Raw genomic sequence first — 72,089 nt, 5'->3', positions numbered from 1 at the left:
AAAAGCCGAATAGACTTCGTTCGCCGTGCTGCCTGAGTGAAGGCAACACAAGATGGCGGCGGGTTACAAAATGGCGGGTTGATTCGATTGTGATCGAAAATCGAAGTTCCTCATGTGCAGAGTCTGTAGGACCAGGAAGAGATGCTGGCGATGTTGGTGGATGGTGGAACTGTGGAGAGATTCCAGGTTGTGGAGAGAAGTTAGGATCATGAAGATATGCTGGGGACGTGGGGGGATGGGGAGACTGTGGAGAGATGCTGGGCTGTGGAGAAAATGTAGGACCAGGAAGAGATGCTGGGGATGCGAAGAGACGGGATGGTTGAGAAGAGATGATTTGGCCCTGGAAAGAAGGTCAGGGTATGAAGCGATACCTTGGATGTGGAGTGATGCTGAAGTTGTGGAGTGATGGTGGGGCTGTGGAGAGGAGGTAGGGCCAGGAAGAGATGTTGTGGAGGTGTAGTGATAGTAAGGTCAGAAGGAGATGCTTGGGATGTGGAGTATCCAGGAAGAGGTCCTGTGGTGTGGGGTGATACCACAGCTGTGGCAGAAGGTGGGGCTAGGCAGGGGTCATGTGGTTTTGGGATGATGCTGGGCATTTGGAGAGAAGGTAGGGTTTGGAAGAGATCCGTGGAGAGGAGGTAGGGAGTGGTCCTGTGGCTGTGGAGAGATGCTGCTACTGTATAGGCAAATACACATAAGTAGGCGACGAAGAGCTGTTAGGTTGTGGAGAGCTGCCTGGACGGCAGGGATTAGACAGGACTATAAACGAAAGCAAAGGCTGTGGAAAGAAGGATGGAGCAGAGACCGTGGAAGCATAGGACAGTGGAGAAATGCGGCAGCTGTGGAAAGGTGTATGAGTCAGTAAGATCCATCCGTGAAGTCTGTGCATTCCACATCATAGTAAACGAATTGTTTAAATCCAAGTTAAAAGTTAACGTTTCTGCACTTTCAGATCTCAGTAGAAATAAGAGAAACAAGAAAGGACAAAGTGTTGTCTGAAAATTATCTATTAAGTTGTTGCTGAGGGCAGTTACTATAATATGCAGCCCCATCGGCTCTAAAACATTTTTTGTCACCTGACCTACCCCACGCCCCCGCGACTCCCAAGAGTGAACCCATCTCTGTAATACAAAGCTTCTAGCAGGGAGGGGCCACCCCCACACCTGGGCTGACGCTATACGAGTGATCCCAGCTGAGAACGTTTATATCATGGACTGCAGCCTCCAGCCCCCAGGCTCCCCTATATTGATGCCTCCTTGGCACCCCCCCTCCCTCACGATGCCCGCGTGCCTGCACAGCACGGCCTTCCCAGGGCCGAACAACTGGGCCGAGGAGCAGGCCTATGCACAGGTCCCGCCCGGGGCCTCTCTGGGCCCAGAGAAGGGGGCGCAGGTGCCAGCAGGTAAGACAGCCTTTATTCCAATACTGCACTGCAAAGAGTTTATTGTGCACAAGCTGAAAGGGTTGACGTGACCGCGTCCCCCTTAAGGGATCGCAAACAGAGCGCAGAACAGCTTTAGTTAAAGTGTGCCGCTCAGCCGGCCTTTTTAGAAAGGTCCAAATGTTCATATTTTTCTACCTTTTTTCTGGGTCATACATTTTGGGGCTCCGGCGGGGTCCAAGAGTCAAAATGTTGTTTTTTTAAATTCTTCAATGTGTCCTCTATGCGAAGTGGTTACAGATGTTATCTACACACCGGGAAACAATGCTCTTTGCCTGTTAAGTTTATTTTGTCCATATTATGCTCCACCCCAAGTGTGAAGACTGCGCAGATGCAGCCGCGCACCATGTAATTTATGATGAGGTGGCAGTGCTTGCACTACAGCGAGCCTAACATACATTACGTAACTCCAAGCATCCGAGAAGGATCGGATGTTTGGAGTGCTGAGGGGGCCCCTGGAGCTCCCCCCGCACCGCAGGGGCTGCAGGGGGCCTGTGTTACACCCCTGAATACCACTCCACGCCACATAATTCAACTACACATAAATCTTCACCACCCAACATAGCAACACTCCACTTAGCAACAATCCACACTATGTCACATAATTCCACTCATCATGTGTTCACTGAACAACACACAATTACACACCACAAAGTTCAACTTCATGCAATTCCACTCCTCACTACATAATTTTACACCAAACCCCATAACTCCACTCCAGGACACATAATTCCATTACACACTACACACATCCAATTCACACAACAGAATTCCACAATATGCCACATAATTCAACACCACACCACATAATTACACTCCACATATTTACACTCCATGCCACATAGTCCCACTAAACATTTACCTAGTCTCCCAATAGCTGCACTAATTTCAAACCTACATATCAGGTACATGTATTTTTATCATATACCTATACCATTTACCTAATCTCCCCACTTTATAATAAATGCAGTAATAACACAATATATTGCTTTTCTTAAAAACCAAGTCCTAACACCTCAACAGATTTTCAATAACCTATATTGCACAACTATTCCCTAAACTACAACTTATAACTAGTTAGTAATCACATAGACAAAACTAAATGGAGTTGCCAGTGCTTGTTTTCTTAAAGCTTCCTCGAGTAGTGGGGCCATGTCCCGGGGCCTCGCACAGGTAGAATACTGCCCGTTGCTCTCTCTGGGAAGGATATGAGTGTCGCTGATGGTGGTGTAGCCTCCCAGGGGCTATTTGTGATGTTCTCTAGTAGGTCGCTAAGTACAGGCCCTGCGCTCAGCACAGCCATAGCACAGCGCTAGATGGCAAGGAATGCACAGCAATGCATGCACACCGTCAGGGGCGGCTCCCCTGCTAAGGCAGAGTCAGGTCACCCCACTGCTCTCAAAGCAGTGAAAAAAGGAAAAGTAGAATATTAATAACATTGTTATTATCATTTTATTTTTGATAGATACGGGGCTAGGTTAGGGCTGGGCAGGGCTGGCATCACAGGGGGAGGAGTGGTGGGCACACTCTAAGTGTGTATGACTGTTTGGCCGGCCGTCTTATGCTGCCAAACAGTCATGCACACTTTGCTTGTTCCCCACCAGGCTGTAGTGCATAACTTGGTGGGGAACATGCACAGGCTCCCAGTACCCGTCTGAGCGTCGAACCATGGTGCTCAAACCCATTGGCTTAGCGGATCCTGTGTGCTTCCTGCTTCTGGGACTCCCCAGAAAGAGAAGCGACAATGGAGTGGAGACGCTAATGCAAAGAGGTGTTTTTATAGTTCGTCATTTTGCCCCATCCCCCGCCCTGCCCTGACACCCTGTTCCCTGCCAGCCACCACTGTACACCACGTGTGTTATGAAGTCCAACCTATTTGAGAGACTGAGCAGTCCCACCTTAATTGAGCCTCTCGGCTGCGCCCGAACTAGAGGTTCATGCTACGAAATTAACCTGAAGCGTTCACGCCGGGTGGCTCACTACAGTTGCCAACTCTAGAAAGGAAGAGTAGCAAGCCACCTGTAGAGCATTATAAAAAGAGGAGAAGCACAGAGAATACTGAAAGTCAAATCTAGAAAAAAAACATTTGTTGCCAATGGTTAAGGTTCTAATCTTCATCTGAAAAACTGTTATATATATATACAAGTCATTAATCAGGAAGTGCTCTGATCTAAATTAGGGGTGGGCGGAATTTGCGTAATCGCGTTATGCAAATCTCCGCGAAACGGTAAAAAATCTCCGCGAACACGCAAAAATTCCGCGAACACGCGGAATTGCTTGTTCGCGATACTTTTTTCCTGTTCGCGATCGCTGTTTGCGTGCTCGGGGTGAAATATCTCGCGAACACGCATATTGAGAACGCGAACAAGCAAAAAATTTCACGAAGACGCGGAACGCAGATTTTTGGGCAATTTCGCGTTCTCCGCGGAACGCGAAATTACGCAAATTCCGCGAACGGAACGGAATTTACCGCCCAGGCCTAATCTAAATAAGGGGTATGCGAAATCGCATCTTTTTCTTCCACATAATTGTTTTGTTTGAAATTCCATCAAAATTACACAAAATTACACCAAATTACACTCAAAACAAATCCATCATTTAGTCTAACATAACCATTTGCATCAATGTTTGATGTAAGAATCATTTTTTAAATAATAAATTGTGCAAAAAAGCACCACAAACAGCCGCTTACGTTTGTATGTGAATGGCTCGTATTACTTGAAGTGGAATAATAGATTTCAGAAATTAAATCTTAACAAGCATAGCAAAAATTGTGTGAAATTATATGAATTTCAGCAGCAGCATAATCTAGAGAAATTACATGCAAATAAGAAAGCCCCCTTCTATAAATGTATTATTAGTTCTCGCCTGGCTATCGCGTAAGCGATCGCTCAGCGAGACTTATGTAGGAGCTTTAGAAAATGCTCCCAAAGGCTTCCCAGGCGGATCGGGTGGCGGTTACTTGCACAACCATGTGCATTCCATTTGCCACCAGCTACTTCCTGCGCGTGTGCCGCCTCACGCATTCAGAGAGATTTAGTAAGGGGCACAAGACCTTAGGAATGTGGTTTATGGCCAGTGCATGTGAGGCATTCAAGCGCGAAGCTGGCATCTGGCATCGGACTTGAAAGCAGCAGACTGCTTTCGCCAGCGCGTGCTCGGCCTCACTTCCTGCATCCCCTCTTACAACAATTAACTTTCGTTATAACTCACACCCCATATGCTCGTTCCCTCCCACCCTTCCTTTGATGTCTGCTTTTCTTGTTGTTTACAAACCACGCCACACACTGCTGCACGCCACACACTGCTGCACGCCGCACACTGCTGCACGCCGCACACTACCGCACACCACACTCTGCTGCGCACACTGCTGCATTACATACTGCTGCATTACACACTGCTGCATGCCACACACTGCTGCACGCCACACACTGCTGCACGCCACACACTGCTGCATGCAGCACACTGCTGCACACCGCACACTGCTGCACGCCGCACACTGCTACACGAAACACTGCTGCACGCCACACACTGCTGCACGCCACACACTGCTGCACGCCACACACTGCTGCACGCCGCACACTGCTGCACGCCACAAACTGCTGCACACTGCTGAATTACTCACTGCTGCATGCTGCACGATACTGCTGCATGCAGCACACTGCTGCGCGCAGCACACTGCTCAGCACACTGCTGCACGCTGCACACTGCTGCACGCCGCACACTGCTGCACGCCGCTGCACGCCACACAGTGCTGCATGCCTCACACTGCTACACAAAACTCATTATTGTAGCCCAGATATTCATCTTCCTCTGGGTCTCTGGATGGTGATCATGGCTTTTGGGGGGCTTGGGGGAGTTGTTGATCTGTGAAGAACTGGGACCAGGCAAATCCATTCTGCATGATAAAAAAAATTTGTATCCTAGTTCTCATTGTAGGTTGACTCATAGGCTTGTTTTCACGGTTGATGCCATAAAAAAATAGCGTTGACTAATGTGATTTCCTTTGCCGCTAATGTGTCTTTTGTCAGTCATTGCTTGCTAAAGTCGGAATTACTATTGCAATCACAGCAGTGTTTCTGGCAGTCATGATTGCAGCCAACAGCAAATCTCACCAGGTCCCAACGTATTGTAATAGCATCACTAACAGTGCGTTTTTTTGAGCTATAGCCCGACACACAGCTAACTTCCGCTAACTAGTGTTGTTGGTAGTTTGAGGGAGTACTTGTACATATGGGCCATAATGTCTCCAAAATGTGCGTGCAAACATATCTTTAGGTCGGCAGTATGTCACACTGGAAAGGAGGCCAACACATTGATATCACACACTAATTTACAATTGCCATTGCAGTGTTGCAGAAAGTGCACCTACTACTAAGCGCAACATTCACAACGCAGTGTATGTCCACAGGTCAGTAACAATGAATACCAATGACCAGCACCACTACTGTAACAATAACTGGTGCAATGCCCATGCAAGTGGGTATGAGCCTTGAGCATCAGTCTGCATCAGGACATAGATGGCTTGACTGTGACACAGAGATCAGCTTTGATAACCCACATGTGATGCCTCCTACTAAACCTCACTGCAATTGAATATGCAAACACCAGTAACACATTTCTACCTTATTTTTCAGGGGATGCACCTTCCACATCACAATGTGTGGATGGCACCAATCTTGTTGACAAAATGGACGACACCCTGCCCTCAATTGACAGTAACACACTGGATGACCTCATTACCACTGGACAGTCACCTACAGCACCTCATGAGCGTGACAACAGCGTGTTAGCTGCTCCAGCTGAAACCCAACAAACTCCAACAACAGAATCTGTCACAACAAATATAAGCACTGACTTGGATAACACACAGGTAACGTTCAAAATAACAGCTGTAGCTCTACAACAGGAACTACTCTGAAGCCTGAACTTAGAATCGGGGAACATTGGTATAGAACAAGCCAGCAACAATCAAACATCAGGACTTGCACAATCTCTGGCCAACATATCCGTCATTATGAGTCAGAGGCATGTACAAATGCCACCACAAAGTGGCACAAGGGATGTTGCTCAACGTTTCAAAAATATCGATGACACAATGATATACATGCAGCAAAGGCAAGACTGTTACATGGCAACTATGTCTGCCTTTCATGGTGAATTGCTGACTGTTTTAAAAAATCAGCAATTAATGTTGAATACCCTAATGGCAAACTTCATGACACCAGATCACATGTTATCTCACACCTCCTCTGCCACTGCTGGTGGTATCAGTGATACAACTCACACTGCAGCTACAGAGCCAATGAAGGGCCGATCTGACAACTCTGATGAGGAGGAGGAGTCAGCAACACAGTTCAAGTGGAAGATTGGACACTAAATTGACACTAAGTCACAGGTGTCGTATATCAACAGAAACAATTTGCCTTTGATGATAAATATGTCCAAAAGACAATATCAATTCAAAAATGGTAACACCTGGGCCACACATCATTTGTTTGTCACTCACTGAAGTAGAATACATTGTAACAACAACAATGTATTCTTCAAAGAGCAAACTACAAATAAAATCTCTTTGTTTCAATACTCACAAACGTGTCAACATGAGTGCTCTTTCACTCCTTGTGTGTCAAGAACAATGTGCCCTTGTTTCATGTGTGTTCCATTTAACAATGTCACTGGGATTGTTGTTTGTTGAAAAATTAGGACACACGTGAAAGAGTGTGAAAGTACTTGTTCAAAATCTGTTTAGTATGACAATGCAAATGTGAAAATACATGTTCTCATATTGAGATTTAAGGGGCAGATTTACATGAGAGTTCCGAAGTGCAGCACAATAAGCCCTTTGTCTGTGCCACACTGGGTAACTTTCTGAGCACAGGAATGCCACATATGTACAACGATATGTTACATTACTGTGCTCTCCCCTGGTGCAGAAACAGCTGCAATGCGCCTTTGCATACACCCTTGCACCATTGGGTAAGGATGCCCACGTCATAGGGAGATTCATTTTTGTGCATGAAGGAGCACCTTCCTGCCTGCACAAAATGTTTCACAACAGGCATTTTCCAATCTCAATGCGTGCTGTAGAATGCAGCATGCACTGAAAGTTGAAAATAACTAGAGGTGGGCGGAATTTGTGAAATTGACTTTCACAAATTATCGTGAAATTGCGCAAAATCTCCGCGAGCATGTGGAACTTTCGCGAAGATGGGGAGATTGCTTTTCCCACCCGTTCGCGATGTGTTTTTGCGTGCTCGCAGGGAAACATATCTCCAACTTGCCCATGCGGTCACTAATGGGCACGGCCATGTTGCTTGCGATGCTTATTTCCTGTTCCGGGTCGAATTACGTGTTCGTGATCGCAAACTCTCACGGGATAGTGCCACCGGCTACCAACAATCCAACATCTCGTGGCGCACGCGAACGGATAGGAAAACGCGTCGGCGAACACAGGGACCTGGTAAGTCGCGACCGCGAGAAGGCATTTTTAAAGCGCGATCAAGAAAAATACTTCAGTTTTGCGGCAGATTGCGAAAGTTTTGACATTTTCATGCTCTCCGCGGAACCCGAAAATGTCAAAATATCGCAAATTCTGCGAGCGGAACGAAATTTACCGCCCAGGCCTAAAAACAACATGGAGAAATGAAAACCTTGCTCCTCATTGCGCCTCTCTATACCACCCATAGGGTAGCATAGCATACTGCAGAATTGCCAGGTTTACGATTCCTAGTAAAGCTGGAAATGTGTCTGGTTCCATGGGTGTTATGTGTGAACAACCACAGCAACACACATGGAACGCCCTTTCACAAATAAAGCTGTGTGTAAACAGACGGTATTTAAAAGGACAGGAAAGGCCAGGCAAGGTGGCTATTCACGTCCTTGTAAATATGGGGCAGAGAAAGGCGCTGCCAGTGGATCACAAAAAGTGACGTACTGGCAGCGCAATGGGATTATAAATCTGCACATAAAACATTAATGATGTAGTGTTAAAATAATGAACTTGTACAGCCCATGAAATTATTCATACCAGCAATCAAGATGTGGTCAAAATTTGACCTGGGTACTTCATACACCAGCCGTGCCACTCAACTCCACTTGTATACAAACATTGGGTAGTCAAGTTGTATGAATTAGCCACTCGTAACACAATGACTACTTATCCATTAACATGCAATAGCTATGACAACACCTAGAGAGATAACGCTTGGTGTGTACGTTCTGTACATCTGTGTAAGAAACAACCCATATTTCACTTACATATAGCAACATCATACATAGATGACACAGATTTGTGATGGATACACATGCAGAGGTTGTCTGCAGACTCATGATTTGAATCAGACCCATATGTATGTGAAGACCCAAGAGTGTGTACACCAATAAGTTGAAGCACAGGTGTTAGATTAACATGTACAAATATTCAAACATGGAGCACCAACTTGATAGAATTCAAAAATATGATACACTCAAACAGCAATCTGTGTTCACATTCCATGTGCCCAATTACTCACACATACAACATTCTAAATACTGACCATCAATAAATATTGTCAAAGGTTGTTAAATAACATTAGTTTACCAACAACAAAATATGAAAGGTATATCAGTAATTATCTAAAACACTCATACTAAAATATCTTATGAACTAATTTAAAATCTCAAAACCCATCTATACAACCAAAGCCTAACCTTCCTAACTTAACTTTCATACTAAGCTAAACAAGAGTCACATGAGATCACTATACATCAGCCCCCACCCCCTTAACACATCAATGCACAATATACATACATATATTTATCCTATACATAAACTAAGTAGAAAAGTATTAAAACACATATCGTTTTTTTGTTATTTTGTTTTTTATAAAAACATGTAAACACACACTAAAGGACCCACCCACCCCTAAATATTATAAAAATACTTTATGTATAAAAACATACAGTTATTAAGAACCTAACTAAGAGTACTTATTTTAATGATGCAATATCTACAATAAAATAATTCCTAATTATCAACATAACACAATATATTACAATATATACAAACAGCCCGTCAGATCAGGCTAATAAGATGGTCCACACACTGCTGCATTTTGTCCATTTTGTCAGACATTACAGCCACCTGTTTCTCAAGTCCAATAATCTTATTCTTAAAAAAATCAACATCTTGGGTTGTCATCCCATGTCCACAACACTGTCCCAAAGTAGAGGGGGATGCATTGACGGTTCCTGAGGCTGGGGTTGGTGCCTTCGATGGTCTGGGATGCTGGGCTGAATGCTTGCCATTGCCTTTCTTGGCTGGGGCAATGCTAAGCCGTGTATTAGCAGCCTTCTCTTTCTCATACAGACAAGAGGTCCATCAAAACCCTTTCGCTACCTCACATATGTGGGAGTATCGGGTCTTACGTATGCAGAAATGCCTTTCCTCCTCTGCACTCATGTTATCTGTATGAAAAGAAGAACACATGAGTCAGTCCATCTGTACATGACTGACAAATGTAGTTAGGAAATGCATGCTATCTTGTGCGATGATTCCAACATTAGGGCCAATCATCCGGTCACTGTGTGGGCCGCACAACCCAAAACAATACCACTTTATAACCCCACCAAGTCTCCTTGTCGGATCATTATCTGATCCAGTTCTCTTGGATCATCACAAAGCCTCTTTCCCCTAAAGCTATGGTTCAAGGCAGACCGTCACCGAGATTAGCTATCCCTGTTTTCTGTAAGGCTCTACTAGATACCCGGCTGAAAAAAAAAAAAAAAAAAAAGAAAAACCGACAAACTCAGAAAGGACATTAGATTATTCTCTCAAGAGCGAGCCTATCCATTCCTCTCGGAAAACTTCTATGCTCCATCAGGCGAATATACGACAGATTCACAACGTAATAACAAACGAGTAGTAACTTTCTCAGACACCACAGACTCAGACAGTGAGGGATCCCCTCATTACAATCCACAATCTCGATTTGGCACAGAAAATTTTCAGGGACAAAACCGTTTTTTTAGGGAATCGAAGGGGCGGTTTTCGTCCCAGATATCAAAACCAATACCAAAACCAATATCAAGGTCAGTATCAAAATTCACACCTAAGAGGCAACTTCCAGGAACCTCGAACAACTCAGAGGTTCCAGGAACCAGCACAACCACAGAGATACATCCGCACACGTCACAACCAATATTGGAGAACCTAACCAAAGTCCCAGTTTTCAACTTGTCGTCCCAACAAATGGACAATTCTACTGAAACTCTTCTGACGAAGGGCCTTTCATTTGTTCCTTCTATGAACCTTAACAGATTCGAACTTATGAAGGACCTACATGTGTTCTTTCGTAAAGTACGATTAAAAATTTTCTTTCAAAACATTACAGACTCTGTTCCTAACAATAATTTATCGGGATTGAAACCACCATCCAATTTCACACCCAATATTGAACAGGTGGGCAAAGAAGTGGAATGCCTTGAGAAGGCGGTTCTCAATAAAATCCAAAGCGCCCTCAAATTTATACCATATGCTTCCATCAACATACCCAAAGAAGAAAAATTGGCATTGACTAAATTGAAACATAACCCTGAGGTAACAATAAAACCCTGCGACAAAGGAGGAGGGATTGTCATCTTCAATACCGATGACTATAAACAAAAGATGGAAAACTTATTGAAATCCCCCCAACATTATACCAAGATCTTGAACAATCCTGAACCCAAACTAAAAATGAGAATCCTACGCTCAGTGGAAACTGCGATTGAACGGGGAGAAATATGCCATCAAGAAGCAGAATATCTTACCCCCACATTTACTAGGTTCCCCATCATATATGGGGTCCCTAAAACACATAAAAATCAAACTGACCCCCCCATGAGACCGATTGTCTCCACAATCGGATCAGCTACTGAACCTTTGTCCAAATACATTGACAAATGTTTACAACCGATGGTGACTAACTTGGAATCTTATGTCAAAGATACTGGACATTTTATATCCAAAATTGAGGGCCTTCAATTCAATCACCATAAAGAATTCCTAGTGTCAATGGATATTGAATCCTTATACTCAAACATCCCACAGAAATATGCTCTTGGGGTGATTAAGGATATCATGGACACCCAGACGACCCTACATAACAGCAGATTCCTTATGGAATGCCTTAAAATTGTTCTGGAGGAAATTTACTTTGAGTTTGATGGGGACATCTACCATCAAATCAAAGGAGTCAGCATGGGGGCATCATGTGCCCCAAGTGTGGCCTGCCTATACATGGGGCACTTTGAAAAAAAGAACATCTACAACGAAGTGGCCCCATATTACGAGAACATCCGTTACTGGGCACGCTTCATCAATGACATCTTTTTCATTTGGCAGGGCGATAGGGGCAATCTCGATGAATTCCTATCATGGATTAATCTGGCAGATCCCAACTTGATATTCACTGCCCAGATCAGTAACCAAAGTTTGGAATTCTTGGATGTAGTAGTGGAACATCCAAATACTCAATTGAAAGTATCACTCTTCACCAAACCCACATCGAGAAACACTCTCCTTCATTTTGACAGTTTCCATCCGTCCAGCCAGAAAAACAGTATCCCATTTGGGAAATTTCTACGTCTTCGTAGAAACTGCACCTCGATTGAGGATTATCTTTACCACTCAGAATCTATGAAACAAAAATTCATTCAAATGGGGTATCCTAAAAAAGTGGTACGCAATGCCTTCAAAAGAGCTCGCTACTACGATCGGGACACGTTGTTTGTCCCCAAAGAGAAAAAACAAACCGAACAACTGGTATGTATAACAAAACACTCCTCGATTAACAACAAAATTCGACATATTGTTAATTCCCAGTGGCATTTGCTAAACCTTGACTCTGGTGCACCCAGGATTCCCAAACCGTTATTTGCCTTTAGACGTAACAAAAACTTGAGGAACTTGTTAGACAATACACAAGCTCCAAGACCACACTTGTACAGAAATCCATCACTGGTAGCCAACCTATCCGCGGCCACCACAAATGCGGAACATGCCACGCATGTGCCAACGCCATTGTAAGTGAAAGAATCAATTTCCGTCATCGTTCGGTAGAATTAGGGGAAATCACCAACTGCCGTACCTCGAATTGTATCTATGTCATTCTATGCCCCTGCGAACTACCCTATGTCGGAGAAACCGCGAGGGAATATAGGGTACGTATTGGAGAGCACAAATCAAACATTAGACGTAATAATCTCTCAGCTCCACTAGTATCCCATTGGAAAGAGGCGAATCACGATGAAAGTGATTTACGCTACACCATCTAATATCACTAACATCCGCAAAAAACGTGAGGTTTTTTGGATATTTCTTCTAGATGCTCAAAAAAATGGCCTAAACGAATCTTTACCATGGGAGAACGCGATACTATAACCTTTATGAGCAATATTCTAGCTGGATTACACCTTGTTGGCCTGGTTTCAACCATCTTTTTTGGCCCTTTAAATGTTGACTCATTTTGGGTTATATCTTGGGCACATCCACTATTCTCCTAGATTACCTCCTTTTTCAGAATATTATGTTTGTTTAATTACATTCCATCGCTGTAACCTTCCGGACTACAGTGAACCATTTTGATTTTTCTATGGTCAGATTCTCCAATCAAACCTATTGACTATTCTAACTGAACCTCGTTGTTTGATTTGTAAAAAAAAATAATTTTTTACATTTTTTACATATTAATATATTGTCTCACATCTGATTCGATTCCATCCAATGAACCTCATGTGCTGTTCTTTTTGAAACATTTCTGTTTCACTTCATCAACACGTGCATTCTGAGCACTTTGGAGATTATGCGTTCCTTCTCTCCCGGCTGATGAATCAACCGCGTCATGCAGGGAACGAACTGATCATATAACTTATCATCCCGGTTAGCACTGAGCACTAATCGGCATTTTGACAATCTAGCCGATATCACGTGCTCTCTGACGACAGGGCTTTGGTATCTTCTCATTGGTTGACATTTGTATTTAAAGACCTAGTTACACACCCGCCGTTCCCGCGGTTACTTGTAGCGGTAACCATTCACTCGGAATAACGCTATCCCCACCACGCATCGGCTTGACGCATCACAAACCTGTTTATAAGGTAAAGAACTAGATGTGCAGATTACTTTTTCACCCTAGCACTTGATGCGGGCTCTTAGATATTTATATCACTTCGATATAAACTCAGTGTTGTTTTTTTTGGGTTACTCGTGCAGCGGTAATGTTTGTCTATAATAAAAAAAAAATATTTTCTTATTGTTTCTTATTTAGCCCAACTACATTGCCTCGTTCAAACCAATATTTTCGTATGAGCGTTTGCTCTCGGGATACAATGTTCCCAAGTACCTCGTGATACCGTGACGTGACCAGTAGGCTTCCTATCATCGCTTTATGGATCTAAAGGTATGATTGAACCTCCCGACATTTAAGTCGAAGCCGGTAGTAATTAGTAAGCTTATCGCTTTCTTGAAAAGTACTCACTTTGTCGTATTTGTGTTTAGTTGGGTTTTGTTCACTTTATATGTTTTTCTATTGTCACTCTATTTGAAACGGGATCTTTAAGCTTTAATTAGACAGCTCAGACTGCCTTTACTCCTCTGATTGTTCAGATATATTAGGAAACTAATCTCTCATCTCCATCATGACGCCTCTTCCTAGATCCTAGCAAATAGTTGTTATTAATCATTGCGTACTCTGTCAGGACAATACATAATTTACGAAATTTAAGCTTCCAGATTTTGTCCTTTGAGGATCTTTGATAATCAGACATGAGATATATAAAATCACCATTTAGGATTACCTTACTTTCAGCTCATGTTTTGGTTTAATTCTAATTTTTTCTTTTAGCCTGTTATCATTTAAAGGAATCGACCACCTGTACGAACAGAACAAGGGGTATTTACCGATCTTGAAGCTTGCCCGATTTCATCCTTTACCGTACAATTTACAAGGTGAGCAGTGGTTGATTTACCATTCCCGAATTAATTAAGTCCAACCTTTGATAAATGATCTATAAATGGGTGCTTCTCTTCTTCCATTTTTATCCCATTTCAGGACACTTACAGGAGTGATTCCTCCTACATCCTTTCCTGCGCTCTCTTTACTATCAATTTGATGTACCTCAGGATTTAAACTCGGGTGAGTGTTAAATTCTATACAGTGTACCATAGACTCACTCTTTTCTCTATTTTTTGTTGTTGTTATCTTTACAATTATAGCACTATCTATGTCAGGGTCCTTACATCTTTTTTGGTTCCTCAAAGGTTATTCTACCCAGTGAGAGGCGACATACAATGTGCAGCTGCTTTGGTTATTACGTTCTGATAATTTATATTGTATTTTTTATTAAAAAGTATTTTGTTTCGTTAAATTGAAACCCAATTTGAGCGCCTGCTCGCCACACCATTTTGGTCCGAAATTGAGTTGTGAATAAATTTCATTCATTTATTGATGTTCTTTAACCTACAATTGATGTACACGATGATAAGAACTGAAAAAAATTTTTATTAGCCCAATGAGATATTTTTTCTTTCAATATTAACTTTCTACAAGCCCCCTGGATTACAGAAAACGTATATAAATAACGCCCTAAAGAAGGTGGCACCCATATTGTTGGGTGATTGCACCGAAACGCGCGTCGGCGTGTTTTTTTGTATGATCTGGTGGTGTCCATCAAACAAGATACACCAAGACTTTGAGGAGAGTGTTCTTGTGTGTATATAAAAAATATTTTTAATGTAAAGAAAATGCATGTTCAATGTATTGGTTGATTGTGTGAGATTGTATGGGTTGCTTGGTTAGCATGAATGTGATTTAACCGTTTATACACTTCTCTTACCCCTCTGAGGGGGCCCAGCTTGGTTTTTTGTATATATCCTTTCAAAAATCCATTGTATGCACATTTTGAGCATATGTTTTTTGTTTATATATCAAGAGAATCTTTTTTTTTTAAATTGTTTTTATTATTTTCAATGGCAGAGGCAAACAGGGTACAAGGATGAGAAAAAAAAAAGAAAAAAAAGAAATAGGAACAACATTTTAAGCAATGACAATCGATCGCACAACAATTAATACATTAAATTAACTTAAATCCAGTTTTCGATAGGAGACCAAAGTTTCCTAGCAAATGTCTTCTTTTTATGTCCTTTCAAATTATACACAGCTTTATCCATTCTGTAAACATTTAACAATTTTCCCAGCCATTGTTCAAATGATGGTGGATCAGAATCTAGCCATCTTGAAGTAATACATGAACGATAAACAGACATTCCGATGAAAAGAAAATATTCTTGATCATCGGTTAAACTTTCAGATGGAGCATATAAACCAAGAATAATCACAGATGGACATAATTTAATATTAACATTGAGCAAATTGGTCAAAAACTTTTCTATCCTATTTAAAAATACAGTTAATTCAGAACAGCTGAAGAACATATGACAAGAATCGGCTGCTAGAGTTCCACAGCGGCTGCAATTAATACCTTTCGTAGCTTTCCATTTAGCCAGCTTTGCCGGTGTATAATAAAGATCTAAAGATGCCATGTAATGTTGACTTTTAAGAGAGCTGTTCACTAGTATTTTATTACTGATCTCAAATGCCCTTGAAAGATCAATTCCGTCTGTGCACAGTGTCTTTTCCCATTTCTGGGTTTGGAAATCAAGATCATCATGCAACATGGTGATCATTGATTGGTAAATTGTGCCAGTACGGCTATCCCTCCTAGCATTTTCCAAGACTATATTGGTCTCCATCGCATTAGTATGTAAGAGGTGTTTTTTTTCCAAAAAGCTACGAATTTGTAAATATTTAAAAAATTCGTTTCTAGATAGACCGAATATATTTTGGAGATTACTAAAAGACATTAAAGCTCCATTTTGGTACAGTTGCCCAGTTGTGTGAATCTGTCCCAGACGGAATCGATTCATAGGAACGTTTTGGGAAATGCCAAATAAAGAGAGATTGCAGCAAATTGGTGTATAAAAATTATATTTTAGAGTTATCCCTAGAGTTTTATTGATTTGCCTCCACACCAAAAACGCAGGAAAAAAAACCTTAAATCTTGTTTTTTTGTAATAACTTGGCTCCATGAATATCAATAAGGATTGGCGCACCTGACCACCCATAAGCATCTCAAAGATAGATGGTGACAAAAAAGTTTCGTTAATGTGATCATGAAATAATAAAACCTTTATATTTTTGAGGGTTATAGCCCAATAGTACATTCTGAAATTCGGAAATCCTAACCCACCGCGTCCTGGCGGTAAAGTGCACCATTTTAGAGATCTTCTTGAACGACGGTAGCCCCATAAAAATCTGGACAACATCCTATCTATTTTGTTAAAAAGAGACATAGAAAAGAATAATGGAATAGTGCGAAAAAAATAGAGAAATTTTGGAAAAATCAACATCTTGATAACATTAGTCCGTCCAAATAGGGATAAATGTAAATTATTTATCCTTTCTAAAGTTCTATTGGTGGATGTGAGTAAAGGATCCAGATTTAATCCAACAATGTCATCTATTTTAGATGAAATGGTTACACCAAGGTATGTGGCAGTATCACTTAAAACAATATCAGTGGGCATACAAGTTTTAGAATGTATAATTTGGGTTTTTGAAACATTTAGTTTGTATCCAGATAATTTACCGAATTCACTAGCAATTTCTATTATTTTGGGTAGGGCAGAAGAAGAATCGGAAGTGACAATGGCCACGTCGTCTGCATAAGCTAAGACCTTATGGTCTATCTCATGGAGCCGTACAGGTGGTATACCGGCCTCTATAATTAATCTGTTCAAGTAGGGTTCTAAGTAGAGTGCGAACAAAAGAGGAGAGCAGGGGCATCCTTGTCTGGTCCCCCTAGTAATTGAAAATGAGCTGGATATATCCGTGCCTAATCTTATTACACCCTTTGCATTAGAATAGAGTGACTGAATAGCTTTAATAAATTGTGGTGGAAAACGCTTCCATTTTAATACGGACCAAAGGAACCCCCAGTCTACTCTGTCAAACGCTTTTTCAGCGTCGAGTAAGATAACTCCGACTGGGGATTCCTTTGCTTGGGCCCAATCCAATATTGCAATAACACGTTTAACGTGATCTGTAGTGTCCCTGTGTTTGATAAACCCATGCTGGATATTAGAAACCAGGCCCGGCATAACTTCGTTCAATCTATTTGCAAGGATTTTGGAAAAAATCTTACTATCAGCTGTTATCAGGGAGATAGGACGATACGAGCCTAATTCCTTTGGGTCCTTATTCTTTTTAACAAAAACAACTATAGTAGCTGTAGACCAGGAATCAGGAGCTTTCTCTTGAAAAGCTGCATTAAAAATTTTAAGCAGCTCTGGTTTTAACAAAAGTCTAAATGTCCGATAAAATTCTAAAGGAATCTGATCGGGCCCCATAGCTTTACCAGCTGCAAGACTCACAATGGCCCTTTCAATCTCATCCCAGCTTATTAATCTAGAAAGTGAGTCTATATCTTCTGTGCACAGAAATAATTGATTAAAGTTTTGTAAATACTCTTTGGGATCAAGGGTCTTGTCGACTTCATTGTTAAAGTCGTTATACAACGTCTTATAGAAGCCCTGAAATGCCTCTAATATTCCCTCCCGGCTATCATGAAAAACCCCATTTATATCTTTAACACAATATATTTCGTTAAAAGAAGATTTTTGTCGTAGACGCTGAGCTAGAATTTTACCCGTGCGTTCGCTAAATTCATAACGTTCCGTTTTGTATTGTTTAAATTTTGCAGCTACTTCTTCAGCCATATGTGTGCGAAGACCTGAGCGTTCAATAGTTAAACGTGTTTGTACATCCTCTATATTAGCATTATTTTTGCATGCAACAGATAATTCCATCTCCATCCGCCTTATCTTATTTAGCCTGTCCCTAAGGTCTGCTTGGGTTTTTTTCCTCTTATAGTTTGCAAAACTAATTGTCTCACCACGTATAGTGGATTTAAAAGAGTCCCAGACTATTTGTGGAGAAGCAGTATCGTTATTTGTCGAAAAATAATCTTTAATAATATTAACCATAAATTGAAGGTATTCTTCGTCTAGTAATAAATTTCTTTGAAATGACCAAGCTCTAATTAAATTTGGGTGGTCAGTGGAAAATTGCATCTCTGCGATTATAGGATTATGATCTGAGATAACTTGAGGTAATATCTCAATACGAGTTTTCTCAAGAAAAAATGACGATACAAAAAAATAATCTAAACGAACGAATTTTTGATGAGGAGTAGAAAAGAAAGTATAACCGGGGTCGTTGTGATGAAATTTATTCCAAACATCAATTAATCCATTACTTAGAACCAGGTCTCTGAGTGCTTTATAAGTTTGAACCTTTCTACCCACATATCTCTTCTCTAATTTAATATCCCAGTCAGCTGACATGTGTATATTTAAGTCTCCACAAACTATGATAGGTTGTGTCCAAGTAGATAGTTCTGCGTTCATAGTATTAAATAATTCTGCATCATCCAAATTGGGACCATAGATACAACATAAAGTAAATTTACAGCTTCCAATTTTGAGCTCAACCAATCCCCATCTTCCCCATTTATCAGAATGAGTTTTTACACATTTCCCTATTCCCTTTCGCATGCAGATTGCAACACCTCTTTTAATACCCATTTGCTTAGACGTAATCAAGACTTCTAGTCCCAAATTATTCAAGAGACAACGTTTATCCCATGAAATATGAGTTTCCTGTAAACATAGGATATCGATATTCAACCCTTGAAGCATTGTTCGAAGCATGGCAATCTTCTTTACATCATTGAGACCATTAATATTAATGGAGCATATTTTCACCTGTTTATACATTTCCAAAATAATGAAAACAAATTATCGATCGTCAACAGACGTATTTGTTCTTCGATAATACCATTTGAATACCTTGTAATCATCCCTGTATTGAGCACCTCTGCCTTACACCCCCACCACCAACCCTTACCCTTACCCACCCCAACCCCTAGACCCAGAACCCCTCCCCCCACCCTCCCCAAAATATGAGGCACAGGAACTGTCAGTTCCTGAAGCGAATAGATGCCGTGCCCCCAACCCGTGGCGTCCCTAAAAAAGAAATAAAGCAAGAAAGAGAGGGAGAACAGATATAAAGATATAGAAACGTATCAAGAGAATCATTGAACAAAAATAAATAAAAATACAATTCTTAATCACAATATATAGTTTTGTGTGTGCTCTCTTCCAAATGGTGTGGCCGTAAGCGACCCTTTTGGGTTATTTATCAGTGAGATCTATTCGATCTATTGTTATTCAAACAGGTAGAGCATAACTTTTGTTCTAGTCATTGGTTTTGTCCCCTATTGCTCTCCCTATATTTAAATTGGGGTACCCCTATTCTTAGTACACATTGCTCTCCTGGCCTTGGCAAAAAGGAGCTGTCATCCTTTTTTATCGAAAAAATACAGACAGTTCAGGACAGTCTAGGGACTGGCTCTCTTGAGCAGGCAGTGTCCCACATCTCGCACTTCTCAGTTCCCATTCCGTCAGCTCTCCTGCTGATTGAATTCTCTCCCATTGCTTTGTCGGACACACTGTCTATCCTCAAATCACTTAAGTCGGGCTCTCCCACAGACCCGTGTCTAGCCAGGCTATTAGCAGGGGCTGCGGAGGTGGTTAAGCCGGAGGTTAATACCATCATAAATTTGTCTCTCAAGACCGCCACTGTTCTACTGTCATGGAAACAGGCTAAACTGTTGCCACTTCTAAAAAGTCCCACGCTAGACCCTACCAAACTTGCCAGCTATCGCCCTATCCCCCTACTTCCAGCAGTGGCAAAGGTGTGCGAAAAAGCTGTCTTTCGACAGCTGGACGCCTATGTCGGGTCATCCGGTGCTCTCCACCCTGTCCAATCTGGATTCAGGGCATCATACAGCACGGAGACTGCTCTTGTCGAAATGTCGGAGGCAATAAGGGAGTGCTTGGACGCAGGTGGCAGAGCGGCTCTGATTTTACTAGACCTCTCTGCCGCCTTTGATACGGTGCCCCTCCAAAAACTACTTGCCCGACTTTCAAACATTGAAGTGACTGGCCACGCCTGGGATTGGCTCGAATCCTTTCTAGAGGATCGCACCCAGCAGGTTTGGATGCCACCATTTTCGTCGGCCCCTAGAAAGGTGTCCACAGGAGTACCGCAGGGCTCTACTCTGAGTTCTCTGCTCTTTAATATTTATATCACGCCCCTAATTTATCTTGCAGAGGAGCTGGGAGCCAAGATCATTACCTATGCAGAAGATACCCAGCTTCTCTTCACTTGGAAGGATAACGACCTGTCCTCGGAAATAGCCCAGAAATGTCTCTCTACCGTTTTCAAATGGCTTGCACTGACACAGCTAAAGTGCAACGAGGACAAGTCGGAGGTCCTTCTGTATGGATCCTTCCCCCCATCTTTCAGGGAAACTTTGTGGCCCTTAGAGTACCCTCGGCCCAACTCAGTGGGTAACCCTGCTAAGAACTTGGGGGTTTGGTTTGCTGAAGACCTTAGGTTCTCCGTGCAGAATAAGAGGCTTGCTGGGGTATGCTTTGGTACTCTCAAATCCAGCCGCGGCCCGTGGAGGGAGTTCCATAGGGCGGAAAGGCGGGGCGGGGGAGGGGCAGGGTGGGGGGTACTAAACACCGGAATATGGATAATTGGAGGTAAGTAAACAATTAAATAAATAAAACAAATTTCGTTGCACGCCCTGCATCGCAAAATGCGATGCTTCGCGCACCACAAAATTTTGTTTTAATTATTTAATTGTTTACTTACATCCAATTATCCATATTCCGGTGTTTAGTACCCCCCACCCTACCCCTCCCCTGCCCCGCCTTTCCGCCCCACGGAACTCCCTCCACGGGCCGCGGCTGCTCAAATAACTTAGAATTTTTTTTCCCTTGCTACCTAGGCCAGCCAAATAAATGGTGGCCCGTGCTCTTATCCTGTCACGCATCGACTATGCCAATGCTCTGAACATTGGCATCCCTGGCTACCTGTTAAAAAAATTACAAACAATACAGAATGCGGCTGCTAAACTGCTGCTGAGCATTTCAGGAAGGTCGAGCGTTAAACAACATCTGCGGGATCTCCATTGACTCCCAGTGGCCCACAGAGTTCAATTCAAAGCCCTTACCATGGTTAACAGAGCCTTGTATGGATTAGGGCCGATATATCTTAGGAAGCGCTTTGCCTTCTATGTCCCCTGTAGATCTCTACGTTTGGCCGGGCAACGGCTGGCTGTAGTGCCCTGTTTCCGCAGGACGCGTTTGTGGGGTTGCTCCCTTTCCGTCAAAGCAGCAGTAGCCTGGAACTCCCTTCCCACAGATCTTCGGAACACTCAGGATCCTAGGCTGTTCAAGACACAATTAAAGACCCTACTCTTTAATATGCTGATCTTAACCTCAGAACCTTCACTCTTACGGTCACCGCCCACCCCGGGACACTCTTGAGTATCTGTGCGCGCTATAAGTGTATTATAACATAACATAACATAACTCGGTTAATCACATACTGTGCAGTCTGCTGACCGTCATGATTCTACGTAAATCATTTTCACAATCAAAAATAAAAGATTTATGAAGAGCCAGAGAAATGAGAAACCAGTTAACATTTATCATGGCCTTTGATCATTTCAACAAAAATGACATTATCTGGATCACCAGGTAAAAATCATGCAGTCATGTGAACCTTAATCTGCAACAACTGCTGAGATCAGCCAGTGTCACAGTGTGTCCTGGATGAAGTTAATCTTTTCTAGATATCTTTGCTGCTGGACCGTTCATTTCACACATACACAGATTAATACACTGTAGTAGCAAGGTCCATTTTTGGAAGTAGATATGTGGTTGCTGTCTCAGTAACGATGCACCTCAGAATTGATGACACTACTCATGTTCACTGGCATGCAGCATGCCATGCCATGTAGTACTAGCAGGGAGAACTACACCTGGGCTTTTTTTTTGTTTTTATATAGCGCAAACTTGACCCGAATCCGAATCGGGTATCAGAGCGCTTTACATAGCACCAGTTACATTACATGAGGACACACATTATTTTTTTCTTAGGCACGGGGAGATTAGGTGATTTGCCCAGAATCACAGGATGTTCAGTGTCATTACCGAGACTCAAACCCAGTTCCCCAGGTACGAGGTCGAGCGCCCTAGACGTTAGGCCAACTCCTCTCCCCTGGTCTGGGCAGGGGTGAGGGCAAAGGGGTTGCACCAGTGGCATTGCGGTGAGGGCCGCCCAGAGGGAAGGGGTTGGCGGCATTCCGTAGTGGCCGGAGTCCTTTTGGTTTTGCAACGAGATAGCATAAAACATTTTTTTTTAAACGTTTTGGGAGATAGACACGGCTGCAGCAATGGCGGTGCATCTTGGAAACAGTGTTGCTGACCTCAGATATTTTCACACTGAATGTAGGGCACAGTGCTTCTGGTCATGGTACAGAGGTCACAGGCTTTCAAATAAATTGAAGTAATGCATGTGGAAGGATCGCTTGTAAGTTTAAACTGCCTAATAAACTGCAGCCTCAATTCTGCCATAACATGAAATTGGTGTGGTCTAAGTTTGTGGGATCCGGGTGGGGCGAAATGGCGGGGGGTGCCTTCACTATGCCCCTTGGTTCGGCCCCCCAACCCCAAAGGGGGGATGTGGCTGGACCGGGGGCATTAGTGGAGGCCACCCCCCGGGAGCAGAACCCGGGCTGGAAAAGGCAGGGCTAATGGGAGTGCAGGCAGGGAATGGGCTGGGCAGCAGATTAGGACACTGGGTTCAGCCCCGCCATAAATTTAGGCAAGGAATTTGGCTGGAGGTGGTGGGGTATTTAAGCACAAGCGCGGGTCGCAACTCTCTCTTTCTCCTGGGAATGCTACAGAGAAGACCCACCCACCCACCCACTGAGAAATTCAAAAGTTGAGAGTGGGGTACACTTAGGAAAAGTCAGTCGCAGGGGCAGAGGAGACTTACAGGAGGGTGTGTTACTTGCAGAGGATAGTGATCCTACTTAAACTTAGCATCTGCCGAACAAGAACAGCCCACAAAAAGGTAACAGTCAGGACCCAGGGGGTACTGGCAAGCTACTGCAATTACCTTGGGGGTTGAACCGGAAGAAAATAGTCAAGGGCGGAAGAAGTTGGGAGGCGTGATGGCACCGGAAGTGTAAGGTCTCCCGGTCAGATTGGAAGCAGGCGCTTACCCGGACGGAAATGCATGGTGGTACCTACCGGAAGTGAAAGGTCACCCGGTCGGGTTGGAAGCAGATGCTTACCCGGAAGCAAAGGTGGTTGCAACGGAAATGAAAAGGTCACCCAGTCGGGTTGGAAGCAGAAGCTTACCCGGAATGGAATGTGTGGTGGCACCGAAAGTGAAAGGTCACCCGGTCGGGTTAGAAGCTGATGCTTACCCGGAACGAAACGTGTGGTTGCACCGGAAGTGAAAGGTCACCCGGTGGGGAAGTAAATGATGTCCGGCACTGAATGTAGGGCACAGTGCTTCTGGCTATGGTACAGAGGTCACAGGCTTTCAAATAAGTTGAAGTAATGCATGTGGAAGGATCGCTTTTAAGTTTAAACTGCCTAATAAACTGCGGCCTCAATTCTGCCATAAAGTGAAATTGGTGTTGTCTAAGTTTGTGGGATCCGGGTGGGGTGACCAGGTGGGGGGTGCCTTCACTATGCCCCTTGGTTTGGCCCTCCCACCCCAAAGGGGGGAGGTGCCTGGACCGCGGGCCTTAGTTGAGGCAACCCCCTGAGAGCAGAACCCGGGCTGGAAAGGGCAAGGCTAATGGGAGTGTAGGCAGGGAACTGGCTGGGCAGCAGATTAGGGCACTGGATTCAGCCCAGCCATAAATTTAGGCAAGGAATTTGGCTGGATGTGGTGGGGTATTTAAGCACAAGCGTGGGTCGCAACACCCTCTTTCTCCTGGGAATGTTATGGAGAAGACCCACCCACCCGTTGTGAAATTCAAAAGTTGAGAGTGGGGTACACTTAGGAAAAGTCAGCCACAGGGGCAGAGGAGACTTACAGGAGGGTGTGTTACTAGCAGAGAATAGTGATCCTACTTAAACTTAGCATCTGCCGAACAAGAACCGGCCACAAACAGGTAACAGTCAGGACCCAGGGGGTATTTATCAAGCATACATGCACCTACCTTAAAACATTTGAGTCTTGGTTTTTTGTACATTGTTCATTGTACGACATACAAAACATAGCCACAGTTTGATTACAGCTAATGGACCAAGGATTCATTAGAGCATCATGAATTAAGTCTTACACAGTCAGGACTGTGAAGGCAATTTTAGAGTACAAGATGTGCCACACTTGTATGATGACACAATTAAATATTGTTCTTAACACAGCACAAGGATTACCCCATTCAAATACATAAGGCAGAATGCCATTCGTATAGATCAGTTGCATACAAATCAGTATGGTCTATGGATGTCGTTTGACAGTGCGGCATTGATCAGGTATTCCTAATACAATACAGCAGACATTTGAGGCTTCGATAACAAATAACAGTCAGATGACTAAACTTGTTCACACTTAAAATTTCAAAATCGTGAAGAGATATATGACAATGACGGACACTGAGCATGGCCATATTGTGCTTGGTTGTGCTCTGGGTTATTACATTGACTCAGTGAAAATGTATTGCAACCCATGTACTTCCCTGGCCCAGCTGACTCCGACTTTGTACCCACACTGCACCATCCTGTTCAACAATTGGGCACAACAACAATAGCCACATGTAGTGAGGAATGTGGTAAGCTTTCCTTCCTCTCTAAACATCATCCATCTGATGCTGCTGTCTCCACTTGGCTTCTGCTACCCCAGTCAAAGTGGCAATGGGCACTCCATTGTGCACTGTGGATTGAGGGAAGGCCTGTCTGACACTTTAATGGCGTTTAATATGTCCACGCATGTCTCCACGCAGTACAACATTCACAATGTGTTTCATCAAGATCTTTGAACTTTGATAGCGTTCAACAAGTTGAGACTGCAGCTGGATGTAGTGATTATACTATAATTGCCCACATACAGAGTCCAGATTCCATCCTTGCACATCACCAACATCACAAACAATGATGAATGATACTCACTGGTAGCATTGGGTTTGTCAAATGTGTCTACCTGCCCCTGTGTATATGGCTGTGGTCCACCTAAGAAACATAAACAGATGTACAATCATGTTGGAATTCTGGACATATGTACATTTTGCAAAATAAATTTTAGAGTGACACATGCAGGTAATTACCTGACCATGTAATTCCTTTCACATTAAGTACAGCTATGTTGTCTTACCTACACCTGGACATTGTAAATGCTGGGTCACTTCCATATCACAGTTCCCAGAGTGTGAAACAATTATGTGGAGCATCCCTGGGAGTTTGCCTGTGCTTCGACAGATTCATCAGACATGCCCTTAGGCAAACACAATTTCACAATCATGTAAGGATGTGTGGTCCTAAAAATGAGTTTGCACATGCACATGTATGCTCAGTTTTGATGTGATGACTCACAATAGTTGATTGACTCTCTACATGCTTGCAGCATGTTAACCCCTATCTTGTTGCCCGATTGCACACTGAATGGACCTTGCTTGTGACTTTTGCATTGTCTTGTTGGTTTTGGCTGCCCATTTCCCTCTCCGTTCCTGCTGCTGATGCACTCCTGGTGCCTCCACCCTGATGATTCCAGACTCCCAGCTGCGCATCCATACCCCCTTCCCTATTTGATGGTGTTGGATGCATGTCCGCACAGAAGGCATGCACAGTATTTGCTCAACAGCCAAACCCCTCTGCAGTTGTCAACAACCCAAACACAACCAGTTCCAGAGATTATGGATCTCCCAAATCTCTTTGCTACACCTCATCAAATGTCCTTGCACTCTACCAGTGATAAATGTCACAACTTCAAGCTGTACACACAGAGCAACAACCATGGACATTAATCCTGACTACACTGCCCCCAGACCTTCACCACCAACTGCACACAGACAAACTACGCACACACCAAACTGCACCAACTTGTGATCCCTGAAATTCATCCTCCTCAACATGTGCTCCCTGTACAGACTAGCCATGGAGATCTGGATCATCATCAACTTCCTTACACCACATGTTGTGTTACTCACAGTAACCAGGGAAAATGCCACCTTTGCCAACAACATTGCCAACAGTATCACCAAACGACACAAGAATCTAAGGAAGGGCCCACAACAACCGTCCTGGATGAGGCCTTCCCATAGCACTTAAGAGCTACCTCTGACTCACGAGCTCAAGCTCAAGCAACAGCCTGCTCAACACCAAACACCTACACTTCCAGATCCAGGCCAGCCCAAGGACAACCCTGGAAGAGACCATTGCCTACAGACCATCCAGACCTTGAACTGTGTACACCACCTATATCGCCAACATAATGGCACAACAAGCCTGTCGCATACATATACTACATACTTATAACATTCCTCAATTCACAGCTCAACAACCTCAGTGACACCAATTTTGCCACCCACATGGACAACATTGCAAACCTCTGACAGACACAACTTGTCACCACCCACACCCACAAGCCTGGGCAGAACATAGCCACATTCACTACAGCCAGCCCACGTAACCCCCATGGAGTGACCATCATGGCGTACACCTCCACGTCAACAAAACATCTGCAAACAAAAATCCTACATGCACTTAACATAGAAACAGACACAAGATGAACATAGAACAACTTAAATTAGCCCAAAATTAAAATGCCACCAACACCTGGACCCCACAGATGGATCTCAAAATTTGTAGATGAACTTGCACCAGTATGTAACCCCAACTCACAGCAACACAGGAAGCCAACACGGTTCAAGGTCAACCCACATCAATCCTGAAGCACATGCAGACGCCTTGTGGAGAACCAGAGTAACAGCAAATCCCCTTAAGACTGATCCACCTACAAGAACATCAAATCTGAATTCCACCCACACATCAGACTTACAAAAAGGAACTTAATCCCAAACTACATCCTCACAAACTCCAGCAATGCAAAGGAACTATTCTGCATCATCAGTGATTTTGCCAAAACACACATGATGATACAGACATCTTCCCCTCCCAGGACCACTACAACAAGGTCTGCTCCTACTTCCACACCGATGTCATGTGCCTCTAAGACAAGTTCAAATACCAAACACAGGTTTCTGAACCACATAATCTTCAAGCAACACCAGCCACCCCTCCATCTCATCCCTGACAACAATCAGCACCCAAGACAATGCATCTGCGAAGGGAGGCATCCACTCATGATCACAAACGGACCACTGTCCCACCCCTCTTCCACAAAGCTGCTGCAGCCATCACTCCAGCATTAAAAGCTGACGATCAACACCACCGTCAAAACTGGCATTTTCCACATCAAGTGGAAGTGCGTATAACTCAGACCCCCATTCAAGAAGCCTTCACCACAACCCATGGGCCTCATTGACTAGCCACTCAACTCTCTCCTTCCATTTCTAAGATAGAGTCACAAATGAGACACTCAACGCCCAGCTAAGGGAATAAAATTTGGAGAACCAACATCCATCGGCACTCACAATCTGGATTAGTTGGCAAACACAGCACAGATAGCGCTCTACCTCCTGCAAAAGTCAGCATCCTCACACTCCTTGAACAGGGACACATCGCAGACATGAGCATACTAGATGTCTGTGCAGCCTTCAACACCATCTCCCACCACACAGTCACTGCCATACTCCACAAATCCTTCATTCAGTGAACCACTCTTGCCATGAGTAGACCGAGATTCACACTCCCAGATTTGCTATCTAGACCCACGTAACACGACTGTTGAGTACACCAAGGCTTGAACTCAGCCACACACTTGTTAACATTTACATGTTACCCATCTCCGCCATCACCAGACATGACAGACTCAGCATAGTATCCAAGGCCAATGACACCCAGATCATCCTCTACCTCACCAATAACACCATCACCACCAGACTGAAGTTCTATGTAGCTATGGGAGACATTGAATCCTGGATGTGCCATAGCAGCCTGACTTTGGTCTCAGAGAAGACAGATCTCCTCACCCTTGGACACTCCACCTCTGCATGGGACAGCTCCTGGTGGGCCACCACACTCAACAGCACCCCACCAGAACTACAGCATCATACTTGACTCATCTGTCTCCATGGGCCCACAGGTATACTCTGTAACATCCACATGCTTCAACACCCTCTGCATCCTTGGAAACAGCATCCAATTGATCCACCGTTTATTGAATGTAGCACATCACCCACGCACTCATTACCAGCATGCTGGAGTACTGAAACACCCTCTACGCTGGAACCAACAAATCTCTGTTCCGCAAACTCAATCCTGTACTAAACACCGCAGCTGGGCCTGTCCTTGTCATCCCCTAACAAATTGACATCACCCAACACCTGTGAGACATCCTCTGGCTCCTTGTAGCAAACAGAGTCACATTAAATATACTCACCCAAACCAGCAAATGCCGCCACAACAGCAGAGACCAATACCTCAACTACAGACTCTCCTTCAACACCCCCAAGAGGTACCTCCAATCCTCCAAACACACACTTCCCAAACCCCAACCCATCCACAGAGCAATGACAGTCGGGAGATTCTGCAACTACATCACAGGCAAGACATATTATGATCTACCAATCAACAGCCGGCGCAAACCCCACCCTGCACATCTTTATTGCAACTGTAAAGACCTGACTCTTCATTTGCATGCAGCCGCTCCCCCCGACCATTCAGACCCTCACATGTGAGTAGCACACTCATAATTGATTGGTTGGTTGGTTGATGCCTCATGCTTACCTAGACATCCTGACTTATGTATATCATGAGATTAACAAAGGATAGAGCCAGATTTCCAAGAGACTGCCGCAGTGAGGCACCAGAAGCCTTTTGTCTGTGCCACACAGTGTAACTTTCTGAGCACTTGAATACAACGGGCAGATTTCCAAGCCACCTGTGCCACCAGTACGTCACTTTTGTTGACGTACTGGAGGTGCCTTGCACTGCTTAATATTTACAAAGACATGAAAATCCAACCTGCGTGACTTTCCCTACCTTTGTAAATATGCCCCCTTTGCACGCAGCAGTTTGCGTGAAAGGGATGTTCCATGGGTGTTGCTGTGGGTGATACCGCACAACACCCATGTAACAATACATATTTTCAGATTCCAAAGGAATTGTGAACCTGGAGATGCCTCAGTATGCGACATGGTGTTCCGAGGCGCAATGATAAGCATTTTTTACATATCTCCTAGCTTTTCCTCTTTCAGTGTGTGCTGTGGAATGCAACACACATTGAAAGAGGAAAATAGTTTGGATAATTGAAACATTCATCCATGTTGTGCCTCGTTACACCACCCCTAGGGTGGTGTAGCATACAGACACTTCAACATATTTACAATTCTTTGTCAATCTGGAAATGTGTCTGGTTCCATGTGTGTTGTGTGGGGACACCCACAGCCACACCTATGCATCATGGCTGTGGGAATACCACATACAAGTGTGACATTTTTACATTGTATTGTATTGTATTGTATGTGGATTTGTAGAGCGCGGTTGCTGCCCCAAGGGCGTCCAAGCGCTAGGTGTGCAGATGTGATCGTTGAGGAGGTAATCGGGATCAGGGAGACTGTGTGAACAACAAGGTCTTCAGTTGTTTATGAAATGAGAGCAGGTCAGGGTCGGAGCGAAGTTGCAGAGGGAGAGAATTCCATAGCTTGGAGGCATTTAGGGAGAACGTCCTTCCTCCGGCTCTGGTTCTTTTACCTTTGGGCACTGAGGCTAGAAAAGCCTCCATATATCGGAGGTTCCTGCTAGGATGGTAGTGGGTAACTAGATTGCCACTAATTGCTGGGCTCATGTTCCAGAAGGCTCGGTGGGAGATGCATAATACCTTAAATGCAACTCTCTGCTTCACCGGAAGCCAATGCAATCTTTTTAATCCGAGCCTGACTGACTGTCTGCGTGGGATCTGTAGCAGGGTTCTGGCTGCACAGTTCTGCACCACTTGAAGCTTCCGCAAGGTCGATTCGGGGGCACCCAAGTAAATGGCGTTGTTGAAGTCTAGCCGGGACTGTATCAGTCTCTGTATTGCTACTTGTTTAGCTTCCATCGGCAGGAGGGGCAGGACTTTCCTCAGTGTTCTAAGTAAGCCAAAACATGTGGCAGACAGCTTGGTAGCTTGGGTAGTGAACGAGAGATTTCTGTCTAACCACACTCCCAAGCTTTTTACACTTTCCTTAGGGATTGGTGGAGGGCCTAGACAGGACGGCCAGAGGGAGATGAGAGACACTGGAGATGTTGGGCCCAAGAGCATAAGCTCCGTTTTTATCTCCGTTGAGCTTTAAGGAGGAAGCTGTTATCCATTCCTTAACATCCTCTAGGCATTTCATGAGGCCTGCTGAGGTGTGCCTGTTACCCTCCTGCGCCAGAGACACCACTAGCTGGGTATCGTCTGCGTATGATATGATCTTAATACCGAACGGTTGGACGACCCCAGCCAGTGGTTTCATATATATGTTGAACAGCGCAGGGCTCAGAGAGGAACCTTGTGGTACCCCGCAGCTCAGAGGTTTGCTAGCTGACACTGTGTCACCATCGAAGATCTGGAATGTTCTGTTGCTCAAGAAGGAATTGAGCCACCTGAATGCATTGCCTGTTATTCCAATCTTCGATAGACGGTTTAGCAAAGTGGGGTGGCTGACCGTGTCGAAGGCCGCACTTAGGTCGAGGAGGATCACTGCCACTGAACCACCTTGGTCCAGTATCCTCCGTGACTCTTCGGTAACCGTTAACAGTGCGGTTTCGGTTCCGTGCCTAGGTCTAAACCCTGTCTGGGAAGCATCCAGTAACAAGTGGTTCTCAAGAAATTTTATTAGCTGGATGTTTATGTGTTTCTCAAGGATTTTGCTTGCCCAAGGGAGCAGTGAGATTGGGTGGTAATTGGCGTGGTCTTCAGGGTCTAGATTGGGCTTTTTAAGCAAGGCCCGCACCATGGCTCCCTTCCATACTGTGGGCACAGTGCAGGATGAAATAGAGGAGTTTAACAGATCCAGTACCACGGGCAGGGTAGCCTGGCTAGTCTGCATCATGACATCCGGTGGTGCTGGGTCGAGTGGGGAGCCAGATTTGACTTGCCGGGCCAAGTGATTAAGAGTTTCCAGATCTAAGGGGAGAAAATGTTCGAGGGTAGGCTGGTCTGGGAGAGTTATATGTTTCAGTGGTACCTGGACAGCTGTTCTTGAAGTTATGTCTACTGTCGGAAAAGAGGAGTAGATCTTGGTGACCTTATTATGGAAAAATTCCGCTAGCTCATTACACTGTGCTTGTGTTTTTGCCAAGAGTGGGGCTGAGTTATTCACTTTTGTCAGGCTTTTTACTAAGTGGAAGATTTCCTTTGGTTTGGATTTAGCTTCCATGATTTTAGCCAAAAAATAAGCGGCTTGAGCCGTCCTAATCTCGTCTTTATAAGCCTTGATTGCCTCTTTGTATTGGGACTTTTTCTCAGGTAGAAAGTCTAGGCGCCATGCTCTCTCATGTTTCCTACATAAGCGTTTTTTTGCTCTTAGGATGTCTGAAAACCAAGGGGCTGATTTATGCAGTCTTTTCGATATGGATTTCCGAAAAGGTAGGGTGGCGTCCAAAGATTTTGTGATCCAACCCTCATATTCCTGGTTTGCTGTGTTGGGGTCTGTAAAGTGGGGTGGGCAGGTGGATTCTAAGTTGCTTATCCAGACCTTGATGGGTAGTTTCGCCCAATTCCTTGTGAATTTGACTTGGGGGGTGGGCAGAGGGATTTTACAGGTATACCAGGAGAAAGGTATTAAGGAGTGATCAGTCCAGGGAAGAACAATGGGTTGACTGACCATCAGCTCCGTGCAGTTGCTAAAAATCGGGTCTAGTAGATGGCGCTTTTCATGAGTGGGGGCTGAGACATGCTGAATCAATTGTAATGCTGCTAGGTCATCTATTAGTTCCAACGCAGTGTGGTCTGTGGAGCTGTCAAAATGAAAATTAAGATCTCCCAGAAGAGTATGGTTGGCTGTCGACATGATACGTTCGGCTATAATGTTCGGGAGAGATCTATGGAACATTTGTACCGGCTCTGGGGGGCGATATATCAAGGTGCCTGAGAAGGAGATATTTGAGGAGAAGTCGATAGTGAATGCTAGACTTTCACACTCGGGGATTGCTTCAGAGGTAGTACGGCAGCAGTACTGGCCCTTTAGTATGATAGCCAGGCCTCCTCCTCTCCCTTCCGACCGGTCTAGTCTGTGGATTTGATAGCGAGGGGGTAAGGCTGTGACTAGGTATGGCTCAGAGTGGGAGGTGAGCCATGTTTCTGTCAGAAAGATGGCGTCCGGCTTCCACTCTTCTAACAGCAGGGCCATTTCCGTGCTGTGTTTCGGGAGGGACCTACAATTCAGCAGGTACATACAGTATTTCTGAATCGTGTCTGTCGAGATTTTGGTGTTGAAGGGATGTTTACAGGCCAGGCAGCGGGAAGGGAGTTCATCTGGTGGGAACCTATCAGTGCAGCATGCTACAGCTGCGGTTCCGATGCTGTGTATAATTGCTGGACTATAGGTCCTTAAATGGGAGGTGTGGAGTCCAGGGTTTATGGCCCCGGGTCCCGTATGGTCGCGGACGGGCGCAGACGGGCTTGCCTTCGGCGCGCCTTCGGCGCGCCAGCGGCGCGCCCGCTGCGCGCGTCCGCTGCGCAGCCGTTGGCAGCACATCGCTTTATATCGTGTGGGAGGGGGCGTGGCCGAGCATGAGTGGGCGTGTCCAGGAGCGAGGGGCTTCCCTGGAATGGCGGCAATCACCGCAGCAGCGCCTTTAATCGGCTGCGCGGTCAATGTCCACGGAACTGCAGAGGCTCGAGTTTTCAGAGGTACACGTTATCACACACAAGTATTTAAAACAACTAAAATTGTTAAAAATCACCCGCTCCCGGCTTCCGCCTCAGGAGCACTGTCTGTCACCAACACGCGCTAGAAAAAAGGCGCGCTTTATATCGTGTGGGAGGGGGCGTGGCCGAGCGTCAGTGGGCGTGTCCAGGAGTGAGGGGCTTCCCTGGAATGGCGGCAATCACCGCAGCAGCGCCTTTAATCGGCTGCGCGGTCAATGTCCACGGAACTGCAGAGGTTCGAGTTTTCAGAGGTACACGTTATCACACACAAGTATTTAAAACAACTAAAATTGTTAAAAATCACCCGCTCCCGGCTTCCGCCTCAGGAGCACTGTCTGTCACCAATACGCACTAGAAAAAAGGCGCGCTTTATATCGTGTGGGAGGGGGCGTGGCCGAGCGTCAGTGGGCGTGTCCAGGAGCGAGGGGCTTCCCTGGAATGGCGGCAATCACCGCAGCAGCGCCTTTAATCGGCTGCGCGGTCAATGTCCACGGAACTGCAGAGGCTCGAGTTTTCAGAGGTACACGTTATCACACACAAGTATTTAAAACAACTAAAATTGTTAAAATCACCCGCTCCCGGCTTCCGCCTCAGGAGCACTGTCTGTCACCAATACACGCTAGAAAAAAGGCGCGCTTTATATCGTGTGGGAGGGGGCGTGGCCGAGCGTCAGTGGGCGTGTCCAGGAGCGAGGGGCTTCCCTGGAATGGCGGCAATCACCGCAGCAGCGCCTTTATTCGGCTGCGCGGTCAATGTCCACGGAACTGCAGAGGCTCGAGTTTTCAGAGGTACACGTTATCACACACAAGTATTTAAAACAACTAAAATTGTTAAAAATCACCCGCTTCCCGGCTTCCGCCTCAGGAGCACTGTCTGTCACCAATACGCGCTAGAAAAAAGGTGCGCTTTATATCGTGTGGGAGGGGGCGTGGCGGAGCGTCAGTGGGCGTGTCCAGGAGCGAGGCGCTTCCCTGGAATGGCGGCAATCACCACAGCAGCGCCTTTAATCGGCTGTGCGGTCAATGTCCACGGAACTGCAGAGGCTCGAGTTTTCAGAGGTACACGTTATCACACACAAGTATTTAAAACAACTAAAATTGTTAAAAATCACCCGCTCCCGGCTTCCGCCTCAGGAGCACTGTCTGTCACCAATACGAGCTAGAAAAAAGGCGCGCTTTATATCGTGTGGGAGGGGGCGTGGCCGAGCGTCAGTGGGCGTGTCCAGGAGCGAGGGGCTTCCCTGGAATGGCGGCAATCACCGCAGCAGCGCCTTTATTTGGCTGCGCGGTCAATGTCCACGGAACTGCAGAGGCTCGAGTTTTCAGAGGTACACGTTATCACACACAAGTATTTAAAACAACTAAAATTGTTAAAAATCACCCGCTTCCCGGCTTCCGCCTCAGGAGCACTGTCTGTCACCAATACGCGCTAGAAAAAAGGTGCGCTTTATATCGTGTGGGAGGGGGCGTGGCGGAGCGTCAGTGGGCGTGTCCAGGAGCGAGGCGCTTCCCTGGAATGGCGGCAATCACCACAGCAGCGCCTTTAATCGGCTGTGCGGTCAATGTCCACGGAACTGCAGAGGCTCGAGTTTTCAGAGGTACACGTTATCACACACAAGTATTTAAAACAACTAAAATTGTTAAAAATCACCCGCTCCCGGCTTCCGCCTCAGGAGCACTGTCTGTCACCAATACGAGCTAGAAAAAAGGCGCGCTTTATATCGTGTGGGAGGGGGCGTGGCCGAGCGTCAGTGGGCGTGTCCAGGAGCGAGGGGCTTCCCTGGAATGGCGGCAATCACCGCAGCAGCGCCTTTATTTGGCTGCGCGGTCAATGTCCACGGAACTGCAGAGGCTCGAGTTTTCAGAGGTACACGTTATCACACACAAGTATTTAAAACAACTAAATTGTTAAAAATCACCCGCTCCCGGCTTCCGCCTCAGGAGCACTGTCTGTCACATGGCCAATGAATGTCACACGCGTTGGCTTCATACATCACTATTGATGCGATGACAGTGAAAAGATAGTGTACAGCTTCACAGAAATGTTTCCAACTTTGGCACTGGTGCTTGTTTGTGTGCTAAGATACCATTGAAAAGTCAACATCAGATAAATTGGTTACAACACATGGGGCTTTGGCCGCACAACATGCAAGTTGTTCCGTGAGGTCAGATGTTTTTGGCAGACACCATTGCAATACCACAGAATCTATATGAAAATATGGACTGTGCAATGTATGGCATTGCTGTGCACCTCTTACTAAACCAATATGACTCATATTATACATATACTTACCAGTTGGCCCACCGACCTCCAGGCCAAGATGGTCCAGCAAGTCTACCTCTTGGTTAATCATATCCTGCCAGCGGTGTTTGATTTGGTGGGGTGTGCGTTGAACATCAAATGTTTTTGCAAGGGGGTACTGACCCCTACCCCACCTCTGCTTCCTTTCAGGTGCTAGGTAGCCCTTGCTCAACGGGCACCAGTGCTGATCATTAAGGGCAGGAGATGATGGATTAGCCAGATAAGGCCCCAAACTGTCTGTTGGAAAGGTTCTAGGATCTGCCAGACATGATGACTTATAAGTAGTTAGTTAAAATGAAACTTACAAATAGTTAGAAAGGAAACTTATCGGAACAAAAAAATGAAGTTACCCCAACTGTATAATAATCCTACATCTAATTACCCCTATTAAACAGACACACCCCAAAATACAACTATTTAGACCACAAGCAAGACTTTCAAGTGACAAAAGACAGACCATCAAATGTTAAAACTACACACAGGACTGACAAAACATACTCCAAAATCCAATCACAATCTCAGCACTCCACCCTAGCCTCCTCCACCAAGCACACAGAAAGTGAAAGTAACTGTGTATTTCCTAGTTTACAACATTCTAGAATCATTGCATCATTTCCTGCTTAGACGCAACACGTTTTGATGTTCATATTTCAGACGATGCACGTGTTTTTGACTCAATTGCCATTTCAGTTCACATCTGCATGCATGACGTTTCTATATTTTGCATGTGTTTCCAGTTTGTTGCGTTTTGCCTGATTTATTAACATGCATTTATCAATACAAAGCGTGACAGTTTTAAGTTTGCGTCGTGTTTTGTACAGATGCTACCCGTTTTTGATTATTTGCGATACTTTATGGTCGGATGCGACACGTTTCAGGGGGTCTGAGTGAGTCAAGCCAGATTTGAAGATGCTGTACGCTTCTGACTTTGCGACACTTTACGTTTGGATGCGACACGTTTCAGTGGTCTCAGTGACTCCACACAGATTTGGTAGTGAATAGATGGATATGTGTGGTGTTGTGCAAGGGATGTGTCACGTAATGTACATGTATGTATTGCTTCTCAACATGTTGCATGATTTTCTGATGAGTTGTGTTATTTTATGTTACCAATATTCATGTACATCATAGGATATGTGTACATATTATAGATACAGTTGATTAGTTAGTTTGTGGTACTTTTAAGTTGGACTTGCACAGCAGGTACATATTATTGCATCACGCCTCCTCTGCTCTACCTGCAGTGCATTTGTTACCATGTCACAGCGAGGAACATGTGGCTTCTTTTCAGGCCCCTTGCAGCACTGATGCACCACTTTTCACATGTGAAAATGTGACACATCAGCAGCACAAGGGGCTTTTGAATTAACCCTTGTGTTTTCATGAGTGTTCGGAGGTGCCACTTTCTGCAGCTATGCATTTCATCCACACCACACCTACATCCTTAGACCATGATGCAAGTGCGCCAGAACCACTGCATGGCAGCTGTTTGTGCGCAATTGCAGGGTAGTACACGACAATGCAACATATCATTGTGATTATGTAGCATTCCTGTGCTCAAAAAGTGCCACAGCTTGTCACAGTCAAAGTGCTTCCACTGGAATGCATTGGCAGTTTCATGTTAATCTGCCCATATGTATTTGTATCATATGACCTGTGAAGCAAATGGACACACAGGTGCTGCTCCTACCTAATTTTTTATTGTGATACTAGTGCATATTGTTACAAAAGTAGATTTGCTACATAATGTGAAGAATTGTGTGACAATGTGTGTGTGACGTCTTATCCCTGCTGCAGTATGGAGTATGTCTCGTCCTTCCACTTCAGCTTCATCATCACCATCATCCATTTGTTCAGGGGGCTGTTCTTCTTCATCCCAGGGCACATTTGTTTTGACACATATGTTATGGAGTATTGCACATGTCATTATCAGTTGAATAGAGTTGCCTTCCACCTGATAAATCTAGGCAACAGAACCTGGACTTGAGCATTCCAAAGCTTCTTTTTATGATGTTTCTAGTTCGGCAATGGGCATGGTTGTATGCATTTTGCGGATCAGTCTATGGATTTCCAAATGGTTTCATCAATCACTTCAGTAGGGCATATCCTTGATCAGCTGTAAGTGGAAAGTAAGTAAAATGTGTTACTTTTGGGTGGCCTCAGTATACATGGCATGTGTTGTACGTCATGTTTGTGAAGATTGTAATAGAGAAATAAGTTGGGGCAGATTACATATTGTGTTTAACATTGGTGGTCAATTTTATGGGCCCCTTAAACTGACATTACGTGATTGTTTGTGACGCACTGGCAGTGCATTACATTGTCCCAAATTTACAAGGAAAGGAAAAGCCAGCCTGCGTGGCTTTTCCTGTCCTTGTCAATATGTCCCCTTCTCATGCAGCACTTTGCGTAAAAGGTGCTTACATAGGTGTTGCTGTGGGTGTTCTCACGCAAAACTCATGGAACCAGACACATTTCCAGATTTAAGAGGATTCGTAAATCTGGCGTAGCGAGGCGCTATGAGGATACATTTTTTCAGTTCTCCCTGTTTTTTTACTCTTTCAACGAGTGCTGCATTCTACAGCACGGATTGAAAGTGAAATATGCCTGTAGTGATAGTGTTGGTGCAGGAAGGTGCGCCTTCCTGCACAAAAACAATCTCCCCATGATGCAGGCATCCTTGCACCATGGTCAATGGTACCTACACCGACGCATGCTGTTTGTGCACCAGTGCAGGGGACAGCACAGTTTTTTGTAATTATGTTGCATTCCTGTACTTTGGGAGTGCCACAGCATGGCATAGCCAAAGTGTTGTGTTTCGATTTAGATGTCCGTACATAGGTTTTCCTAAATCATGTCCTTATATAATTTGCATTGCCCTTATTTAGGCATAAAATCGCAGTCCTTATTTAGGCATTAGCCATGTTATCCAAATACAGGCATGGTCACCTACATCCATCCATCCCCACGTCACAACGAGTTCTTAGAAACCAGACCCTTAAGCCATTGGGACTTTCCCTAGCTAGGATTATTGATGTCTCCAAGAACTCATCTATTATGAATGAACTACTATTCCTTAGGGGTTGATTCATGACGTCTTCTTCTGCCCGACTTAACATCAATGCTAACATTCCTAAGCACCTTCCAGGTATAAATATACCTTCCCTTAGCATGGCAAACCACGTCTCGGCTGCACAGCTTGATACGGCTCACCACTTCAAGTTCGGATGAATTCGAGTCCCCGCCTGACGCACTGACCAGACGCGGTCATCCCTGCTCGCAGAGAATCCAGCTTCCAGTGTTCTGACTCCCTTTGCGGGGTGTTAGAATTTAAGACCAGGAAAGAGATTCCCACCTCTCTCATTCAAAGGTATGGAGCTGACTAGAACCTAGAGGGACTCTTGGCATATGCAAAACTATAGTTTACCACACTATAGAATACGGCACCTACTTCTTACCTTGTACTACACTTAGGTTAGGTACACTGGGGTAGAACTATTTAGAAGTATCAAACGAGTATCCACTTTTTAACCTATGTTATTTATGTATGTGTATATGAATATATGTCATAGCTAGAAGACAATGCTGTTGCAGTATTATTTCTTCTTACTGCTTACGCTGTACGTATTATATCTCGCATACTGTCTTGCGATTGTAACAGCTCATATCTCTTACATGAGAAACAAGACTGTTCAATAAATCCTTTTATTGAAACGCCCGTCTATCTATTTCTGTGTAACTCTGAAGAAACTAAGCATGCATGATTGACGGAGTGAAACTGTTATCTGTTGTTCCCATGATTCTGAGACATGTTCCGATTATGAGGGAAACAAAGCTGTCATGTTTATGCGGTTGCCAGAAACTACTCCCTTCTTGTTTATTCAAGGAGTTTCTAGTGGCCTCTGAGTTAGGTGGCACACAAAGTAATTAAGTTTAATGTACTCGACAGAGGCATACTGACCTCAGTCCTATGCCACAACTATAGTGTATATTATTCCAATGCGCAGAGCCTGTAAGGGAAATAGGAACTACACTACTGAAGGGCTTGTGAGGCCGCGCTGCGGCACTTCCTCGCAAATCTACCCCTGAGTTTCCCATGGTTTGTGACACCTGTTACTACACTTGCTATCTTTCAATGATTGCGCACGACAAAGGATGGTGCTTCACAGTGCATGTTTGGCTGAAAGGTGTGTGGTGTTGCAATGTGTGAGTGATACATGTGTAATGTTTTGGTTGGATGCACACTTTCCAACATTGTGCATTGCACATCTGGGCACATTTCAATATGTGAGTACGACAAAAGCTTTTACGGTGCAAAAGAGAGTCAATTGCATGGCATAGTGGTCCTACACATTTTGTAAACATTATGGTTTGATGTCTTTGGTCATGCGTTATCACTCATTTGGTTGGCATGCCCCTGCACAGGTAGCTTTGTCACATGGTGCACCAATACATGCATCCTGTGTGTAATTGATATGTACACTTATATACACCTACATGCACATGCACGTTCAATTTGGCTGGTTTGATATTTCCATGCATTCCTTACAATGCATTGCACCTTTTAATAGTTAATTTGTGTGAGATGACATGTGTGCATATTGATTTTTTGACTTATTGATATTCACAACTTTATGTAGGATATTTGCATGCTTTCCTATATGGTGTCCCTTGGCACTTTATGTTATGCTGCTATGTATGTATATAGCTTTGGACAGTATGTTATGTGGTTATAGTGTATATGTGGTTTGGTATTTTCACATTGACTTCTTGCATCATTCGGACACAAGGGCATGTAATGTGGCAGAGGGCCAGCTATTCTTGCAGAGTATATTTGTATGAAAATTTATTTATCCTTACCTACAAGGAGCCCATTGCCATATTGTCCATTTTGTAAATGGTCATTGATGATGCTGTTTCTGAATATATATGAATCATGCACACTCCCAGGATATGTGGCAAGTACATTGATGTATAGGCCCCGATGGTTCACATTGGCCTGGACACTGATGGAGTGTGTGTGCTTCCGGGTGCGGTATGGGTGTGAAGTTTCTGCAGGTGGTAGCAGCTGAACATGGGTGCAGTCCACTGCACCAAGTACATGTGGGAAACCAGCAATGGCATAGAAGCCTTGTTTCATGCCCATCTGCTGATGGGGTATGTTTGGGAAATAGATGTGCTGTAGTGTGAGCTGAAAGATGGCATCCAAGACAGAAGAGAGGAAGGCGGAGAAAGATGCCTGGGAGACACCTGCCACTCTTGCTGCTGTTGCTTGAAAAGATCAGGAGGCCAACATGTGTAAAACCGCCAGTAGCTTTGTCTGTGGTGGGGTGTTGCTGACACTTGGAGTCTGTAGCTGTGGTGTGATCTGCCCGCAGCGGGGTCACAATAAACGCTTTCCCGAGGCGATACATTTTAATCACTGTTTGTCCCGGAGTCCAATGAGGGTGGTCCTTTGACGGTAGATTTGCTTCCTTCTACTGAAGAACCGGGCTTTTAAAGCCCAGCGGCGCAGGGTACGCCTGAAATCTTCTGAGTTCGCCTTCCAAATTACAGAGACACGGAACACTCTGTCTGGCATAGGAACTTCAATTTATTAGGGAGCCAAAGCGGGGCCGCAGTCAGGGCAGCAGGTCTTTTCAGCCATTGGGAGGGAGAAGCCACACGGTAAAAAACCTTCGGTCCACTTACGACATGCAGGGGTCGATCACGTGGTGCGCGTCCTCCGGAATTAACTTGCGGGGTTCCTCACGATCCTCGGGCTGGACCCACGTCCTCTGAAGCGGCCTCACAGAGGGCACCAAATTGAAGAACCGGGCTTTTAAGCCCAGTGGCGCAGGGTACGCCTGAAATCTTCTGAGTTCGCCTTCCAAATTACAGAGACACGGAACACTCTGTCTGGCATAGGAACTTCAATTTATTAGCTGCAGCTAAGTACAGTTGGCCTAGAAGTACATCGGTGGTAGGTTCTCAGGAGACTGCCACTTCAATCTGTGGCTCACAGTCTTTTGTAGCGCATGAATCCCCTAAAGCAACAACCCCCACAAGGTGCAATAAAAATACAAATCATCCACAAGAAAACATTCTTTGTACAAGATACAGGATAATGGGTAATAGAAATTCCTTCCCTAAGGTCGTGTTCTCTAACCGACCCTATAGGTCAGGTGGCATAGCCATTCCTAGGTTGAATTAATTTATGACAGGACGTGTTTGCGTGTTGAAGATGGTGATTTGTAAAACAACTGGAGAGGCCGAGAACGGTCACCAAGGGTCAATAGATGGTTATCTGGGGGATTAGTTGCTTCGAGCCGGGTCTCAGAGTGGACTTAGCTCGGGGAAACAGGAAAGGTCATGTAATATGTGCAACAGTATAGAACGTGAAAGAAACGCTATGCATGTTGAAGGGGGCCTGAGTGAGGGCAACAGCGTGGTGGTGTTACAAGCAAAGACGGGCCATATTTTGAATTTCCTCAGACCCTCCTTTTGCCATTACTCAGGCAAAGAAACCAGAGGCTGGTGTTAATCTGATTCAACTTCAATAGCCATGAAATCTACAAGCTGTTGCTGCAGCATTATATTTGTGTTTGCTGCTTTCTGTGATACCGGATTTGGAACACACAGGGTGGCGCAGAGTCCGCATATAGCTGGACCACATTGTAGGCAAAGGCAACATGAGAAGAGAATAGCCAAAGTAGTTCCGACAAAGGTAAGAATCTTCCATCCCCATGTAAACAGTAGTCCCCCAAACCATCCCATCAGAGACCAATTCCCTTCATCCTGGTGAACGAACTCAGCGATCTTATGTAGCTTAGAGATGGTTTGGTATACTGTAGGGGCGTTGTCTGGAATAAAAATGCAGCAGCTAGATCCAATCAATCTACATACGCCCCCACGGTCAGCAAGGATGATATCTAATACCATCCTATTCTGAAGCGTGACAAGGCGGTCAGCAGCGAGTTCTGCAGTGATGTTACTCAAAGCTCCAGCTGTTTCATTGACAGTGGCTTCTACAACTCGAATTAGTTGTCTTATGTCTCTACTGTTGGCTATTGAGCCCCAGAATGGAATGAGTCCTTTCAAGACATCCCCGACTTCTTGTCCTGACGTATCCTGGCCAGACGCCACCCCTCTTTTCTGTAAATGATGCTTGGCATCTGCTATATACGTAGGGGCAACAACCAAGCGATGTAACAAGTGCCTCTCCAATTACCTGGTAGAGAAGTGTAAGCCTTATTTCCACACACGAAGTATGTGTTACGTGAGGGAACCATGCAAGGCCAATCTGTCCCATTTAAGGTCACAATATGTTGGCAATTGCTTGTACCTTTATATTCTAACCCTCCTTTCCTAATACAGAATGGTGCTTGTCTAGGTACCACTAGAAAAGTTTGCACTTTTCGAGAGGTTCTATTAGAGGGCAGAAAATACAAATCCGTAGATTTGGTTTGGCGATCTGCATATTTTGACTTCTCACTATCCGTCCCATATATCCTTTTTTCTGTCTCGCCAACATAAATGGTATAGATGTACTCCCAAGCTCCTTACTTCTCGTGTATCCCCATCTCCAGAAAAGACCCAACTGGCGCTCAATTCCCACCATGCACTACAAGAGCCATTAAATGAAAAAGGAAGGGTAATGTATGGCATTCCAGTATTCACTGAACTTGGCAGAAGACCACAAACTCAACAGTTCGTCGCATTAGTGGCCAATTGATGTTGGTGTAGCATGGAAACAAATGTGTTGTTGCGGAATTCACTCCTTCTTGACTCAACATGAGGTGGTAGAGTGCCATGTGTATGCATTTCAACCGTAACTTTGGGAGTAGGCTGTGTAAAAATTACGTGTAGTCCCCATCCTATACAAGACAATATAATACATATCAAAATCAATATTATTAAAACCACTATAAAACGATTATGCAATAATTTACAATGCTTCGTGCTCATTGTTTGTGTTTTGCCCATTCCCTTGTTAACAGTCATTTCCAACTCTAAATATTGCCCGTGACGGGAGGTTGCTTTACTCAGCTGTGATTGTCTGTAGTTCTTTATACTTTCCTACAAGTCCCACCGGCCTAGAGCCACATTTGGGTCACAATTCTGAGACTTACAATCACGGCCCTGCAATCATGTGGAAATCGGGATAAAGACAAAAATAAATGAAGCACTATTGAGGTATTTTGTTCAGTCTGGGCCTCAAATCGTACCTCTGGGAACCAGGTACAGTTTGTTCTTACAAAAGGAGATGTGGTTTAGTAGTGTCCAATTTCACTGCCGGTGGTATAGCTGTCTGGAGGGCCTTGTCTTCGTCTTGTCCTGCTCTGGCAAAGTCTAGGCGTGCATCACTGAATAGTCCAAATTTTGGTGTTCTTCCGGATTCAGAGTCACTAATTTGTGGATGAACCCATTGATCATAAGGCAATGGTAGGGGCACTTTCTTGCAATATACCCCATGTACCCAGTTCTTTTTCCCGACCACCTTTACTGCAGTACGCGTCGTCAGGAGCACCTGACGGGGTTCCCTCCAGCGAGGTTCCAAGTTCTTTGACCTCTGGAAGTTTTTGACACAGACCCAGTCTCCCGGCCGTATGGTGTGACCAGGATCCGTTGAAGCCTGGGGCAAAGTATCTTGTACCTGTTGATGAAGGACACGTAACTTAGTGGTTAGATCATGTAAATAGTCAATCAATAATGGATGCTCTATCTCAGAGTATTTCTTTGGCCTTGGGACTCCCCAAACATTTGCAGGGCGTCCAAAGACAACCTCATAAGGACTAAGTCCCATACGGGAATGGGTGGTTGTTCTGGTGGATAAGAGAGCCAAGGGCAAGGCATCAGGCCAGGCAAGACCCGTGCTGGCTTGTATTTTCGCCAGCTTAAGCTTAAGGGTGCCATTATAGCATTCCACCAAACCTGCTGACTGAGGATGGTTTGCTGCGTGGAATTTCTGTTGAATGCCAAGGCCTGCACATACTTTCTGCATGATCTGACCCACAAACTCACTTCCGTTGTCACTCCAAATAATTCTTGGTAACCCAAATCTTTGCAGAAACTCCTTCAAAAGGACTTTTGCCGTGGATAGAGCAGTATTATCTTTCAGGGGATAGGCCTCTACCTATCGGGAGAAGGCACATACCATAACAAGAGCGTACTTCAGATTGTTACATCGTTTCATGTGGATGTAATCTATTTGTAAAACCTCAAAAGGGTAAGTTGGGGGAGCAAAGTGTCCTGCTGGTGTTGGTGTTCCCTTCCCCGGGTTATGCATCAAGCATACAATACAATGCTTAACCAGATTGTATGCACATTTAGGGATCCCCACATTCTTCCATACCGGAGCCAGAAGCTTGCATATACCTTTAGCGCTAATATGGGCTGGACCATGTGCCATGGTAACTACTGGGAGTACATAAGCATCTGGTAACAACCAGCGTTGATGTTCTGACAAGTCTGTCCAGCACCCTGTCACATCCAATCTTCCTATACTTTCTTTCCACGTACTCAATTCTTTCTCTGTGGCCTCTGCCTGGATCATTTTCACACTGTCCACAGTATTCTCACACATCCCTCCTTGTGCAACCCATCTAGCAGAGCCCACAACATACATATGGCTTGTAGTGTCTCTAGCTGTCTCTTTTGCTATGTGGTCTGCGAAAGCATTTCCTTGACCTACATCATCAATGATCTTCTTATGCGCACTACACTTCACAATCGCTATCTGAGTGGGCAAGGTGAGCAATTCAAGGAGGTCATTTACCAATTGACCATGCTGTATCTTAGTGCCATGGGATGTGAGGAACCCTCTTTCCTTCCACAGGCGGCCAAAACTATGGGCCACTCCAAACGCATACTGACTATCAGTATACACATTCACCCTTTTTCCTTCAGCCAACATACAAGCTCTAGTCAGTGCTATCAATTCAGCTGCCTGGGCTGAGTTATGTATAATACACGCTGTTTCTACGATAGTGTATAAGGTAGTGACTGCATAGGCTGAGGTCGTTTCACCATTGGAAAGCTTAAAACAAGAACCATCCACCCATAAGGTCCCATCCGGGTCCGGGAGTGGAGTATCCTTCAAATCAACTCTGCCTTTTGTCTCTTCCTCCATGCGGAGGAAGCAGTCGTGTTGCTCCTGAGTGTCATTTTCTACTGGAATTGGCAGCAATGTTGCCGGGTTCAAGGTATTACATCGCTTAATGTGTATGTGGCTAGCCAAGAGTGTCAATTCGTACCCCAAAAGGCGGGCACTCATGAGGTATTGAGTCTTTGTTCTATTGTGGAGGGTATCTACAGCATGCGGTACCATGACCATAAGGGTATTGTCTAATACCAAATCCAGCAGACTGGCGAATGGAAACTGCCGCTGCTGCTGTAGCCCTAAAACAGCTAGGTAATGCCTTGGCCACTGGATCTAACGTGGCCGAAAAATAGGCACAGGGGCGTTGCTTGTCCCCAAATTGTTGCATTAACACTGATAACGCGCAACATTCATTCTCATGAACATAGAGTCTGAAAGGCTTACTGTAATCAGGAGTACCTGACACAGGGGCAGAGCACAAGGCAGTGCGCAAATCAGTGAAACTTTTCTGACATTCTGCAGTCCATGGAAGCGGGTGTGGTGTATCTTTAAGAGTAAGTGCCAACAAGGGCTTTGCCAGGAGGGAAAAATTGGGGATCCATTGTCTACAATAAAAGGTAATACCTAAAAAGGCACGCACCTCTCTTTGCGTACATGGAATAGGCATTTGGGCAATTGCTTGGATACGTTCTGGGGTCAATCGCCGTCCCTCCTTTGACAAGAGATGACCTAGGTAGGTAACCTCTTGGCAACAATATTGCAATTTTGATGGTGAAACTTTGTGGTTGTGGTCAGATAAGTGGCATAGCAGTGAAATGGTAGCCTTTTTACAAGTGTCTTCAGAATCTGCTGCAACCGACAGGTCATCCACATATTGTATGAGAGTGGCTCCTGGTGGTAAACACAAAGTATCGAGCTGCGATTTTAATGCTTGACTATAAATGGAGGGGCTCTCGCAATAGCCTTGAGGAGCTCGCTTGAACCGGAAGCTTCGGCCTGCTAAGGAGAAGTCAAAAATATCCCTACTTTCCTCAGCAATGGGAATGCTGAAGAAAGCATTTTTTAGGTCAATGACGGAAAACTAGGAAGCTGAGGCTGGTATCATCGTCAGCAGGGCATTAATATCCAGGACAACAGGGAATTGAGGTATCACAATCTTGTTGACCTCTCTGAGATCAATCACAAAACGGTAGACAGGTGGCTGAGAAGGGTTGGTTCGTTTAAAAACAGGCAGAACGGGGCTATTACATACATTTCCCCTAGTCTCTTCAACCACATCGTTTTGTACCAAATCATGAACTATAGTCAAAAGAGCTTTATCGCCGTCACTGGAAATTTTATACTGTGGAATGCGAGGAAATTTAGTATTAGGCTTGAGTGTTACAATGTAGGGAGGAATCCGCAGGAGGCCCACATCATTGGGGCCGGTGGCCCAGAGGGTGGCTGGAAGAGATTGTAATTCAGGGGGAAGCTGATCTTTAGACAAGTACATCGGTGAGGCCAATTTCTTACCTAAGGTAAGACATACACCAGAAGGGGAACAATGTAATGTCGCATACAATCTCTTCAATAAATCTAAGCCCAACAAATTTTCACCACAACCAGTCGTTAAAAGGAGCGGGGCCTCCAACTTATAAGGACCTATTGAAATGGGCAAAGGGCATGAAACTGGGTTTTGAACTGGGGCGCCAGAAAAATCTACAGAAACATGTGTACAGCCAGACAAAGGTGCCCCAGGGAGTTTAGAGTGAATCATAGAGCTCTTTGTTGCACCAGTGTCTAATAGGAATGGCTCTGTAACACCTAGTGCTTCCACATTAACATAAGGCCCACTCTGGTCCACTGGAACTGATACTACTCCCTTACTTTGTCCATGGCTGTCCCAGTTAGGTTGGGAATTCTGACTCTCATCCTCAGTATAGTAATCACTGTTGTAATAGTTGGTAGACTGAACATTTTGCTGATCAAAATAATTCGTGGAGTTTCCAGGGGGCATGGAACGTTGGTTATTAGGTGGCGTACCTCGTCCTCTACCTCTTGGTGCTGACTGATAACCACTCTGGCCTCGTGACGCGGGAATACCGCTCGTGCGCTGTAACAGAACCGGACAATTATACTTTAAATGGCCTTCTTCTTTACAGTAAGCGCATTGAACGAAAGGCCCAGCCCTCTGCGACTGTCTCTGGTATGGTGGAGATGGCTGATATTCACGTTGGGCAAGGCGAGGAGGATAAGCCTGTTGCAAAATAACTTTTGTTTTCAACTCTTTGGTCTTTTTATCAAGTTTCTCTCTTTCTTCTTTATCCCTATTTTCATAATACTGGGCAGTAGCCAATATCTGGGCCGAAGAGGAGACCGCCCACGCGCTTTCGGAATTCTTCAACTTATTAGATATTTCCGGAACCAGATTAGACACAAATTTGTCTACAAACAATCGTTGGCCACCTTCCGTGTTCATATCCTGACCACTATGATCGATGAACGTCTCCTCGAAACGAGTGAAGAAATCAGAGACGTTTTCATCCGCCTTCTGCTTACAAGCTGCTAACTTATCCCAATTAACTCGCAGAGGGGGCATCATAGTCTTCAGTAAGGTAATGATCCTAGCTGGGAGTTCTGTAATTAGAGGTTTAGGTTTGGCACCACCCACTTGGAGTCTGTCCGCGGAGAGTATGACAGCCCAATCACCCCCCAGTTCCCCTACATGGTCCTCCTTCCGAATCCTAGCCCATAACGGTTGTGGGACCACATTACCCATTAGCATGTCTATATCGGCCAAATTCATGATACATGCATCGACAGTTTGAGACAACTCTTTGTAGTACCCTGCAGGATTTTTACGGGGGTCCGGTAACGACTGTTTAAGGGCCAATACCTCAGATCGCTTCCATGGAACGTGTACCCACACGCGTTGAAAGTGAGCAGGTATAAGAGGATTAGCACCCTGGGCTGCAACCTCCTCTCTCCACACTGGGGGAACCTCTCTCATGGGATAGTGCTTTAATTTTCAGCTGACGGAGGAATCACTTTTCGGCAAGGACCGGCAGGCAAGCATCATTCTAAATGTGACAAGCGTTCCTACCGCGTCCTCGACCTCTGCGCCCACAATCAGTCCTCTATCAAACTCGGCCTGTACATCGAGCAGGCCCTGAGGGGCTTGTCCCAAACCCATATCCTCCCACTCTTGACCTAAAATTTTACACATAGCATCAAAAACATATCTCTGCGTTGGTGCCTCCCACTGCCGAAAGGTGACCATAATATCTTGCACACTATACTGGGGGCCATTCATGATCCACCTTCGGGCTTGAAGGTCTAGCACTTCCCGTTCCTCCAGACCTGGAAACTGACTACGAGTTTGTCTACGAGGAGGAACCGGGGTCATTTGAAATGTCCCGAAGAGAGGGGACAAAAGGCCAGAAACGGTATCGATCATTCGCCTCCGAGCGGAGGGAGAATTCGTCATTAGGCAGGAGACAGAATATTAGGCGGAGCAGAAGAGGAAGTAATATTTACAGAGGGAGCCGAAGGTAAGGGAGAGCTCGGCAATGCCGGAGAAGACCGTTGTGTGGGTGCAGGAACCGGTTGGGGAGCGACAGGTGGGACAAAAGGCGGAACAGGTGGGGCAGGTGCTAACAATAAAAGTGCATTCGCTCCGGGGGCAGGCGGTAATCCAAAAGGCACATTAGCTCCCTGCGCATAGGGCGGGGGTAATCTCAGCAGATGGGACATTAAAGGATCCTTCTCAGGGTCCACATTTTTCTCCGTAGGGGAAGTTGGCAACACTGGGTAACATTTATCTACCGCCATACGATGTTGCCTATCTGAGACCTCAAACGCATGATCGGTGTCGTTATTTTTAAACTGTTGCGCAGCTTGCAAAATAGACATATCCCTCCTATCCCTTTTTGCTTGTTTTATTTCTTTCTGTTTGGCCTCCTTCCGCCATAGGCGAAAAGAGTCAAACATAGCCAGCCGGGCTTTTCGTTTAAACAAAGTGTTCTCCAAATTATCTAAAATGTTGAGCTCATAACTGCCGTTCTGCGGCCATCTTAAAACACCATCTTTTCTAGTATAGCGAACCCACGCCTCATTAAAAGCTATGGGGCCAATACCATGTTTAGAATATACTTCATAAGTGGGAGTATCCTCCAGTCGGGAAGCCCTATCGCGATTACAACCAAACCAATTTCCAAATTTACTGAAACCAGGCATCGCTGCAACACTAGTTTCTGTACAAACTTCAAGGGGTTTAAATAGTCACTTTATCGTACACAAACTGCACTCACCCCTCGGTTTCGGCTTTTGCAAAAGTCAAACAAAACAAAACAAAGACAAAGGAGTGGCCACTATACTTAACTTATCCAGATGTGTCCGTACGCCAACAGAGGTCCGTCTGATGTCTCGCGATACAAATAACCAAAGGGAGCCAAAGCGTGGCCGCAGTCAGGGCAGCAGGTCTTTTCAGCCATTGGGAGGGAGAAGCCACACGGTAAAAAACCTTCGGTCCACTTACGACATGCAGGGGTCGATCGCGTGGTGCGCGTCCTCCGGAATTTCCTTGCGGGGTTCCTCACGATCCTCGGGCTGGACCCACGTCCTCTGAAGCGGCCTCACAGAGGGCACCAAATTGAAGAACCGGGCTTTTAAAGCCCAGTGGTGCAGGGTACGCCTGAAATCTTCTGAGTTCGCCTTCCAAATTACAGAGACACGGAACACTCTGTCTGGCATAGGAACTTCAATTTATTAGCTGCAGCTAAGTACAGTTGTCCTAGAAGTACATCGGTGGTAGGTTCTCAGGAGACTGCCACTTCAATCCGTGGCTCACAGTCTTTTGTAGCGCTTGAATCCCCTAAAGTAACAACCACCACAAGGTGCGATAAAAATACAAATCATCCACAAGAAAACATTCTTTGTACAAGATACAGGATAATGGGTAATAGAAATTCCTTCCCTAAGGTCGTGTTCTCTACCCGACCCTATAGGTCAGGTGGCATAGCCATTCCTAGGTTGAATTAATTTATGACAGGACGTGTTTGCGTGTTGAAGATGGTGAGTTGTAAAACAACTGGAGAGGCTGAGAACGGTCACCAAGGGTCAATAGATGGTTATCTGGGGGATTAGTTGCTTTGAGTCGGGTCTCAGAGTGGACTTAGCTCGGGGAAACAGGAAAGGTCGTGTAATATGTGCAACAGTATAGAACGTGAAAGAAACGCTATGAATGTTGAAGGGGGCCTGAGTGAGGGCAACAGCGTGATTGTGTTACAAGCAAAGACGGGCCATATTTTGAATTTCCTCACTACTGCGCTGCCTTTGTGGTAATAGTGGAGGGTGAGGTTGTGGGATTTGTTTTGGGGGTGGTTGTCTTCTTGGTGCAACTCCCAGCTGCAGGATTAGGAGGTCCATGTTGCCTGCTGTGCTGCAAAACTGCTCTGCTGCACTTCTATTCAATTTATGTGGTACTTACGTCATTTCCTGCACATGGGTCTATGAGGTGTAGGCTTGCGAGCGCATTTTCAAATTTGCGTGATGCATCTTATAGATGCGTCACCGCGGGGATTGTTGTAAATATTCCTGCGTCGGAAATGCGCTGGTTTTTGAGTGGGAACGCCTACCTTGCATATCTTATTACTTACGTGATGCAGCCGAATCTCGCGCAGCTCCATTCCATTGCATCTCCATTTACGTGACGCATCTCCATAGATGCTTCACCTTGTAAGTTTTGCATTAAAAAAAACCCTGATGCGTCACGAAAAGTGACACATCGTGGCGCAAGGGGCTTGTCAATCTGCCCCGTAGTGTTTTAATCTGAATGTGTCCTGGTGCCAAAAATCAATGTGAGGTCGTATTTCATACTAAACATTGCACAAAATGCAATTTGCGTTTTGTGTAATTACACATAATTTCAGAAAAAGATGATGGCCTTTCCCATAATTACAAGAAAGCAAATTTCACAGACCTCGGTTCTTAATTACCAATGCCATATGAATTAATAATTTCAGAATCATGATATACAGGGTTACATTAAAACAAAATATTATTGAACTGATTTTCTTTGCTTGCCTTTCATGTGAAGCATTCTGCCTTTAACACACTCCTCGATTGCGAGAGGAGAAACAATAACTGTATCTGTCCTTTACCTTCAGAAGCTCCTCATAGGTGATAAAGAGGATGTTGCTCTTGTCCTTTCTCCCCATCCATCCTTTGATGTGGTCAAACCAGGAGCCAAAAGGGACTAAAAGACAAATGAGAAGCAACTAATGTTACTGATTAATATGTTTTTTCTAAGTACTAGGTGAACCATACATACCACAAATCTGAGTAAATGTATTCCAATGATTTTGTTCATATGATACACCAGTCCTAAAGTGGCATTTCAATCAGGAATATATTTTGTCACATTCAGAGTCTTATATTTGTTCTGGAAGCATGTTCACCAGGAGGCAGCTTAGCATTAGTACTCAGAGATGATCAAAAGGAAAAATTACACAAGCGAGACTTCAGAGTATTGTAACATAAATATTTACAAATGTGCTGGCAAGGTTTTTCTACTAGTTAGAAATGTGATGGGACACACAGCTCCCAGAAGGAGCATGTATGACTCTGGAGAATTTGGGGGAGAAGGAGTAATTCAGAAAGGCATTTTTCAGTATCTGAAGTAGTACTTCTTCACATACTCATTAATGCAATTTCTAAAGGTTCTGTTGCAGGGATTCTGCCTATACACAGAACTATGCGTAGAACCCCAGGACCTCAGTGAATTGTGGTGTACCAGAAACTCACCTCAGAACCCAGAACCCAGTATCCGGCTAGCATAAGTGTCCCATTCGTTATCCGAGGTTTAGCTCGGCGGTCCCAATGAAAAGACAACCCAGAACAAGCGACTCAGTGTACTCTCAGGAATGGTGGGAATCGGAAATACCTGTTCGTATATTATTCTCACATCAATCCACAACAAGAATCAAATGAGACACGGTGAAAATAAAAAGAGTTTATTTTTATAGACCAGGTGTCCTAAGATGCAGTACTTTGGCTAATACAAGCAGACAAATGATTATAATCAAAACCATCAGCATCGTTACAATACCATAGAATATAAAAGGAGTGATCATGTTATAAATGACAGTGGATACTACCACCTTCCCTTTACTAAGAAGCTAATATTATTATTATGCTAATAAAAGGTCTCTTAGGCTTGACTGGGGGACCCCATACCTCAAAGATCAGCTTAGTGAATTCACATCACAGGAGCATCAGGAGTCTTCTCGCAGGAAGGCTCATCTTCGGTCTGAATATTAAACATGATGTCTGCAAGATTAAAAGCACCAGCTTTCAGGTATTCGCAGCTGCCTGTGTGTTATGGCTAAATAGTGGGTCGATCAACCTAGAGTGGTAAACATGCATTGTCTAACAACCCAGACTGTTTGTCACACCATGTACAGACCAAGGTCGCTGCGCAGAGCTCAGGATGGTAACAACAGATTGCTTTCGTGTGAGGCAAAGCGCGAGTCAGCAGTTTGTTTAAACAATAACATGTAGACGCAGTGTCGTGTGCAAAAGCAGCAAGATGGCTTTCTAACATCTAACGTGGTTATGCTAACTTAACAATGTATGTACGTATTAAGGGAGTCCTTACTACATGCCCCCTTGATCGAAGCACTAACCAGTAGGGAAGAAATGAGAGAACGCAGAGTTCAGTTTCGACAGAGCAGAACAAGGCGTATCCAATTTGAAACCAATTATCGGTTCAGATAAAGTACGAAAAAGTACAAAAGTAGAAGGGAGAAGGAAAAAAAAAAATGAAAAAATGATGCGCTGGCCAGCAATCCAAATGCACAGGTAATGTTCAAGACATGGGAGCACAAAAAAAAACATAGCGGACAACAGTTCACTCAATCCATGAACGTGTATGCAGCATACGTTGCAACTGCTTCCAACAGAAAATCGTTTGCAGAGCCACTAAAAGTCTCAGCCATCCAGTTAAGCAAAGAAAAGGAACATACATGTTCTTCAATATGCGGAGCCTCTAGCACGATCAGAGGGCAACCGACGTGTTCCTCCAGATAGCTCATATCCAAGAAGTCATAGGCAGCCCTTGTGATGTCCCAATTACCCAGGATACCATGCGCCGCACCACAGGCCATAATCCGAACACCAGAACAGGCAAACTCGTGAGACACTAAGGGCCTCATCAGTCGATCATAATCCGGTACCGGAGACACCGCGTTGGGTAAGCATAAATCCAGAGGCCATTCAAAGGGACAATCTAGGCAGTGAAAAACAGGTTGCACGCAGGTGAAGTAGGAATACCGGAAGGATAATCCATACGCCAGGCTCAAAGTCGCCAATGGCAGCGTACCATAATATTCAAGCATCCTGTCACGAAGAAGATGCACACGGGACAGGTTGTCTTGTGGCACAGAACGAGCAGCCATTTCGTAGTATGAAAAGTAAAAGTAGCACACCTGCCACCAGCGCCAGAATCAGCGGGACACCGCCAAAGACGCTCGAGAAAATAGAATGAAAAAATGCCGGAATCACACCGAAAATAGTTTGGAAGGAGGTCACGAGGCCGGAGCCCACAAGTTTAAAAAAATGAGGCAGGCCGGTTGTGGACGAGGCATTGAAAATTGTTTGGATCAAAGCGCCAAAATGTAGGGGGAGGTCAGTATTCAGAAGCGCCTGCACCTCAGTGCGCGTATTTGCTACGTGAAGGACAAACGTTTCTCGGGAGGAAGTCAATGGCACCTCCTTTTGGGACAATAGAGCTCTTATTCTGCTCATCTTGTTGAACTCTGCTTTCAAGGTCGGAATCGAAGGCCAGATGGAAACATCCAGCCGCCCATGCGGGGGAGGAAATAGAACATTATTGCAGCAGACTACTCTCTGCGATACAGTTACAATATATGGGATTCCCACCAACATCCCGCAGCAAGCTTCATTATTCAAAATTAAATAACTGCCGTTTGCAAGCAGCGTGAAAGACGGTGTAATTACTGGCACCGGGATACCTCTGAGGACGCAGGCCAAATTCGGGGCGTGTATATTGCATGCACCGTGTGACTGAATGTGCCTACATACTACAGAATGATCAGGTGTCGAGGTACACTCCTCACCTTTTAGATAAACCTCTGTACCGTCCCTTGTACATCTATACGTAAATGGGAGAGACCAAACCTCATGTATGAAAGCGGTACCCAGCTGTTCATATCTACCCAGAGCATAGTGTTTCATACAGGACGTAAACTTAAAAAGCGTGAAAGGAAGCGTGATCAACCCATGTACTAACCACACGGCCGAATTTAATTCCGCCACAGAGAACGGTAACGGCTCCAATTTTTCAATGTGTAACAAGGAATATGTAGCATCTTTCATGGACATGAACTGCTGTTTTTCAGAAAGGTTAAAGGGAACAAATAATGACCTTTCCTGCCTTTAACGTTTGTAATGTCCATGGAAACTGCATAACAGAACGCAACTGGTTTTGACCATGATACAACACAGACATATCATCATGTACAATATCAACAATTGAAGAAACTATATTGTCTAATGTGTAAATTCGGGAAGAAAGTGTGTTAATGCTGTTATCTATAACGGCTAATACCTTTTCCATATTTGCTTGATCAATAGCTCTCAATCTGGAAGCCGCCTCAATTTGCGACAATTTCCATACTTCGTTGTAAATAGCATACGCCCACCTTTTGGATCTGCCACCCACAGGACCTTTAACAAAATCATTCAAATCTATTTTGTCATGTAATCTTGATAAATGAACTTTGACAGATGCCAAGGTGGAATGTCGCAGCCAGGACTGACATAATTTCCCCACAGAGTAGGTAGTTACTGTATGGGATGACTCAAACCGAGGGTCTACGCGTTGCTGCGTATACCCCGGTTTCAGACCTAGAAAACGACGTTGACAGGTATCTGAACTGCTCTGCCAAATTAACCATCCTTCACTACTAAATTTCGAAATATTGAAAGATGTATTAGAAACCAATGACTGCAAAGCAGGAAGGGACAGATCTGTGTGGTTATCCCAATTTGGGTAAGCACCCAGATCCGGAACAGAAGGGGAATTTAGTTTTTTAGAAGTGGCCAATCCGAAACAGGTGGTTTGGAAGATGGTTGAATTTAAAAACAACATATGATTTGGCACAAGACAGGCACGATGTAAAGCTTCAGATCCCTGAACCTGCCACGGTTTGGAACCATAAACCGATTTTAAATCAATAGTAGCCTTCCATAGATCATAACCTTTGATTGATAACTCATCCATAAAGGACTTAGAATAGAGTAATTTGGTGTGTGTCAGTCTAACCTTCGAGGCAGACTCAGGCATCACTTTAAAATAATAGGATGCCGGATTGGAAACACTGAAGTCAGTAAAATAAGTATTCTTATCAACCAATGTAGGCGAACTGCCGAAAGATGGGGTGGGACAGTGTTCCCATTGGGTAAAATTTACAAAATTACGAAAAGTGTTTGCTTTATGCAGGAAGTGATTGCCATAATACTGAGAACAATACTGTTCTGCATAGTTAGCCGCATTCTCATATAAATCTTCAGCATCAAAAGCGGCATAATATTTCAAATCAGAAAACAGTGCTTCAATGGCATGAACATCCCAATCATCAGAACGAATGTTCTGCTTAACCACATCACCCATAGAAACACGAAATACATTAGGTACATTGATGACCTCTGTAGGACCATGAATTTGGAATTTAACAGCATCCCACGCAATTCCATCCAAAACGGGCCAGGCAGTAATATTCACAAAAGTCTGGTCCCTTTTCATGATGTGGGACGAGGAGTGTGGGGCCAAAGTTCCATTGATAAGTCTAATTGTTGATCTCTCTTTGAGGTAGTGGCCATCCACCAGACGGAAAAACACTATTACCAATCCAATGGACAGAAACAAAAAAATACTAAAAAGCACCAACCAGATGTATGTCCAAGGGGGAATCAAAAAATGTCTTTTGAACCAACTAGCATAAATAGCAATGTTCGAAGGGGAAGTATGAGGCAATGAGTTAGTGTCAAAGGAGAAACGTGACTGGTCAACCGCCGTAGATTGTAAAACAGGCGAGTGACCATTTGTAGGATAAGCATACTCAGTCTCTTCGGGCAGACCACCAGCCGGTGGTATTAACAAGGGATCAGTAACTGACTGCATCTCGATGGCAACATCAGACAAGGTGTTAGAAGCAGGAACCAACACTGAATTTCTTTGCATCGTCTGGCATGAAATTGCTGGAGTCAGACTAAGAAGTATCGGCCACTCGCTGAAGTTTGACATTGTCAATAGAGATGTACCTGTTTTCTTTTCGACCAGGAAGTGGAGGTAAAATGACTGTTCTTGTACCCTGCACTCCAAGCACTGGAACCGGTGCACGATAAGAGGGGCCGAACTCCTTCTTGTTCTCCACCTTCTCACGGACCAGGTCTCCAACTCGGGGTAGCCAGCCGACTACTGGAATCTGAAGCTCAGCATCAGATGTGGAGGGCAAGTGTTCCTTCGAAAGAGTGTCTCTGGCTTCTTGTAGGGTCTGTAAAACAGCACAGTGATCATCTACGTCAAAGGGTGCGGTCGACGCTGCCATGTCTAGACCATCAAGGTCTGGGACAAACATTCTGATTCCGAAGAGCATCATGTATGGGGTCCGCCCACCCAGAGACCTTCTAGGGAGATTATTAAGTGCACGTTGGACGTTATACAAATGGGCTAGCCAATTCCGGCCTGTGCCTAAAACACGTGCTGTCAAAGATTGCTTTAAGTCACGGTTCATTCGCTCCACCACACTATTACCCTCAGGTCGGTAGGGGGACGAAAATTTGACTTGGACCCCCAAATTTCTCATAGCCTCCTTGTAAGCCTTAGAGGCGAACGCAGGGCCCTGATCAGAATGAAAGGTACCACACGCAGAAGTTCCCACAAAGACACGCAAATCCCTGATGACAGTCCGCGAGTCAGCACTCCTTTGTGGCCATACCCAGAGAAAACGTGTGCACGAATCCACTGCAACCAAGATATACTTGTACGCAGTATCAGAAGAAAAAGGACCGCAGTGATCTAGATAAACACAACCAAATGGTTTATTAGATATGTACAACTGTGTTTGTGGTGGGCGTGCAACAGTGGAAGGTTTAATCTGTTGGCAAATGTCACAATCAAGAACATAAGCGCGCGCTTGTTTATATAAACCAAACCACCAGTAACGTTGTTGTAACAGAGATATAGTAGCGGACACGCCAGCGTGGGCTGACGCCAACCCCTCGTGCGCTGCTAGTATCAGAGCTGGTCTGCAGTCCGCGTTGGGAATAATTCTGTCACCAACGTCGTTAATCCTCACTAACGGGACGTTATCAGGACTTAAGTGATAAAAATAACGAGAAGGAAAACCCTTCAGGTAATCACTTCCCTTCTCTGTAGCAGCAATAGCTGCCAAGATGTCATCATCAATCTTACTTTTGGATCTTGTAACTGCTGCCACTAAGTATGTAGCCACTGCGGTTTTTGCTGCCTCGTCAGCCAAGCTGATACCGACAGCATGGACACCAAGTCGTTGGTGACCAAGAGTGTGAATAACATTCACGAGAGGGAGACGGTCTTTAAAGTCTGCCACTCGAACCCAAAGCAGTTTATGCTTAATTGTGCTACCTTTGGTATCTCGATAATCGTTTTGAGACCAGAAGTGTAAGTTGTCATTGTAGGACTGGACACAATAAAAGGAGTCACTTACTATAAGAGTCGTGACTCGGGGATCAGCAAACTCCAGTGCAAGCACCAGAGCCCGAAGCTCCGCCAATTGCGCGGTACAATCACCCAATGACTGCGTATGCACTGCATCAGATTGGAATTCACCATTTATGAATGTACCCACGACAATTGCGCAAGCCGCAGAATAAGCATGCTTCGATCCAATTGCGGGCTGCGCTGAGCCGTCAGTGTATATGACACAATGGTATTCTTCGAGCGGGAGCAAAGACAGAGGAGCCGGATGAACGAATTCAAACTGCAAGTATTCCTGAGTCTGTAAAGAAGCGTCAAAGATATAAGTGACATCTGGTGACGTCAGAGTCGTGGCCCATTGTTTCCACCGTGGATGCAAAGCTTTAGAATTTGGTACACTTGCCTTCATCACTGCCTCCAGGGCAGGATACGGTGTCACCACCAGTATCTGTTTTCCATGTGACAGTGCGCGTTCTTTAAGGATCGCCATCTGTACTGCTGTCAGAACTTTCTCGACTGTGGAAAAACGCAACTCAGCAGAGGTGTACAAGTGTGATTTATCCGCAAAGGGGACGGTATCGCCCTCATTGAACGTCAAGTACGTGAAACCCACTGCGCCTGGTACTATTCTTATTACCACGTTAGTGCGATTATCACGCGTCAATAAGTATTGTGAAGCAAGAAGATCAGCCTGTAAAGACTGAAGAATAGCAGTATGTTCTAGCTGCCAGCTAGACTTCGAAAAAGAAGGTTGTACCAAGGCGTATAGCGGCTTGATACGCTGGGCATAATCAGAAATATACGTACGACCGAAATTCAGAAATCCCAGCAAAGATTGTAATTTTTTCAGTGTTGTAGGAGCACGCAGGCATGCGCACTTCTCCAGAAAGTGAGGAGCCAATCCCTTACCTTCATTGTTGAGCTCGTAGCCCAAAAACAACACTGTATATTCCTATTCCGCGATGTGAGACTTCGCAAAATTAAATTTGTAGCCATAGTCAGCAAAACTCACTATAATATTGTCGACTCGAGACAGATGTGGCATCAGCTCATCATCCGTGAGGTAGATATCGTCAACATAGGAGTATGCATCGGGGTCTATTCTCTCTAAGAGAGAGACCATGCGAGCGGAAAAGACGCCAGGGCTGTTTTTGTAGCCCATGGCTAATCTCGTAAACTGTTTCTGTTTGCCGTCCGAAGTAAACGCCGTCCACTCGCTACTCTGTGTGGACAGGTTATGGCCAAAAAAGCCATTGGAAATGTCAAGTGTCGTTTTAAATCTCTTACGCATGAGACTGTTGACAAGAGCCGAGCTGTGAGTATTTTGTACCGCGCAGGTCCGGCAATGCGAATTTAGGTGCCGGTAATCCAAAACTAAACGGTACGATCCGTCAGGCTTCGTCACAGTGAATAAAGGGTTATTCATAGGGGACACACAAGTTTCAATAACACCCTGATATTCCAATTGTTCAAGGATTGCCGCGACGTGCGGTCTAGCTTCACGACGCATGGGATATTGGGGTTGAGTCTGGGGCATAGACCGCAATGGAATCTCATGGCAGGGGGACAACCGGTCCCATCCCACCTGAGTACGATACACCGCTGGCGCAAGTGCCAGCGCCCACTCCTCAGCGTACACTTCAGCCTGGTCCTTAGGCACCGTGTGTGCAAAGCACGGGAGGATTACCTCCTCCTCTCTAGGAGCTTCTAAAATGAAAGCTGGGTGCCAATCTGCCTCCGCTAGGAGGATATCATAGGGGGTAGTCAGATTATCCCAAAAAATCCCCTTTATTGTACGTTGTATGTCACCCTCAATTAGTAAGACTATTTCGTAAAGTCTGTCAGGGGGAGCCACTCTGGTGTCAGCTGTTTCAACAGTAACCAATATATCAGTTGCTGTCGCCGCCAGAAATGGACGCAGAGCTTGACGGACTATGGTAATTTCCGCTGCGCTGTCCAGGAGCGTCAGCGCCCATGTCCGGTTCCGAAGCTGTGTCCGCACTATCTGAGTCATACCTTGCCTTCAGAGCAGCCACTTTCTTCTTCTGAAACGGGGGTCTTTGTCGTGCAAATTCGTCCTGCTTGCCTTTACCCTCAGTCTGTCGGGGTTGGTCACGTGTTTGTGGAGCACCCCGACCTTTGCCACCGCCTCCGCCACCGGACTGTGAAGCCGATGTTTCCTGTGAAGAACGAGGAGAACGTTGTTCAGAAACCTGAAATCTATCAGGAGACTTAATAGTAGCACGATCACGCAGATCATAAGTGCGCTCACTACCTGACTGAACGGGAGAGGCAGGCCGAGAGCCCTGTTTCTGCTGCTGCTTTCCCTGTTGTTTTGACCGCCAATTCTGTTTCGGAAAGTTTGGACGGTCATCCTTACCAGAGGCTTCTGCCTTACCCTGCTGCTTAATGTTGGGAGTTTTGATCACAGGTTTAACCCCCAAAGAGCTACAACCCAAATCCCTGTACGCCGACGAGATTATTTTCGCAAACTCCCGCGGCTTATCCTCATCAGCAACTTTCTTCAATTCATTACGAACTTGGAAATGCATAGCATCACCCTTAAGGTTACACATTATCATGGTAGCCACCAGGTCAAACTGTCCGAGGAGCCGCATGCCTAATTCTATCGCAGACTCCGCTCCGTGGTTATCTTGAACACGTTTAATAACGGAGGGCAGCACCGACATAGACGGAGTGCCAAAGCACTGCGAGTACGTCGCTGCAAAGACCTTGCCCCAGTTAACACAATCATCAATGTCGGGGCCAAGTCTTTAGGCAAACTAATGGTAAGGATCCTGTGTTTCTCCACAGGAGTAGTATTCGGGTAAACCGCTTCAATTTGGTCAAATTTTTCAGCAAGCCAAAAGGGGAAATCATCCCGAGTTTGGGGGCGCTTGCCCATAACAGAATTAACCATAACAGGACTAATGACCACCGTGTGGTGGTCAGTAGGCTGTCCCGCAACAGCAGGTGCCCCCGCCTGCATATTGCGTGACACGTACTGTACCAATGCCCTATATACTGTAATAAGGGCAGTGTTTAGTACACGCAACTCAGCCACCGTCACCGTGAGGTAACGGGGATGAGGCGTAAATCCAGCTAGTACCGGCCAAGTGGCCCCTGCAATCGATAAAGGGTCCATTCTTGGCGGTATAACCACAAGGGGAAGGGCGCCATTAAACCAAATAAGATGCTGCCAAGCAGATATTGGTATTTCCTGTGTCCTATACGGTGTATAGTTCGCTGGCACGGCAGTGGCAGTGTAAGAATGAAAGGAGTTATCGTCCTCACTCACTGCCGGAAGTGTCACCCAAGAGTAGAACAACTCATAGGGATGAGCTGCATCGGCTCCTACCACAAAGATGACGTTCATACCAGTGTCCGGCACCCCATACTGCGTCAAATGACGTTTCAGAGCTGCACGGCTATGCGCCGCTATTTCTACCGACATAAGGACAAGCTACACTCGAATTAATCAGTAGCACAAGGGTTCAATAACCTTTTTAATGATCAAGCTTGAAGAAACCTATATCAACAGAAATAGGTAGGTTTAAATCCGTCAGACTTGTTATCCGGAAACAAGAATGAGGGTGTTGTGGACTAATATAAGCACTACTAAGGCGTTTCAACTCATAGACCAAACGTTAGGTGCGCCATGTTGCAGGTATTCTGCTTATACACAGAACTATGCGTAGAACCCCAGGACCTCAGTGAATTGTGGTGTACCAGAAACTCACCTCAGAACCCAGAACCCAGTATCTGGCTAGCATAAGTGTCCCATTCGTTATCCGAGGTTTAGCTCGGCGGTCCCAATGAAAAGACAACCCAGAACAAGCGACTCAGTGTACTCTCAGGAATGGTGGGAATCGGAAATACCTGTTCGTATATTATTCTCACATCAATCCACAACAAGAATCAAATGAGACACGGTGAAAATAAAAAGAGTTTATTTTTATAGACCACTTGTCCTAAGATGCAGTACTTTGGCTAATACAAGCAGACAAATGATTATAATCAAAACCATCAGCATTGTTACAATACCATAGAATATAAAAGGAGTGATCATGTTATAAATGACAGTGGATACTACCACCTTCCCTTTACTAAGAAGCTAATATTATTATTATGCGTATAAAAGGTCTCTTAGGCTTGAATGGGGGACCCCATACCTCAAAGATCAGCTTAGTGAATTCATATCACAGGAGCATCAGGAGTCTTCTCGCAGGAAGGCTCGTCTTCGGTCTGAATATTAAACATGATGTCTGCAATATTAAAAGCACCAGCTTTCAGGTATTTGCAGCTGCCTGTGTGTTATGGCTAAATAGTGGGTCGATCAACCTAGAGTGGAAAACATGCATTGTCTAACAACCCAGACTGTTTGTCACACCATGTACAGACCAAGGTCGCTGCGCAGAGCTCGGAATGGTAACAACAGATTGCTTTCGTGTGAGGCAAAGCGCGAGTCAGCAGTTTGTTTAAACAATAACATGTAGACGCAGTGTCGTGTGCAAAAGCAGCAAGATGGCTTTCTAACATCTAACGTGGTTATGCTAACTTAACAATGTATGTATGTATTAAGGGAGTCCTTACTACAGTTCAGATATAAACCTACTGCCTCATATTTACAGTAGGGAACATCTCTGTATTCTTCCAGCATCCATCTTTGCAGGACGTGATATCCCTGTTTTCCCAGCATTCATTTACGCAATGAGTGGCATTACTGTTTTCTCTCCAAACTTATTTTAAATAAAAGAAACAAGAAAAGTTGACTTTATTCCCATCATCCATCATAATAGAAATTGATATAGCAGCATACCCCCAGCATACATCCCTACAGGAAATTACATCACTGCATTCCCATCATCCACCTCTACAAGAAGTGACATGGCAGGTTTCCTGCCAAAACCATCTTTAAAAGAAGCCCCACAAGAAGACCCCATTTCACAGCATCCATCTCTGAAGGAACTGCCATAGCTATATTCTCAATGATCCTTCTATACTGGAAGAGTAAGCACTGCATTTTGCAGCATTCATCTCTACAGATGAGACATCATTAATTTCCCCGCAAAAAAAGATCTTTAATATGATACTGGGCAAGCAGACCTCATTTCCAGAAATCCATACCTACAGGTAGTAACATCACTAATTTCCACCATCATTTTTTTCCTGCTATCCTAATTTTGTCAACACTTCAAAGCATTCTATTACCTGGGTGCTCCCAGATAAGGGCTTAGAAAGACAAAGTCACCACCCATTTAGACTTCCTCAGACTGAAAGGACTTAGGGCCAGTTTTTCTCTGATCCAGATTTTCTAGTGTTATCATGTGTCACACACACCTCATGTGTGACCTGGCATCCTTGGTGTGGGTTTCCCCCTAACTTTTTGCCTTCAACCCTCCTGTTTATCTGACATTGTTTTAACTAGTGTTAGGACTCTGTGCACATCACCCTTCCTAACCAGTGCTAAAGTGATTGTGCTCTTTCCTTAAAACATAGAAGTGGCTTATACCCAATTGGCATATTTAATTTCGATGTAGGTCCCTAGTAAAGTGGCACTACCTGTGGCCAGGGCTTGTAAATGAAATGCTGCAAGTGGGCCCACAGCATTGTTTGTGCCACCCACTTAAGTGGCACATGTAACCTTTCTCAGGTCTGCCACTGCAGCCTGTGTGTGCAGTTTTAAAACTGCCATGTCTGGCAAAATAAACCTTTTGCCAGGCAAAAACCTTCCTTTTTAGGTCGAGGATCCGCGTGCATGCGCTGTCTGCAAGACCTTTTGGAATCACTCATACAGAGTGTAATCCCGCCTGCTGCTTACAATTGGTTCAGTTTTGCGCCCCTTGTCCTTCCTAGCTCCTTATTCGTTAGTGTTCCGACACATTATTTCCAGTTTTATGGCGAAGAGAACCATTAAATTGCAGTTTCCTTAAACACATAAGTGTTGTGTGTTCTTTGGGGACTACTTGTTCTTTACTTTTTTGGTGTGGTGGTGAGTGCATTTTACATGAGCAGTTACTACTTAAATGATGACGCTTAACTCAGCATTTCAAAGATGCGTGCATGCTTTCTCTTCATTTAAGTATATTCCTCTGCACTTAGAAAGTACAGAAACGGAAGCGAGACATGAGCAGTTACTACTTAATGATGACGTGTAACTCAGCATTTCAAAGATGCATGCATGCCTTCCCTTTGTTTAAGGATATCACTCAGTGCTTAGAAAGTACGGAAACGGAAGAGAGAGAGATACCACCGTTAGTTACATACCCTGATCGCAGCTTGTAGACTAGCGGGGAATTATGTGCATTTCATAGCTAGAAAATGAATAAACTCTGAGTGATTTATAAAGGTGGTTTTGTGGAAAAGCTTTTTGTAATTCGGGTTGGCAAACGGGCACATTGTGTTCGGTTTACTTGTTTTAAATGGCATCAGTACTGGCCCTTTAACCTGGCAGATTCTGGCATTGGTCTAGGATGGTACACACTACCTGTCCATTTCATCCCAAGAAGCTACTTCCATTTCCATCCTTGCCTTCACTAATACAATAACACACATGTACCATTGTAGTACAGTACCTGCTTCTATCTATTACGACCATATGTCACATTTAGGGGGTCAAGGTTGTTCTATTTAATCCAACATGACATGTTAGGCCAATAAAGTAAAATACACTACAAGTTACACAAGCACTTATTTGTGAAGTGAAAGTAAAGCTGTAGGAAACCGGTATTTGTGGAGCGATCTGGCAACTCAAGACGCACACTGCAACATCTCTACACTGATTGTACCAGGTTTGATTTTAGATAGCGAGCACATATTTTTAGTTTTTGATGCTGACAGTTTCACCGACTTATGTATTTCCAGTTCAAATGCCTTCTCTATATGCAGATGCAGCCAATTTGACACATGCATACAGATCTCTTTGTAGAGAGTGAGTGAGACATGATGTAACCATTCTCCATTTTCAAAGGTAAATTCTCTAATCACTAAACATTTACATTTCACTGGAGCCACAGGGGGTCCCATGAAATTAATTGTTCTAATAGGCCATTCAAACATATAAAAAAAGAGCTGCTGACCTCAGTTTAACCTGAGGACTTGGGCAAAGCAGCGCATTGATACTGCTGATATATATTTTTTTAATCTAAGAGCACTATAGTTCAAACAGGAAATGCTAAATAATCATGGTGAAAGTGCAAAACTCCATTGCTGAGGCATGATGCTCGTTTTTAGGTCTCGGTTAGCGAAGGCTGCGCTTGCACAGTCTCGCTTGCGAGAGATAATGACTTGGAGAAGAGGGGCTTGAACCCGCCCCTCTTCTCCCCTCTTCTCCATTGGCTGGCCTCTTGAATGCTGGCCAGCCATTGGAGAAGAGGTTCGTCACTCCAAACAGGCCCCGTCCTTTTCGGATTCAGGGGCGTGTTTTTTGCAACTTTTCTAATTATCTCCTCCAGCCAATGGCAAGAGGAGAGAAAAGAAAAACACGCCCCCGAATCCGAATCCGCCGCTGCCTTTCTCCGAGGCATTTCTACTTCGCCTCGGAGAAAGGCAGTGGTGTGCTTGTTAACCCTGCTGCCTGTGCTGCGGTCAATGGGCCCTGTGTTGAGCAGGATGTGTTTGTTGCCCACATGTGTTGTTCTGCCCCCGCCCTGCGGGCTGGGAGTTGGTGGGGGTCCCCAGGGAGCATGTGTGCAGAGTTCAGCAGTTTAAAGGGGCATTGCTGTGGGGGCGGCCTGCTAGTCTGGGGCTGGAGTGGGACAGTCAGACAGGGGGTCTAAGGTAAGTGGGGTCCACGCTGCAGCTTCAAACGCCAAGCCTTAATGCCTTTCACATAGCGCCAACATGCCCTCTTTAGGCCGCTCAAGCAGTAAGCAATATGCACTCGCTAATTGCGCCTCTGGTTCCCGATCGGCGCTATAAATGATCTTGGGCAAGCTCCCCCTTTACCGATGTGCACTGTGAGTGATCTTGGGCAATCTCCCTCTTTCCCGATGTGCACTGCGTGATCTTGGGTAATTCTTTCCTGATGTGCGCTGAGTGATCTTGGGCAATCCCCCTCTTTCCGTATGTGCGCTGAGTGATCTTGGGCAATCCCCCTTTCTCTGCCAGGTGTGCTGGGTTGCATTCTGAGAGTCTAGGGAGAGTCGTGGAAGTTACTTCCGTGTTGGGCTGCTGGGGCTGAATTTCTCCAGAGAGGGTTCAGCGGGTAGCATGCGTCTCAGGGGTTGCATTAGAGGTGAACCAGATAGAAATTTGTAGTGCGAGCCGAGCCAGAGTTGGTTCTAAGGGCCAAAGTTCGAACCGAGTCAGAGTTCGTAAATGGCCAAAGTTCGAGCCGAGCCAGACTTGGTTCTAAGGACCAAAGTTCGAGCCGAGCCTTCAAACGGGTAAAAATAAAAAAATACAGCAAACGTCAAGTCAAAGGAAGAGAAAGGGTCGTTCCTGTAACACAAAGACGATTTCTTGAACGCTTGTGTTTCACGATAGTGAGCTGTGTTGCCATCAGGTGAAAGGACCGTTTCCCACGTGCAATGCCCTGACAGCACTGTCACGAGTAAACCTTGAGATGTCAGTAAGTATTGTTTTCATATAGCACACAATTTAAACTGGATATTTTTTAAGTGAACTCATATTTGAGTCTTAGATAAGATTAGGGGCAGAATTAAAGTGGTTTGCCTAGGATCACACAATGTTGTTAAGTGGGAAGCTGGGATCGGAACTCAAGGTTCATGACTACACATTGTATTTTCTTAGCGGATGGGACTTGCCTTCTCCATCCCAATGAAAACCTAAGGTCAATGCAATGGTCTCGGCATTGTTAAAGTTAGAGCTATTGGCATTGCTCATGACATTATTTTTGTTTTTGTTTTTAAAACATGTAAAGAAACGGCATTGTTATTTACAATGTCAATAGCTTAATCAGTGTGTGTGTAGGTGGCTCTGTGTGTGGGTGCAAATGCAATAGGTCTCGCATTTGAGAGTGATTAAGCTATTGACATTGTAAATACCAATGCCGTTTCTTTAAATGTTTTAAAAACAAAAACATAAACAAAAATAATGTCATGACCATTGCCAATAGCTCTAACTTTACCAATGCCGAGACCATTGCATTGTAAATGCTTGTTTATAATCTAGCCATTCTAATATGGCGGCTGTAGTGTAACGCTGAACTAAACTAGTCCACTTTTTATCTCTGTGTTTATTTGGAAGTGATATGCTCCGCCTTCGTTTTCAAAGCATTGCTGCGAGAGGTCAATGTACACGGTGATCGCGTTTCTTATATCGGTAAGATCATTACGCTGGCTGTTGACTAAGCACGGGGTCAGCATATAGCATGTTTTTAACATCATTTCGGTAGTTTGGTGTTGACTTTAGTTTTTTTTCGATTTGCAGATTTCCAACTCTTTATTACGTTAAGGTGGTAAGACATTTGTTGATATTTGTCGTGGTGTTTCAGGAGACAGTTGATATTGCAGCCGGAGGACTAATGATGTTCTTTTGGTTGTTTTAGAGTGTAGAGTGCAGGAAATGGTCTTGGTTGAGGCTAAGTATGACTTCCTTAGATGTAGTGTATGCACACTTACCACTTGGTGACTTACATTTATAATAATAAGCAAGCACCTTAGACACACCGCTAAGGGTTATTAGATGGTATGTAACCCATAAGATACAAGTCATAGCACATGTCTGGTGAGATTTGGTCACTTTGGGTAGACCCCAAACTAGAAATATAAGTAATGATTTCATTTTTGCGTTCACAGATTTTCCCCTGAGGAAGGATCCGCATAAAGGTCCCGAAATGCATCCAGCTTAACATTACATGTTGTAGGACTGTGTACTAACAATGATTCTTGTAAATAATTGTACATGAAATGTACCACAAGAGATGCATTTATGTTTAAAAAAAAAAATTGTGAAAAATGAATATTGTATATTCAATGTATTGGTTAATTTTTTCAGAAAAAAGAAAGGAGGTTTTGTTGAAACAAAGTGAATAAAACTTGTCTGTATCAGCATTCAACATTGATATTATGATGATGATTATCACTTGGTGAACAGTGCATAGCATAATCAAGTCCTTGTACTTGAGACATAACCAATGCTTCATCATACGGCATTTGCTCCTTGTTGTGCCGGCGCTGCCCAACAGGCATCCTCAATGGGGGGCGCTTTGCCGGAGATCTTCTTTTCTGCTGTTTGGTGAAGTGAAGTGCGGGTGTGGGGGCTTAGGAGTAGAGTGGTGTTAAAGTGTGAAAAATGTGAAGTTTAAAAATAGGATAAGAGGTACTTCTCAGGAAAAACTTTTATGAAAAAGTTCAAAATATGTGATGCTATTTATTGGACTTTAGTTATCTTAGATAGCTATAGGTCAACATGTTTCTAGATTTTGTGTAGTCATAACAATGATCTGGTATCTATTCGTCAGGACCGATATTTACCTAATCTACTTTGTGACTGGATTTTTTATGTATAAGTTTGTGGATTTGCTCCCAATCACACATACCCCAGATTTGGTATTGATTTATAAAACTATATTTGTCGAGGGCCTGTAGTTCAAAGACATACATTAAACAGTAAAAATACAATCAAACTGTTGAATTTGTTGTTGCAATATTGTTGGATAGATTGCAAATCTATTTTTGCACCAAAAGCATTCTTTCCTGTGTGCACAAATTGCATGCTCTGTGTTCAAATTATGATCCATGTATATTAAAAACACCACATGACAAACATGACATAGACTATTAAAAGTCCATCACAATTAATCACACACTCAATTGGGTAAAATTCAGGACTCCTTCAGTTGTGCACATTAGCACGCCCCTTACATGCTGAAAGAAATAAATCAATGTCGGGATCAGTTAACCCTGCTTTGTTCAGAATAGAAATAGCATTCTCTTCTGGAGTGTGGTCGGCTGTGCCTTCTTACAGTTTGGTCAGGGCCGGCTCTCTAGGCAACCTACCCTTGTGTGCTGACTTGGAAGTGTTGGCATACGGGTAGGGTCATGGTATTTAACCTGTTGCTGATGGTTTAAAAGAAACCATGGTGCATATCATTATCAGCAAGGCGAGGCGATAGAATTATCGTCGCTTTTGCGGACGTTTTCGGCTGAAAAGCGGCGATAATTTTATCGCCTAATTAGCAAGCTTGCGCTAATGCGTGATAACTTGCGTTAGCGTAGGAATTCCTAACGCCCAGCTTTGCATCTCTAATGAGATGCAAAGTGGGCGTTCCCGACCTGACCTATGAAGCATAGCGGCAAGAAAAGTAGCGATAAGCCCTGTTATCGCTACTTTCCTTACACCTGCTTCAGGACTGACTTAGCCATGATATCCTATGGAAGGTGGATATCATGGCTAAGTTTGTGGGGCCCTATCAACAAGATAACGCCACATTGCGTGCGATTATCGCTGGGTTTCCAGCGATAATCTCACGTTAGGCATTTAGCATGAGGATTTTTATCGCTTTTGAGATAAGCGTTGCTAATAGCACGCTATCTCAGCGATAAAAATCCACGCTAGCCGGCGATAATTATCCTAGCGCTAAGTCGCTTAGCGATAATTATCGCCGGTTGTTGCTGATATGCCCCCATGTGTTGCCAGTGTGGGACCGCCCTGTGTCTAAACGCAAGAGCTGGGAGTTTTTCGAGACTGGTTTAGTCCGTATGTATCTTCTTCGGAATCAGTTAACTGAGAGAAAATGTGACAGCCATCTTCTCACTGTGATAGGAGTTTGAGCTATTTGTGGATGTGCACTCTTAGGTTTAAGATTCTTTACAGTTGTTTTCCTAAATATTAAAAGGGGTATAATAGGACCTTGTTCATAGTGCAAACTACCAAGTTGTTCCCCAAATGTGATTGAATTTAGGACCCCTTTCTGACGGTGTTAGAGCAAGGGGGTTGCTTTATTGCTATGTGGTCAGTTTGGGTAGATGTTTAGCTCCTCATCTCAGGGTGTTCATGTGAGTGGCCTCCATGGGTTTTTTTAAGCATTTTTACCCAGTAATATATATAATCCTCAATTTTGAGGGTGCACTTTTAACAACCAGTGTGGGTTACATGAGGTAGACTGGAATAGTAAGCTGGTGAGTGGATTTTCACACAGCTGTGCAGGAATAGGAACAGTTGATAATGCTGTTAGAACAACTTCTAAGAGGATCCCAACACAATGTGTTACTTGCTTAGTGAGATGTGCTTACAATACCAACCGCTAAGGGTTTCATTTGGTGGTCAGGGTAAGGGTGTTGGCAAGGGAAACCCTCAATCACCAAGAGTTATGTCAAAGTGCTTGGTGATCAACTAGGTCCCTGTCTAGTCTATCCTATTTTAGGAGTGTCTATATCTCGTGCCACGGGATGTCATCGTTCAGACCAATGGTATTGGAGGATGGGTGAAAATCCATTGTGGTTCTTTTCTGAATAGATCATGTTTATTCATATTTGGATGTGCTTCTAGTATAATCCAGCGTAGGTCATCTGATGTGTGACCGACGTACAGGAAATGCATACACATTTTGTGATGGACTTTTTGCAGTGAATTGTGCTGCGGTGTTTGTTGATTCTTGATTTGATAGGATGAGTAGTCATTCCCATATATTGTTTTTTACATCGCATGTCATTAAATAGATGAACATTTTTGTGTTGCAGTTTGTGTGTGTTTTACTGCCCCTATCCCGTCTGTCCTGAGCTCTACCTCTCTGCTGGATATTGTGGAGGCACAAGCCACACATGATCCCCTTGCCGGGCATAAACCTTAATTTTTCATACATATAAATCACCCCTAGGGTGACCCTGGGCAGCATACAGGGCAGGGTGCAATGTATTTTAAAAGCAGGATGTGTACTTTAAAGTTTTACATGTACTGGTAGTGAAAAACTCTTGAATTAATTTTTCAGTACTAGAAGGCCTATATCTCTCATAGGATAACATTAGGTTTACCCTATTACATTTTATAAGCGTAATTTCCCAAATGAGATGATGAGATAATTGGGTCATGTTTGGTGTCTCCAATATCCTAATGTAACTTTTTTTAGAAACTTATAGAAAGTTGGCCTTTTCTTACCTTATCCATTTGGTGCCTGCAGCTTGTTTCTGCTAACAAGATTGGGTGTAGTTGGCAGTTGGGCTTCGTGTATTCCACCTCGACAGCCCCATACAACGGAATCGTAGGTGTGACTGAGTGGGCTATTCTGACAGGTTGGGAGGGAGGAACTGGACACAGCTTCACTTACACCTAAATAGTCTGTGCCCTGTCCCCACACGAAGGGCTGCCTACCACCTGTAGTTAGCCTGGAGCAAGGACTCTGTATGTGTGAACTTCAAATGTATGCCTCTAGAACTTTCTCCCCACTTCAAAGGCACAACTGTGTATTAAATAAAGGTCTCAGACACCTCCACTTCAGTACACTTCAGGACCTGTTGATATTCTGCTAGAAGGACTGCCAATCTGTTGGACTGCTGCTTTGCTGTTCTGACCTGTTGCCTGGGTGAGGGGGATTGGACAAGCATCTCTTAAACCCAGAACCTAGAATGATTCTAAGGGCTACTT

The 72,089-nt window shown here is 44.6% G+C and overlaps 1 long non-coding RNA gene across 1 annotated transcript; it reads left to right on the top strand.

Annotated features, from left to right (window-relative positions):
• The first annotated feature begins 13,783 nt into the window (after positions 1 to 13,783).
• Positions 13,784 to 69,117, top strand: LOC146809209 (uncharacterized). Its single transcript, XR_014966376.1, has 4 exons — positions 13,784 to 13,863; positions 14,308 to 14,411; positions 14,515 to 14,598; positions 68,303 to 69,117. It is a non-coding gene; the product is annotated as an uncharacterized LOC146809209 (long non-coding RNA).
• The last annotated feature ends 2,972 nt before the right edge of the window (positions 69,118 to 72,089 follow it).

Source organism: Triturus cristatus, chromosome 7, assembly GCF_964204655.1.
Source record: "Triturus cristatus chromosome 7, aTriCri1.1, whole genome shotgun sequence".
Lineage (NCBI taxonomy): Eukaryota > Metazoa > Chordata > Amphibia > Caudata > Salamandridae > Triturus > Triturus cristatus.
This window is presented reverse-complemented; position numbering and strand designations above follow the sequence as displayed.